The following is a 72,089-nucleotide window of genomic DNA, read 5'->3' on the forward strand; positions in this document are numbered from 1 at the left end:
TATTTTTTCTTTTTCTTCAAACACCAAAACCATTTCATATATATTCATATTTCAATATTCATTTAAACGTCCATCTGCATCTAATTACTCATCCAAGCAAATCACACAAGTTTCCTCAATACAACAAAACACCGTATCGGGACTATACAACTATACATCCCACTAAAAATCAAAATCAACAACAATCTACAAAACACAATAAATACATTATTATTACAATTTATCTTGTCACATCATTAAACTGTCTAACTCAAATCTATCAAAATGGGTGGGTGGGTGGAGGGTATGTATAACGAAACGGAAGGTATGCTACTCGGTAAAGGCAGAACGTCGAATAACTGGTTATAAAAATATCTTATATTTATAATGAGATTCTGCACGAGAATCACGATCCTACCCTCGAAAAAACGGGTAGGATACCTACATTGCGACATATAATAGCCAATCAAATCATACAATAACAAACCAGGTATGCAACCATGTGCTCATCAACACGTGTTGAACATAAACAAACACAGACATGTGCTTCCGATACTATTAATAAACATGTATATATATATATATATGTCCGTCTGGCAGAAATCAATTTATTGTAACATAATATTCATGGTTTTGGTTTTTTTATAAAAGTTTTTTTGTGATTACGTCTGTTTCTCAGTTATTATGCATGAGTAATAAGTGAACTATGTGTGTTGTATAGAATGATTTACTAGTGTATGTGTCCGTCAGGTAGGATTTACTTGTGTATGTGTCCGTCAGGTAAGATTTACTAGTGTATTTGTCCGTCAGGTAGGATTTACTTGTGTATGTGTCCGTCAGGTAAGATTTACTAGTGTATGTGTCCGTCATGTAGGATTTACTTGTGTATGTGTCCGTCAGGTAGGATTTACTTGTGTATGTGTCGATCCGTCAGGTAAGATTTACTTGTGTATGCATGTGTCCGTCAGGTAGGATTTACTAGTGTATGTGTCCGTCAGGTAAGATTTACTAGTGTATTTGTCCGTCAGGAAGGATTTACTTATGTATGTGTCCGTCAGGTAGGATTTACTAGTGTATGTGTCCGTCAGGTAAGATTTATTTGTGTATGTGTCCGTCAGGTAGGATTTACTAGTGTATGTGTCCGTCAGGGAGGATTTACTAGTGTATGTGTCCGTCAGGTAAGATTTACTTGTGTATGTGTCCGTCAGGTAGAATTTACTTATGTATGTGTCCGTCAGGTAAGATTTACTTGTGTGTGTGTCCGTCAGGTAGGGTTTACTTGTGTATGTGTCCGTCAGGTAGGATTTACTTGTGTCTGTGTCCGTCAGGTAGGATTTACTTGTGTATGTGTCCGTCAGGTAAGATTTGCTTGTGTATGTGTCCGTCAGGTAAGATTTACTTGCGGATGTGTCCGTCAGGTAGGATTTACTTGTGTATGTGTCCGTCAGGTAGGATTTACTTGTGTATGTGTCCGTCAAGTAGGGCTTACCTGACGTTGAATTGAAAACGTGAAAATAAAAAAAGATGTTGTATGATTGCAATGAGAAAATTATCAACCAGAGACGAATTGACTTATAGATGTCTGCAACTGTAGGACACTATATATACGGCCTTCAACAATGTATAAATAAAAATAACGTATACGAGTAAATGTCTGTCAGGACTCAACTGAACTTGACCTCATTTTCATGGTTCATAGATTATGTTATTATTTTTATGATTAGACTAAGTTGAAAGCAGACAAAAAATCTTGACGGTTTCTTGCACCAATCTTATTATATGAAGAAATGAAAAAGAAGATGTGGTATGATTGCCAATGAGACAACTCTCCACAAGAGACCAAAATGACACAGAAATTAACACGTATAGCTCACCTAACGGCCTTCAACAATGAGCAAAGCCCATACCGCATAGTCATCTATAAAAGGCCCCGAAATGGCAATGCAAAACAATTCAAATGAGAAAACTAACGGCCTTATTTGTATAAAAAAAATGAACGAAAAACGAATATGTAACACATAAACAAACGACAACCATGCACTGAACTACAGGCTACTGACTTGGGACAGGCAAGAACATTTTATTCACTTCATATAAAAATAATACCATTGTGTTTACATTGCGACTTAAAAAAAGAAAGAATATAAACTAGAATGGTATTTGATAGGCTATTTACCGTGGACGAGTGCCCATAGGCCCCATACAAGCTGTTTTGTAGTTCAACTATAGAAAGGTTTAATGTTTACCTGTCTGTCTGGCAGAGGTTAAACCTTGACCGCATTCCCATAGATCATTGGTAACATTTAACTGATGTGATAGTGACACCCCGATCTTAAAAACATTCCGTATACAATCACGATAGGAAAAGTAGGCAGAAACAGATTAATGGCGTAGCCCCGGTCCCCCTCCCTTTTGTGGAAAAAAGTTGATTGATTATTTTGAGAATCAATGAAGGATGATTGATGGAAAGTTTTGGATCCGCAAGACATTTCACGCATATCAATGTGTAAATTTGACCATAAAACATACCGGTACTAGTATATGTGTTTGTAAAAGGTATTATAATTTTTTAAGAAGGAACTTTTCAAATAAATATTTTTTTTCTATTCATCCACTTCAATCACATTTAATTAAATGAGGACATTTTCGATCTGTCTCTTGTTTCCTGTTTTCTGTTATCCGATATTTTGAAAAACGAGTGGGGTAATGTGTACATCACGACCACGAATTAGCGCGATAACCCGTGTATTCTTGATTAAAACATTTAAAAAAGAGACTAATGTGTTTTCTGAATGATGTGACCATTCTTCTAATTCTAATTTAATACAAGCCCAAGTATATCCGTTATTTGTATTTTTTTAGTTGTATTTTGATTTTAAATACAGAGACTATTTTTTAATATAGATATGCATAAACACCATGCAACCACTATAAAACAACACCAGGTTAAAACAAAACAAAATTTTAATAACAAAAATTATAATCAATAACTAAGTGAACAAACAAAAAAACAATTAACAAAGTGAACAAAAGAAAAAATAAACAAATAAATATGTGATAAAAAAATCCATAGCTCATTAAATCAAGAACAAACTGTATCCCTGTCTTCAGTATTCTGGCTACAGCAACAGCAGCAAAGTCGTTTGAACCATTTTCTTAAACGATGAAATCTACTTAAAGGGCGTGCATTAATAGAATCAATGTGTGTGCGAACTGGTTTGGTTGGTTCATTTAGCAGAAGTGTGTTAACTAATTCAGCGGCTCTATGACTGGTAGACTTTGATATTGTGGTCTCATGTGTTTCTTTCAATGGAGTAAAAAATGGCTTAAGTCTTGGTCTGGGTGGTTCCTCGATATCACTGAGTGTGAACCATTCACTGTTTGATGTTCTTGCTGTATCTGGTTGGTCTAAATCAAAGAAAAATTAGAAGAATTATTATAAGTTATAACATTAAGTTTTGTTGTATTTTTATTACCGGTAATACAAAGTTATAGTACCGATCCTTTATATACCACATGCAGGGCAAATGTTTCTGGATCAATAATACGCTAAAGACCAGAAGTTTGACAGGCGAAATGAAAATTTCAGATATCAAATTCAAAAAGATGAGCAACATAACAATCATTAGTTTTTTAATCTATATTGGTGCAACCATGATTTATTACGACGCATGCAATATTGATTTGATTTAATCGAGTCGTAAAACTAGTGATTATGTCCTTTTGGATGGAGGGTACCCTAATGTACTGACATTCCGTTTATAGCTGTGCTGCTTCATCAGATACGCTTGACGTATCTGTTGAAGCCGCTTGACATATCTGTTGAAGCATTTTTAGTATCATAATAGCCAATTACGGGTCTCCTTTCTGATCTTTCTATTTTGCTCAATAAACTGATTGAGAAAGGTTATAGTTAAACCACTATTGTTGTTATTAAAACTACATCTTTTAGTCTTGGAAGACAAATAATATAAAGTTGGATCCCCCTTTCTTTAAATATTCAATTTGCGCACCTCAAATTAATTGGTACTGTGTTTTCAAATTCCCATATCAGATTCAACAACAATAACAACAACAACAACAACAACAACAAACAAGAGGATGGGTGTTCTTGACAACTTGTATAACATAAACAAGAAGAACAACAACAACAACGAAAAAGACAAGTTATAAAGTGAAATAATTGTAGTTTGACTGAGGTTATTACCTTCATCTTCATCATGTTCATGGTCATCCTCTTTTTTATCGTTCAAAAATGTCAAATCTAGCTTCAATTCTTCTGGGTCTATCTGTTTAGCACTTAAATCAGCTGTCGTCGATTTGCTTCTCTGAAAATAAAAATAAATCAATTTAAATACTATTTTTCATCAAAATAAAATATCAATTGTGTTTTAAATGTAAAAAAAATGGTAAATTGTCAATGCCAAGGTAAGTAGACGCGTAATGCATATGAATAAACAGAGATGCGGGGTGTACGCAATAGTGAACAGAGATACGGGATATATACAGTAGTGGACAGAGACACGGGGTATATACAGTAGTGAACAGAGATACGTTGTATATACAGTATACGTAGTTAACAGAGATACGGGGTATATGCAATAGTGAACAGAGACACGGGGAATATACAGTAGTGAACAGGGATACGGGGTATATGCAATAGTGAACAGAGATACGGGGTATATGCAATAGTAAACAGAGATACGGGAAATATACAGTAGTGAACTGAGATACGGGATAATTAAAGCAGTGAAATGAGATACGGGATATGAACGACAATAAAATGAGATACGGGGTATACAACAATAAAAAAAGCTATAATCTAACTAGAAATATAATAATAAAATTGAGAATGAAAATATCTTTACCTTGAACATCCTGCTTACGAAGCGTCTAACGGAGCTTGTTCTCTTTACGTCATTGGTTCTGTCGGCCTCTAGTATTTCTGCATCACTTCTTGTTCTTATGCTGATGTGTCCTATCAAATATATTGTTATAGTTTTTAAAGTACTTCAGCCTTAGTATTTTAGTCACGTGTTCTGAAAGGATCTTAAAGCATAATATTAGTTATATGGTTGCGACTAGCCCTTTACCGTTTCAAAGAGAGAAATTAAAATCAAAAGAGGATCTGGTCGAATTCATATTTTCGGTCGAATCTCCTTTTGCTTTTACTTAGTACCCTTTGTTGATACGTATATAGGGAGTTGATGAAATTGTTTGTTCTAACAACTTTAAATTTGTATTAAGTTTCCTGGGGACTCATCTTGTCTGCTTATAGTTAGCTATAATACTATATAGTAGAGAGCATAATCAATCAATATCTTAAATTATTATAAACTTACTATTTTCTTTATTTTCTTCTGTATCTCTATGTTTTATGGCATGTGATAGTTCAAGTTTTCGCTGGAGATCTTTTTGTTCTTCGGTGAAAGCTTTCACTCTCTCGTGAAGTTTTGAGACTGAGGATTTCAGCATTATGTTGTATTCAGTATTGCTGCTACTTGGATACTATAAAATAAACAGCCCAATAATATAGCATTAATATTGTGTAATACACTAGTCATTTTCTTTTCTACAAAATCGAAACAAACTTTCGAGAAATCAAGTGAATATACCTAGTCATGAATAAACTTTTTAACAATTTACATACATTTTGTACATGTATTATAAAATCTAAAAACTTAACATTACCAACACCAACAATGACTGGATACGATCGCATAGAACAATTATATAATGATTCAAATTTAGGACTTCGTACCAATACATACTGATTTATTATTTTCATTATTTATTTATATTTTTTAAAAAGGATGCAACATTATAGTATATTTTTAAATACCAGATTGTAATGCTCTTTTGATGGACCTGGTACATATGAGGCCGATAATGGACTGACTGCAGGTTTATGAAAATCCTCAAACATCTTTCTGATCTGTTCCTGTCTTTTTTTCTCTCGTCTCTCCTCTCTTTCTTCTTTCCATATTTTCTCTCTTTCAAATGCTTCAACAAGTTTTTGTCGCTCTGCATCCCTAACCGATTGGAAGAACGCTACACGGTCCTTCTCACTAGCTGTTTCTTCTGTTAGTGCCTCTGTTTCGACCTGATTGTTCAAAATCTCCTCTGTAATAATTATCTTTGGTTTGGCTTGAACGTCCCGATTCTCTACTTTGTCGACTTGTGTGTTCAGTGTTGACATAAGTCTATCAAGCTCTTTAAGTCTGGCTTCTCCAAAGAAAGCAATTATTTCCTCATCACTAGCTGTTTCTGTGTTCTCTGCTTCAGCATTTTGTTCTTTCACTGTTGCAGTAAGTCTCTCAAACTCTTTGATTCTGGCATTTCCAAAGAAAGCAATTCTTTCCTCTTCACTCGCTGTTTCTGTGTTCTCTGCTTCAGCGTTTTGTTCTTTCATTGTTGCAGTAAGTCTCTCCAACTCTTTGGTTCTGGCACCTCCAAAGAAAGCAATTCTTTCCTCTTCACTCGCTGTTTCTGTGTTCTTTGCTTCAGCATTTTGTTCTGTCATTGTTGCAGTAAGTCTCTCAAACTCTTTGGTTCTGGCATTTCCAAAGAAAGCTTCTCTTTCCTCTTCACTTGCTGTGTCTGTGTCCATTGCTTGTTGAACTGACACTGCATCTGATTCTGTTTCGCTGCAAGCAGCATGCAATACAGATAAGATAAATCCGCTCAAGTTGCGTTCAAAGATCGCGTTATCTTCATTCATACCTGAAAATGGCACAACGATATATTAAAGGCCAGGCTGACGGCAAAAAAAAAACCACCATATTATAACACAACTGATTGTCCCATGTCAATTGACAAGGTTCGTTTATCCAAGTCGGCTTATCCAAACAAAATTTCAGTTTAATTTTATATTCCATATTTCCAGCTTTTCCGTAATAGTATATCAGAAAATTTTCCACTTCATTTATTCTTATAAGAATAAATGAAGTGGAATATATATATATATATATATACAGAAGTATCTATGAAAGCGTGTTTGATGGTGCCGAGTAGGAATTCTTAACCGCCAAACTTTAAATCACCGCTAAGTTCCGTTTTTTTTAATTTATATTTTTTCATTGTTAACGTCAAAAATGGAAATAATTTGAGCCTAATAACTTGTTTTGCCCTAAATCAAGAGTAAGGCCTTAATTATGTAAGACGCTTAAAACTTTCCTGAAATACCAACTAAGATCATATTCTTTTTAATGCCACTTATTTATAATACTAGTAATTGTAAAGGTTTTTCACATCTCCATAAAACATTAAATGCAAAACTAAATCGTCATATACAGTATCGTATTACTAAAAGTAAAAAGCCGCGTAGACGGCCGAGGTGAAAATGGGGAAAGGGTGTTCAACCATATGAATAAATATATAGTTTAACGCTGATATTTTCCTACCGTATGCGCAAAGCTGAAGCGCACACAAACAAACCATACATTTGAAACCAATCGTTATATAGAAGTACATATTTTGAAGCACGAACAATCGAAAGCTGTTGAATGCATCTTGTGACATTCGCAATCATTACAAGTTTCGATTGCATATATCAAAAAAGATATATTCCAAAAAGACGCAGTTGACATGCAATAATAAAATTTCTAAAATAAGAATAACTAATACTTACTAAAATCTTTAATTTCCTTATTCATCTTCTAGATAATACGTAATTCTTTCTTTTTTCCTCCTCGTTCTCTTTGCATAAAATAAATATAAACTGTTTCGCTCGACAACAACGTTGCTACTGAAGATATTATGACGTCCGACGTCAATCGAAGTCGTCACTAATTTCCTCCTTACTTCGCGACGGAAAGAAACGCTAAATGTAAATATAATCCGCGATGATGTATATATTCCATTAATTTTAATGCAGTTTTGAAAATTGTAAGCGAGGAAAGCGTAAAAAATATATAAATTATAAATTAAAAGCAGTCATGATATTACGATTAATTTTTTTGAAAAATCGGACGATCATTTCTGAGTTATCGCTCTTTGGATGTCAATAGTCAGCGAATTGCGCCATGTTTTGATCGGTTTCTTCAAAACTATTATGATCTTGAAAACAATTTGATTATCATTAAGACAACCTCACTCATATATCAAATTGACAGAAATTGTAAATATACCCGTTAAAGATGTTATTGACCATTGTGAATAATAATCTTGAATAGAGATCTATTTTCTCTTTTTGCGGTGTTTGTTAAAATTTTGAAAAAAAAACAATAGATAGATTCTCAAACCCCTAAAAACCATTCGCTAGATTTATAGGATATACAAATAACTTGATGTGGTCGGAATCTTCAGTAGCCTCAGTATATGAATTATTGCCTTTCATTGCTGATTTGACACATTTTTTGCATTTTTGCGATAACTTTTGTAGAAATTAACTACTCCAAATTCTCCACCTCGATCTCCATGAAAATCTACAATTGATAAAGTTATGGATTGTTTTTTTTGTTTTTTTTTGTTTTTTAATTTTGTAATATTTGCAAAGAATTACAAGAGTGCACACGCTGAAATGTCTCGCCTTCTTTACTTACCATTGATTTTATGTTGAAAGGCATAAATATAAAGCTTTATCCTGCAATTAGCCTACTATTGTACAAATAACAGGTATACAAATTCATTTTTGCTTTATTTGTACATGTACAGATGACACCTACAAGTTGGACGTTTAAACAAAATAAGCATTCAATACACCAAACATATTAGACTTATTGCTTAAAGTATCTGATATATGGACTTGACCACAAAAACTTAACCGTGGTCACTGATCCATGAAATGAGGTCAAGGTAAAATGAAAACTGTCAGACGGTCATGAAGACCTTGTTAGGTACGCACATACTAGTATATAAGAATTGTCATAATGTCATTTGTTATAATTAAATCACCAATGAATTTATTTCAGCAGAAAACAATAAGAACCTGAGGGAGCAACCATTTAGCTTTAAAGGGGGGGGGGGGGGACATGTTTTTAGTTTGAGTCAGATTTTTTCTCTCACGCCAAGCGCTTTGCCGCTATCAATCAAAGTTCAAAATTTAACACTAGAAGGTATGGTGAAAATCTGGATTCAGAATACTATCTTAAGTCCTCTGCTTGAATAGAATACTGAATATTTTTTCATCAATTTGGGAAACAGAATATTTGTTTACGAAAAAAAAAATTAGCACCCTCCGGCCTTTTGAAGTTCAATGGTCGTTCCCTAAACATATTCCACTTAAACCTGGGAATATATATATATATATATAAGTTCTCGATTTGAACTTAATATTTTTCATACTACCATGATCTACCATGTCTATATGTAATAATGAAATGCACTTTTCTTTTTTCATTGACAATACAAACTTTTTACATGTTTACTTTAAATTATAATTTTAAAAATTAAATTATGAAAATTTACATAGACTCGATTAATTATGAGTGGAATTGACCTTTTATATAGCTAACAATATATACGGCCAGAGATATATGTCTCTGTCTGAGACATATGTCTCTGTCTGAGACATATATGTCTCTGTCTGAGACATATGTCTCTGTCTCTGATACGGCTTTATAGGATGACCAACAAAACTGTTATTGAAATTTTCCAGTGGGATCCTTTATAGTGCGCTAGAAGCTGATTGCATTTAAAAATATATTTGTGTTTCTATTTTACAACGTTTTAACAGAAATCAGTATAATGAAGTGTATCTCATCTGATTTAAAAATTTAATAATATCGGGATCGTATACTAAGGTTTTATGATGTCCTATGACTAAGATCAACTTCCTGTTTATTTTGACAGAAGGTAAAAAAAAATATGTTTTGAAAACAACTTATTCAATCACAACTCTCACGCAATTTACTTGCAACATTTTAGGTAATTGTCGAAACTCTGAAATTTATTTTTCTTCAGAGATACTTGCACTTTAGAGTTGGCCACTATTCAAAATTGTCATTGCCATTTGCATTGGTTTTGGCACAGGGGCTTGTTTAGTGGGTCTGACGAGGTTTTACTGTCAATGGCGATCGCTATCCTATATAAAAAACCAAGTATATTAAAGTTAGATATACTGTTCCCAGGTTTGGGCTTGGGTTACCATACATTGATAGCCCAAAAGAAATCACTAGCCTGCATTTCTTAACAAATATCGTTTCATAGCTCTGTCAACTGCCAGACTACTTTTGTGTATTGAACTTTCATGACCTTGCCTTGGAATGTGTATTGCAGTAGCATTTCAACAAGTCTGCTGGAAGTTATTGAAATGCTTGACAATACACCTTATCGCTAATCCCGGCTGACCCGGCCGCTTGAACTGGTCCGAGTACACAGTTATCGTCCTTTGATTTTCGTTGTCCACGAATATAGTCCTTAATGTGGACAGTGTGTTACTTGCCAATTTATGTTATACCCCTTCCAAATTTAATTCTCCATGTTTTATGCCTCATATAGCAAGTTGGGGGGTGAAATGACACTGTAAAAAAATTTGGGTCATAAATATTTAGGTAAAGTAGTGATAAGGTCCAGCTGAAAAAGGTCAAAAATTAGCACTTCGGAAGCTGTCAAAAGATTTCAAGACCCCCTTAACACAAAATTGTCCATATTTTGACTTAGAGCTGATGAAGTTTTCTATAATTTTGATATAATTTGTCCCAAAAGTAGTACAACACACTGTAAAAATGTTATTGAGAAAGCGCAGGTGAGATTTTTTTTATTTACATTTATTGTCTAAAAGAAATGCACTACGAAATAACTGTGTACTCGGACCTAAGAGGTGAAATCAGGAAATATAGAATCTGTACTTTGGCAACTTCCCTGAATGATCTGATGGTGTCAATTTGTCAAATAGCATAAAACTAAAGGATTTAAACTTTTATTTGATAGAATTTCTGCAAAAATTACCAATTTTGGCATTATATGGTCAAAATAAGCATTTCATAGCTTTTTCAATTTTGATGCATAAGTGGCATTTTGACTTTCTATCTGACATGTTTTCATGTGTCAATTTTTGTGTTTCTATGCTTTAATCCAGTTGTATTACTCATTTGTGAACTCTGAATCTACAGAAAAGAAGATTATCTCAGACAATATGAGCAAAGTGTGTTGTATAAATGACCCTCATCTAACGCCCTGTTTGGATCAAGTTAAATGTGAGGAGCATGGTACATAAAAGTTGAAGTCCATAATAAAGACCTCACTAAAATTGTATAAAAAGCATTTAACAATGTCTTTTGTACCTGTTTCATTTCACATAATATCTTTCTTTACCTCTGTAGGATACCATGTGGTTCAAATATAAGCCTGTTGAGACTAAAATTGATGCAAGTATTTCACTAAAAAGTGAAAAATCTTTGTATCAGACCATACTGTCTGCTCAAAAAGTTGAATGTAATAGGCTTTTTGTGCTCAGATTTATTGTATCATGTCACCTGAGTATAGAAATGATAGAAAAGACACAATTTTTTATTTCCTATAGCTTCAATATGCATTTTTAAATGTAAATATGTGCTACGGCCTAAATTGACCCTAAATTATTTTTAGTCATACTTGGCCTAAGACCCTTTTAAACTAATATGATATGTTATTTGTAAGTTTTCTTTCCATTTAAAGTACATTAAGTACATATGTAAGGATAATTTATAATCAAAATGCTTCACAAATTTAAAATTGCTGGAAAATATTACATCTTCATGTAAGGCTCCCCTTCATTAGAAAACCTCCATTTTTAGGCACAGGCTCATATAAATTTGACTTTTGAAAAATTATGCTAAGTCTGATATATAAAATGAGTACTGAATTGCTTTAAATACATGATGTATTATATATTAAGGCATTTTAAAAGTATTTTTTTGCAATTTTTTAATTTTAAAAGCCCCAAATGTTGATAGTTGAAATTTCTCAATTTTAACGTCCAAATTTAACACGTAAAGTTGAATATAGAATTAATCATAGTGTCTATAATATATATCCTATTGCTATGAAACTTTGTAAGCAGTCTTATAATATATTAGGCTTTTGTCATACCAAGTTTTATAAAGATTGGGCAACTTTTTCTATCCTATTAGGTCCGAGTACACAGTTATCGTCCTTTGATTTTCGTTGTCCACGAATATAGTCCTTAATGTGGACAGTGTGTTACTTGCCAATTTATGTTATACCCCTTCCAAATTTAATTCTCCATGTTTTATGCCTCATATAGCAAGTTGGGGGGTGAAATGACACTGTAAAAAAATTTGGGTCATAAATATTTAGGTAAAGTAGTGATAAGGTCCAGCTGAAAAAGGTCAAAAATTAGCACTTCGGAAGCTGTCAAAAGATTTCAAGACCCCCTTAACACAAAATTGTCCATATTTTGACTTAGAGCTGATGAAGTTTTCTATAATTTTGATATAATTTGTCCCAAAAGTAGTACAACACACTGTAAAAATGTTATTGAGAAAGCGCAGGTGAGATTTTTTTTATTTACATTTATTGTCTAAAAGAAATGCACTACGAAATAACTGTGTACTCGGACCAACTTGTGACACATACAACAATCACTTTTTATTGTGGGGTCAGATATTTTGTTTTACAGACATCAAAATTTTACAGGAACCTGTGTGATATCCAGTAAATGCAGTAATGGTGGACAAATAGCGATAAGGTGTAATTACTAATATTTGTATATTCGAAGACATACTGGACATTTTATAGAGGGGATCAACCTACATTCCAACATATCCTTGTGTATTGTATTTTCCACCTACCAAAATATTTCTCTGCCATTGTCTGCTGAAATATTTGTTTTTGTTCTTCAACTTTAATTAATTTTAATTTGCATCAACCAAATGCTATGAAACTTATTCACAATGCTAAGGCCACGGTTTTTTAATTTGTTTGTTTACGGATTTTCTCCATGAAAAAGTCGGGTCGGTCGGTCGGGAAAAAATAAAAAAAATATCTTTCAAGACAGAAAACTGATATGCAAAATAAATATATATTTCACCTTTCTAATAATATGTTTGTTATCCTATTTTGTCATCATTTCTTAAATTTTAGTTTAATGAAATATTATTGCTCAGTTGTAATAAAAATTGCATGACATTGCCTAATAATTTTCCGAAAAAAAGGGGGTGCACGGACAAAGACGTAATTAAATTTCATAAAGGAAGACAAATTCACATAGCTCTTAATCAATTCCAGAAAACTTGGTGAATAATGATCTTCAAGAACGAAAACTTATAAAGAAATAAATGTAAAAGCGTGGTAAGAAAATAATTTTCAACACACGCGTCAAAAACGTAATAGACTCGTCCACTGGAAAAAACGAGAATATCGGGTTAATCTGTTGTCACGCATTCCCGTTTTTATCCAAATGGACGAAATTTTTTTATTATCTATGAAACAAGAAAATTTTAAATGATCTGTTAATATTCAGTACTTTAACTTGATGTCCTGAACTTCCACCTGTCCACATTTGGACAAGTCTATTTCTATGAGAAGATGCATCTTACGGACTGTTGACAAATAAGAGAAACGAACTTATTGTGTAATTGGTTTTAAACAAGGGTTTCGTTCCACAAAAATATTTCTCCAAACGACATGTCAAGGTCATTAATAATCGATTTTTCTATTTTTAGAAACGTAAACTGGAAGTTTCATTTTTTCACAACAGAAAGTGTTATCAATTCTGTTAGTGATTAATGCATTTCATTTATAAAAAAAGGATAATTTATTTATTTTTCAGGGATAATGCATTTGTTAGGGTCGGTGGGAATGAAAAAGCATGAAAAGTCAATTTTATTTTTATTCTGGAAATAGGCAAAATCAGGTCGGCGGATCCGTAAACCAACAAATTAAAAAATCCTGGCCTAATTAACAAAAAGCGCAGATCAAGTTTGAAATTTGTAGGCCTTATTTTGACTGTATGCCCTTTATAAATGAAAAAAATGCTGAATTTTTTGTTTCTGTTTCCTAACTTAAGTAATGTACATGTAAGTTGCATTGACTAAATGTTATAAAACTTATCATGCATATTACAACAAAACTCAGTCGGAATACAAATTTGGGTATTGCCACATTTACAGTTCTTGAGTTACAAAATTTATGTATGTCCCTTTATAACTTCACATGCAAGCGCGGGCATCATCTGTGACCCATGGACTTGGAAATTGTTAAAGCAACAAACATGACAAAGGCTGAAAGAGGTTATTGTTTGTAATTGATACATATACAAACTACAATGTATATATATAAGTTAAATTCATACAAGTTAATGGGATAACCAATTAAAAAATATTAATATTATAATTGAGAAAACATCAAACTGAAAGCCAACTGATTATTGTCAATGTGCATTCTTGATGTTAATAACATATAATGTACATTTTAAATAATGTATGAACATGATGAAATGACCCTCTACAATTGTAAATTTGCAAACAATTATTCTCAAATAAAAATGAAAGAAAAAAGGTGAAAATAGACATGATAGAATCATGAGAATTAGGGCCAATTTTACCAGAGGCCAAGTTTACTTTTTTACAGCTATGCTTTGATTTGTACCCCATAACACATACAATGTAGTCACTACTAGTCAGCTATAAATGGCCCCAAAATGACAATGTAAAACAATTCAAACGAGATAAGTAACGACCTTAATATTTATCTTCAAAAAATGAACAAACTAAAAACAAATATGTAACACATAAACAAACGACAACCACTGAATTACAGGCTCCTGACTTGAGACAGGCACATACATTGTACATATATATAATGTGGTGGGATCTTAACCCTCCCCCTAACCTGGGACAGTGGTATAACAGTACAACATTAGAATGAACTATAAAAATCAGTTGATAAAGGCTTAACTCATCAGATGGACCATTTGATTACTAGCACAAAGGTTCCTGGTTTGGATGTCTGTTCTGGTGAGAAAATTTCAGGAACTGAATTTTCAGCTCTCATGACACCAATCAATTCCAATTGCAAGTATGGCCTTGTGCAACAATAATCATCCATCAGAAGAGGATAAATGGATAACCCGTGTTAAAAGAAAGTCATACATGTATCTGTTGCACTTATTTTCTGGATTCCTGCATTTGTGTGAAAATGAATTTAATGATATATACAATGTATCAATTTTATTTGGCAATCGCCAATGGCAGTCAGCAGGGTTAAAGAACATCAGTTGTTCGACCTGTTTGTCAAATGCGTTTTGTTTAAATATACTTTTTCACTTTTTTTGGTCTTTTGAAAAATGTTGTTTGTGCTATACATAGACCCTTCTACAACGAAATTTGATTTACATGCACACGTATAAAAATTGCGGTTTTTATCTGACACAATCATAGGTTTGAACGTACAAATGTAGTTTTCAATTTAGACTTGTACATGTTGTATATATTTGCGAAAGCAAATTTACAGATCTAACATTGTTGGGTTGATGTTTAGACTAGTTGTTACGTATATATATATACTACATATACATACATGTAAAAGGGTCTAAATACAGCACAAACAAAATTTTCCAAAAGACCAAAAAAGTGAAAAAGTATATGTTTAAACAAAACGCATTTGACTAACCATGCTAACAGGTTGAACAACTGAAATAAAATTGATCATGAGATGTAACAAAATGGCCAATAGCAGTCAGCAGGGTTAAAGAACATCAGTTGTTCAACCTGTTAATCAAATACGTTTTGTTTAAATATACTTTTTCACTTTTTTGGTCTTTTGGAAAATGTTGTTTGTGCTGTATTTAGACCCTTCTCCAAAGAAATTTATTTTACATGCACACGTATAAAATTTGCGGTTTTTATCCAAACGCAATCATAGGTTTAAACGTAGTTTTCAATTTAGACTTGATTATATATATACATGAACATGTATATACAACTCATCTAAAACATCAACCTAACAATGTTAGATCTGTAAATTTGCTTTCGCAAAAGCCGAATTTTTTGTGAAAGCAAAAGTACAGATCTAACATTGTTAGGTTGATGTTTAGACGAGTTGTATATACATAATGTATACAGCCATGTATCACCATCACTGCTGGTGATCCGATGGATAAATCTGTTGTAGAGCAATGTAGAGTTAACGTTGTCACTGGCTCAGACATGTATAGCATGTATAGTGTGATTTCCTACATGAAATTTCCCTAACCTGTCCACTATCATGATTATCATGACCATATATATGATACTGAACCATAGAAATATAAAAAAAAAATATGATTATGATTAAAACATTGAACATATAGAATAAACAGTCTGTCATGTCTGTAAAGTACAAAAATATGTAGGCTAGAAATGCTAAAAACATCATTATAATCATTAATATTAACATTACTGGCATATTTGTAAGATCAATATATATTAATGCTGTAATTGAAATTAAAATATCAACATAGTTATTTTTTTTTTGTAGATGGCTCTTAATTTTGAGAAGTTACTGAATGATGCCAAGATTTTAGTAACTCGGTTGAAGACCCATGACAGCTCAGCAGATGTCATAATTGCCCAAACACAAACTCTTCACAATAGAATAGACTCAATGAAACAGGTATACACAATGTTCCTAGTACTATACATTATACATATAAGACTTTGAATGATTGTAATAAGATACATGTAGCTATACAAACACCAAAAAGACAAGTGGCAAATTAAAGTCTAACGTTACTGATCACCTTCATTTTGGAAGTAACACATTTTCTGATTGGCTGAAAGTTTTTTGTCTATATGTAACATTGAGTATTTACTGATATGTAATTACATTGATTATTGATTATTACCTTTTCTAAAAATAAATTCTACCACTCATTAGTTAAGGTCATACCTGTCAACTGACCTGGATTCTGCGGGTGTGACCCGAGATTTTAAGGTTACTGCGTAATTATCTGATTTCCATGCACCCGTCTTGGGTGACACTATGAGAGCAAGGACTTGAGTATGTGTTTTCCTATAGTGTTTTATATGCTTTATGTTTCTCAATGATAACTTCATAAGTTGTATACTTCATATTCTAAATCATAAAGAAAAACTTTATTTTAAAACTTTGTCTGTTTTTTTTCTCAGTATCAAGATGACATAAACGAACTGAACGAGATTGCTCGTCACAGACCCCGTTCTACATTAGTGTTAGGAATAGCACAAGAAAATCGTCAGATCAGAGAACTTCAACAAGAGAACAAAGAACTATGTCTGTCACTAGAAGAACATCAGTCAGCATTAGAACTTATCATGCAGAAATATCGAGAACAAATAATGAAACTGTTACAAAGCAACAGAGTAGAAAAATCAATTAAAACGAGACAGGACCAGAAAAATAGGGTAAGATGTTATTCATACATAGTGGTTAAGCTTAGGATATGATTTACCGCTGCTCAGTTCACACACAGTGGTTTACTTTAGGATATAATTTACTGCTGCTCAGTTCACACACAGTGGTTTACTTTAGGATATAATTTACCGCTGCTCAGTTCACACACAGTGGTTTACTTTAGGATATAATTTACCGCTGCTCAGTTCACACACAGTGGTTTACTTTAGGATATAATTTACCGCTGCTCAGTTCACACACAGTGGTTTACTTTAGGATATAATTTACCACTGCTCAGTTCACACACAGTGGTTTACTTTAGGATGTGATTTACTGCTACCCACTTCATCTTTGTCAGATGATTACAAGGATGTACAAATGTCCAAAATTTGTTATTTATCATAAATTTGTCATTTGAACTCTTGTGGATAGTGGTCTCATCATGCTCATTGGCAATCATACCATATTTCCTTATTTTTGATATTTTTCAACTTCTTGCCCAAATAGGTACAAATATTTCTATAAGGGCCAAGTCAAATAAAGATTTTTGTATCTATATAGATATATATAGGAAGATGTGGTATGAGTGCCAATGAGAAAGCTCACCATCCAAGTCACAATTATAAAAGTAAACCATTATAAGACTTAGGACAGGTCCAGGACAAATAGAGGCTGTAATGAACAAGAATTTTGAAAAAAATGGAAATGCTTAAAGTTAAAGTCTTGCGATCATAAAATAATACCTTTGTTAACTGTATTTTAATGTACTGTAAATTCAGGAATTTATTTTTGAAGCAGGGATGATTCCAGGTGTTTTCAAATGGGTCCCTTGAACATCAAATTGAGAATTTTTATTCTATTTGGGAATTTTTTAAGCATAACATCTAAGACGGTCGAAATAACATTATTTTCCTGTAAAAACGGAAAATGTATATTATTAAGTTTAACCTGTACACTGATGTTCATGTAAGTTGTAACATTTTGAATAATTCTGGATGGGCTACTGTTATTACATGAATGTCATTGAACATGATGCACTAGGGCCTAAATTAAAATATTGTTTGTTTCCCCAATCCTGACCCTGCCAAGCCAGGTGTGGGCAGGTAGGTAGGAAAATAATTTTATTTTTCCAAAAAGCTTGAATATTAATTTTCGGACAAGTGGCTAGCCTGATAATCCAAAATGAATAAAATAATATTTGACTTGGTTTTGACAATAAAATTTTAAGAGTAGCAACATTTTTGCAGGGTCGGTCGGGATTGGGGAGACAAACAATATTTTATTTTAGGCCTAGTCTTAGCTATAGTTACCTAGGCCTATTACAAAAACATATATTCCAGCTAACATAAACCACTGAAAAAAATCATTCATCTGGTATTTTTTCAACAGCAGGTCATCTCCACAAATTTACCTTGATTCAAATGGATTTTAAATTGAACTGGTCAATTTTCGAATTCAGATTACAAAAGTTTATGTACTTAATTGATAAGATATTTAAAGCATTGAACCAGTGTTCTTTAAAATCATTTGAATCATCTTCAAAACTTTTGAAATAGTTCCATAATGATGACATCGTATTTCATGAATGGTCTATCATCAGTATTATTTTCAAAAATCACTCAAACTTTTGTCTTTTGAGGAAATAATTTCTTTTACAAAACAAGTTTTCATCATATTATATAACCGGCTCTGCTGGGTGATCTGCTTTTACGCGATCGGCGCCCATTAACATTTATCCATCAATGTTATATCAAAATTTGAATTTGCATTCTGCCGAGGTCTGCTTTGAGACCCATTTTTATCAACCTGCTGGGAAATCAATTGAAATCGGCTGCTTAAATTGTTTGCCACATGTTGACATAATTAAATCGTTTTTAATTTAATGCGATCATAAACAGCATTCTTATCTGGATTTTAACGTTTTGAAAACAAACTATGGAAAACTATAGTTGCCTTAATCAGTGACAGAAATTTTTCCGGAAATATCGATTTTTATTTTATTTTCCTGAATTCCCAGTTTCATGTACATTTTTTTGGGGCCGCTGCCCAATTTAAGGGCCGCTAAGCGGCCCTAAACTATATAGTGGAATCATCCCTGTGAAGAATGAACAGAAATATGAGTTTAATAATTGATCATAATTACGATTTTAGGAAAAGCTTCATTCGGATACACAATAATACATGTTATATAAGATATCAAAAATCAAGTTCTAATTATCGTGTGTTAGTCATACTCAAGGAGTCGCATTACATGTATCTGCAGTAATAGAAATAATTTCTGAATTTACAGTATAAAAATGTTAGAAGATGATGTATGATTGCCAAAGAGACAACTTTCAACCTGAGACAAAAGAATGAGGAACTGAAAAATTATAGGGATACTGTGCAGCCATCAACAATGAGCAAAACCAATACTATTATTATAGTAAGCTGTAAAAGGCAGACAGGACATAATATTTTGCTCAAAACAACAAACGAAAAACAAATCAGCCAGCGACCAAAAAATACTAAATTAGAGGCTTCTTATTCATGTTATTTAACTTGTTTAAATTAAATTTTTTCAGGAAATAGAACAACTTATTGACAAAATTAGTGAAATGGCTGCAGTGATGCAAAAAGCTGCTTCAGTCGATGATCAGTTGTCTGCCCATGATCATGAAAAACTGACTCAACTTCAGCTAGAAAATAATGGATTACGGGAAATATTAGAAGTATGCACAACAGCAAAACAAAAAATTTTGGACAATGTTAAAGCAACTGATTCTGATGATAAGTCAGCCCAAACAGACCAAAGTTCTGATCAGAGCTTTGAAAGTTTGGACAGCCAAGGAGAAAATGAGCCAGTCAACAAAGCTTCAGAAAATGATTAAAGTTTTAAAACTTCTAAAAGAAGAGAGACAGAAAATTTTGTGTCATTACATGTGATGATTTTGTTTTAATAATATAAGCATACATTTATTAACAAAAGTTATTAGCTGTATTGTGTAACTTTATTAACAAATGATATCAGCTGTTTTAAACTGATATTGTATATACCGGTACTATAGATAAGTTAATGGAAAAGTTTGATGCTTATTCATGTATTTACATATAACTCAAAAAAGAAACTTTATCATCATACCGGGTACACTATAACCATTGATAACTTTCACTTGTGAAAAAATTGTGAGTTTGATGAAGAAAGATCTTTACCTTAGAAAAATAAAATGAAATCCACTACAATTTGTTTCAATTTGATTCTAAGCATGTCTGTGAAAGGTATTATACTGTTGAATGTTAACTTGTTCATATTGTTTAAAAGATTCTTCCACTACAATGAAAGAGAAACACATGTTTTGCTTGATTTTTGGAAAGATTGGAACTTGCTCTAAATCTTTCCTTAGACACTGGCCTCCCTAACAACACGATAGGTTAGCTACTATTACTGTATGTATTCACACTGAAATATAGTTCCCTATGTTTCTCATGTATGTGCACATAATACACATATAAACTGTGAAAAATTGGTATATTTTTGGAGCAGTTCATTCAAGAATATATATGTAATTAAGGTGTGTTGATGTGCAGGCTTTTTTAAGCATTTTGATTAGGTAATTTAGTATTGATACAATATATACTAGTATGATTGACAACTGTTATTATCACCAAATAATCAGGGACAAGGTGGACCTTAAATTCCATAAATTACAATGCCTCACCTCCTAAACTGTCAATCAAATTGACCACATTACTGATCAACATCAGTGTTACACAATTGTAAACATCCAATAAACATCTCAATACACAAATATTTGACCTCATAATTGAATACACATATTAGATGTCTGATATATAAGGATGATAGATTTATTTATTTGCCTATTACTTTTGATCTACATTACATAAAATGATTCTGTAAATTATGTCTGAAAGATAAATGATTAATTAAGAATTAACAAGATCTTTAAAAAAAAATGAGATATAAATATGAATATATAAAAGATATTCAAGTTAGGCTTATAATTTACTTGATACATTTCCAATAATCATCTGTAATAAATCAACAAATTAGGTTAGTTCACTTTTTTTTATTATCAGAAATTGGCTTGAAACAGTTTTAAAATTTTAAACTTTTTTTTTTTATAACAAACCATTTTGGATAAATTTATTCCCCATCAATCATTATGTCTATTTTATCCATTTGAATTTTTATAAGAAGTGAATATATATTTTTGCTATCAAGAAAAATCTGCATTTCAATAAACATAGTTTTTTATTTGTTTAATTTGAAAAAGTACATTTTCAATGCTCTGTGCTGAATAATTAATTTATAAATTGATCAAAAGGCATTCTACAACTTGTAATCTTCAATATCATATAACCTATCATATGTTTCAACAAACAAAATGCCTGAAAACAACATTTTTAGATTATATTTGTTGACACTTTAAAGTTCTTAGCTGTTGGTCTAGAACTTATATCTTACAAGGAATTGGTAACTTTTACTAGAATAATTTTTGATTTGCATTTTTTTTTAAATATGTTCAAAACAGGTAACATTATTTGGATAAGATATAAACTGTAGTTTAAATAGAATTGTGAAAATTAAGAGACTCATATTATATAATTTGAGCTCATTTTATCTTCATACTGGAAAAGCACTTTTATTCCTGCTAGAACCCTGCTGTTTATGCAATTTTCAGCAATACTGTTTTATTAATGTTCTTTTGTGCTCACCATACCTTTATATGAAATTATTCAAACTACTCTCCCAATCTTTCCACAGGTGCTATCCAGCACTTTGATTATGATTTTTGTCTCGCCTTGACAGAGTCAAAAAGTGAGACGTATGTATGTTGTTTCCAGAGGCAACAGCAGGGTGAACAATGTATGAGTTTGTGATTAGGTCTAGTTTAAGAAGAGCCACAAGTAATAGGTCAATGATATTTGGTATGCAGTTGTATTAGCATTGGCACATCTCTTTTCCATGGATATTTTTTGGCCCTGCCCTTTCAGTCATGGTCTATTGACTGTGAAAATTTTGCTTAGTATACATGTACATTTTTGTGCCTGTCCCAAGTCAGGGGCCTCTGGTCTTTGTTATTGGTCTGTATTATTTTAATTTTAGTTTCTTGTGTACAATTTGGTAATTAGTATGGCGTTCATTATCACTAAATTAGTATATATTTGTTTAGGGGCCAGCTGAAGGACGCCTCCGGGTGCGGGAATTTCTCGTTACATTGAAGACCTGTTGGTGACCTTTTGCTGTTGTTTTTTCTATGGTCGGGTTGTTGTCTCTTTGATACATTCCCCATTTCCATTCTCAATTTAATTAGTTTGTTATAAGATCAGTTTAAGATGAACTGCTTATGTAATGTAAATGATATTTAGTATGCATATTAATTGACATTTGCAAGTATCGTTTCCATGGAGATTATATAGCACCACCCCCTCATCATGGTTTGTGGACTTTGAAACTTTTACATAGTTTTGTGTTTAGTTTTTTTTTTTAAAGGGAACGACTTATGCTAGCTATATAGGTCAATGATATTTTGCATGCAGTTGAATTAGCATGGGCACATCTTATTTCCATGGAGATTGTTTAGCCATGCACTTTCAGTCATGGTGCATAGACTTTGAATATTTGGTAACTTACATGTTAAAGTATTGCAATTTTAGTTTCAACATTTGCATTATCAAAATAACATAAAGGCGAGACATATCTCTGTAATAACAGTTTATCTTGTTTGATTTTTTGGTTTGACAAGCATATTTAATATTGAAACTTATTTTATTTTGATATGAGTAGAGAAATACCATATCACATGAGAAACAGTGGAAGAGTCTGTTTCTCTAAAGGCTGTTCCAAAACTAAATGCATGGGGGGGGGGGGGGGGTGATGGAAAGCAATTCATGTAAACCCAAACTATCCATAAAATTAAATTTACATTTTACTTTAATACAATATTTTAATATCATGTTAACAAGATTCTCAGGAAAATACAACCACTCGCAATTTATTAATGCGTATACCTTCAATCCCTCCCACCATGATGAATTTTGGAACAGAACAAGAGAATTTATACAATATAAAATTTTTACATAAAATCTTAGAAAGACACCAATGAAAGGTTGACGTAGTTGACAGTATATTTGACAAAGAGGGTAACAAAAGGTTTTTGTATACAAAGTTAATGGTATATTGACAAAGCTGCTTATAAAACATTATTGTAGTTGATAGTACATAAACTATAGTATACACATTCTTGTTAAAGTACAAATTTAGTAATGTATAAATATAAGGGTTAACAAAATGGAAGCAACAATGTAAAAACCTCTTGTTCCAAATCACACCACTGGACCGGACCTGTCTGGCACAGAAATGTCCAAAGTAAAAAAAAACGATAACAGGATAACAGGATCCTGAGGATGTCATGATGGATACCCAGTTAGTCACAAGTCATACAACCAAATGAAACAAAAGCATGAAGACAAATTAAGGGAAAACTGTAAAATAAATAAGAATATGCATTTGTTTATCAGAAAAACCAAACGCAATGGGATAACTATATTGGTGTATGGTATGATTGTAAAAAACAGGGTTCGTCTGACAATATTGCACATTTTCTATATTTATTTTTTTATCAATGCTAATATTTCTTATAATATTATTGGAATGTAAAATACTTGCGTTGATATAATTGTTTTGTATGTATTTTTTCTTCTCAAATTTTTTACTTTTTTCAACTATCAATCAGTAATATCATTTAAAGATTAATTTGAGCTGAATTCACTGTAACTCCATTTACAGGAATTTCAAATTTCATAAAAAAAAACTTTTTCCAAAAATTCACATTTCTCCAATAAAAAAATATTTACCTAAATATAAGAACATCTAATGTTGGAGAAATGTGAGTAGCAAAAACAATAATGCCAAAATTTTTAACACATTTAGACATAGTTTGGAGGAAATTGAGTTAAACCTTTTCAACTGAATTTTATAAATTGTTCTTATGTTGTGCTGTTACACCACTGTCCCCGGTTAGAGGAGGGTTGAATGCTCACAAACATGTTTAACCCCGCTACGTTCATTGTGTGCTTGTCCAAAATCAAAAGCCTGTAGTTCAGTGGTTGTCCTTGGTTCACGTTTGTCATATTTGTTTTTTCGTAAATTGTTTTGTTATAAGTTAGGCCGTTATAGTTTTCTCAATTGAATTGTTTGATGTTTCTCATGTCGGGACCTTTTATAGCTGACTATACAGTATGGGATTTGCTCATTGTTGAAGGCCGTACTGTTGCCTATAATTGCTGACATCCAGTTTGATGTTTGAACTTTGGTGGATAATTGTTTCATTTGCAATCAGACCACATCTCCTTATTAGAGAACTAAAATAACAAAAATGATAAGCAAGATCTACAAATTTGTCCCACTACTCCTTATTGGAGTTATTGTTCCCTAATAACGGTTTTACATTTTTTGAGTTCTTAATTGCCTTTTATAAGAAATATATATGAAATAAGCAAAAAATGATCAACAAGACAAGATCTACAAATAAGTCAACATGACCGAATTCGTCCGATGTGATTTTTTCTTGGAGTTATTGCCCCTAAACGGAGATTATTACCAAAATCTTAGTGTTTTGCCTATCATCGTGAAAGCTTGATAGATAGATAAAGACTTTTAAAAAATTTAACAAAAAAGATAAGTAAGTCCGATGACTCCAATTGGAGTTATTGTCCGTTAATGAAGATTTTTTAGAAATTGTTTGCGTTTTTTGACTAATATCTTAAAGACTATTTTATATCGATTAAAACTTTAAATGGCAAAAAAACTCATAGAAGTTCAACGAAAACGTTTTTCATATATGTAAGAGAATGATAGTTTCATTGTCAGTGCAATGTTTGCAATTAATGCATACTTCCTTTATTAGCTATTTCATTTATGGATTAGTTTTAATGATGTAAGGACTTTCTAATAATTTTTGAAAATATAAACTAAAGATTGTGATTTAGACTTTAGATGACACAACAGTACAATGAAATGATAAGAAAAGTTTCCTGATTGTGAGTAAGAATGTAAATATTTTAGCGAGGAATTATTTTTTGTTTATGTGCAGTTCAAAATTTAAATTACAACTAAATTTTGTTTAATAACCGTTGTTAGTACATCCTTTACATACGATTTAAGGAAGCAAGACGCCGACCCCTCTTTTATGGGAAACTTTTAGTTGATAATTTAGGAATCATTTCACTAAGGTATAAATGGAGCAGGCCACCCTGTTTAGAAGTCAGTGCAGCCCCTTCCCCACCTTTTATCAAAATTTCTGAATCCGCAACTGCAGCTACTACTAGTTTTTGTCATATATCTTCTAATAAAATATCATAATTTAAATGTTCAACCCCCCCTTAAAATCATGTTGTCCGGTGTTGTTTTCTGAAAACTAAATCATTCAAAGAATATCTAAATTAAGTAAACACGCTTCCGTTTTTCACAAATATGATAGATCATATAGAAAACTTGTCTCTTACTGGTCTGATTTTATTATATCTAAAGCATGTGATATTTTTTTGCATTTTTAAGGGTCTTTTGAAGTTTGTCCCAAGGGGCAATTTCCCTCTTGTTACTAGTCTTTTTTCACCTGTGGAAAAGTTTGAAAGACCAAGATTTGAATTCTAGTAATGCAATCATTTCCTGAATGTATGACTCCATATGTATAGGTGAATAGCAGCCAGTTTGAAAAATCCGAACCCCCAAAGATCAGAATTTAGAGAAGAATAATTTTGTTGTTCTCTCCTGTTACAGGCTTTTTGTGTACTTTCTGAGAATATTTCATTGTCAGCACTGTAACAGTAAATGTGTTTTTATAGTATCTTATTTGATTGATATGTAGATGGAAGTAAACTTCTACATAATTCGAATAAGAGGACAAAAAGTACTGCTCAATTCCTTTCTGTAACATTCTGTCATGTTACCTGATAAAAGTAACAGCATAACCATAATCAGTAACAGGAAGGATGCTAAAGACAATTTCACTGACGAATTACAAAGTTAATCTACTATATGCCAACCATTTCATTTAATATAAGTTATGATCATCATATTAAATACATCTCAACATAATATACAGTATATTGAATGAAAAGACAGGTTTTTTTTACAGAGAACATTGTGCAATTTTAGTACACTAGATGGTAACAGAAAGGAATTTATTTTAGAATTTTTCATTACCTATGCAGATTTTTCAACTTGCAAATGCAGTTTCAAAAGATAAATGACACTGTTTGCTGTTATCCTCCAATTGTGACCAATTTGAAATGATGTATTTTTCTTAAACCATGAAAGAAAGCAAATTGTTTTGAAAACATGATTCCTTCCTGTCACCAACTCTGTCCTGTTACTTTTCTGAAGATGGAAGTAAACTTCTACATAATTCGAATAAGAGGACAAAAAGTACTGCGCAATTCCTTACTGTAACGTTCTGTTACCTGATAAAAGTAACAGCATAACCATAATCAGTAACAGGAAGGATGCTAAAGACAATTTCACTGATGAGTCACAAAGTTAATCTACTGTATGCATTAAATTCCTGTTACTCGAGATTCTTTGATGTTACAGACATATCGGACTATATTTTAGCATATTTCTTAACCTTTTGTATTGAAAATGCTAAAAAAAATAATTGGTATTTGATAAATAATGTAGGCTATACTAGTAAACCAGATATTGCGCCTGTCCCAAGTCAGGAGCCTCTGGCCTTTGTTAGTCTTGTATTATTCTAATTTTCGTTTCTTGTGTACAATTTGGAAATAAGTATGGCGTTCATTATCACTGAACTAGTATATATTTGTTTAGGGGCCAGCTGAAGGACGACTCCGGCTGCGGGAATTTCTCGCTACATTGAAGACCTGTTGGTGACCTTCTGCTGTTGTTTTTTTCTATGGTCGGGTTGTTGTCTCTTTGGCACATTTCCCATTTCCATTCTCAATTTTATAGTATCTTCTATGTTGTGTCATGTGTACTATTGTTTTTCTGTTTGTCTTTTTCATTTTTAGCCATGGCGTTGTCAGTTTGTTTTAGATTTATGAGTGTCCCTTTGGTATCTTTTGTCCCTCTTCTATATTCCCATTAGAAAGTGTTTTTAATTGATTCACTTTCAAATTGGTAACAGGAAAGAACTGGAATTTGTTTGTACCATTTTAAAAATTGCAATTATTACCACATTTAACAATTGTTTGAATGACAGGCAACAGTTCCTAGATCCTCAATGGTAGTTATTCCATTTGTGCTACTAAAATACCGGTTCTAACGACATGTTTTTTGGATTTTTCTATTGCCAAAAATTAGACATTTTCAGATATTATCTCATATTTTTATTGAAGAGTATATACAAAGTATTAATAAGAAGTAATAAGTATATAAAAAGTGCATAATAATTCATTTTGGTAATTTAAGGTTAAAGTAAACAAAAAACAATAATTGCATATTCTCTTCTTACAAAAGTTTCTGTAATTAAAAAGTCATACACACAATAAATGTTAACATGGTTGTTATCATAGCATCTGCATTATTGATAGTAATTTTTTTTAACTTATCAATTTTTTTTAAATTATATTACAGTATGTATAAAGGTATTCATTCTTTCAGGTGTAATATATTGTACAATGTAAATAACACATACAAATGATAACAGGAATTTTAAGGAGATATTTTAGCTTAGTTAGCATTGCATTTTTATGACGCCATCATACATACAGCATGTTATATCAATGCTAAAAAAGTAGACATAATGAAAATAATGTTAAAATCAAGTTAAAAAACGAAGCTTGGTATTCTTCAGAGCGTGTACAATTTAAGAAATACCTCTAAATATAATACAGGAACACCCTTTAAAACAAATCTGGACAGGCGTTCCACCCCTCCCCCCCCCCAAAAAAAAGAATAAAAATAAATTAACCTCAATTCATCAATTGTAGTCATACAATAGTTACTGAAGACCCTTTGTCATTATTTTCATTAGTTTTCAATTTGTGACCGTTTGAAATTGTTGGGTGTTTTTTCAATTTTCAATAGACTTCTTTAGTAAACCACACTGTTTTGACACCATAATGCACTTCCTCCGAGTTGCTGCAAAACTTAAAGTGCTAAGGATTATTTAGGAACACAGACCTACGATATTGCGAGCAATAGTGGATGGCACAATCGCCCCCTTTTTCCATGGTAAAGACAGCTATTTCGCATTTTATCAGCTTCTATGGCAACGGTAGCCATCTTAAAAATGTCATACCCCGTCAAAATATCTGCACAGCCAGTAAACATTATTGTTAAACATTATTGTTTAGTTCAATTGAATTAGTTCATACGAATCCGAGAAATTAAGTAGTCAATAATCTCATCATAGATACCAGGAATAAATTTAGTATACGCCAGACGCGCGTTTCGTCTACAAAAGACTCATCAGTGACGCTCGAATCCAAAAAAGTTAAAAAGGCCAAATAAAGTACGAAATTGAAGAGCATTAAAAAAAACGTGGAAGAAAAAAACATAAAAGAAGAAAAAAGGGACATTGGCAACCAAACCATATCTTCTTTTTATATAGATCTACAACAAGATGTCACCCCAACTCCGTTGAGGATGCAATAATAATAATAATAATAATAATAATAATAATAATAATAATAATAATAATAATAATAATAATAATAATAATAATAATAACAATGATATTTTTAATAATACGAACTGTTACATATTTTTACAATGATAATAATATAGGGTTATTGCATGAATATTGGGGAATATTGTCCCGAGTAGATTTTTATATTGCACGAGCTTGCGAGTGCAATATATGTTCTACGAGGGACAATATTCCCCAATATTCATGCAATTATCCTTTTATTGTATAGCAATATAATATTTGAAAGTAAAAATTGGTTTAAACTAAGATTTAAACGTTGATGACGTCATGGATTTTGAAGATTTATTGCACTAGTGCAATATTAGAATTTATTGCACGCTAACTTTTGGTTGCGTTCTGTGGGAAATATTATATTGCTATACAATAATAATGTTTATGCATTTTTAATTTTTCACATCCATGACAATGGCGGCCATATTGAAAAAAAATAAAGACATATGCCGTTTCAATTGAAGAATTTGAATCCAGTAAGGTCATGTGTCAAAATTTGGGATCATTGTTTATCATTTTACCACAGAGAAAGGAGAGTAAAGTTTCGTGGATTCAATATTTGTAGTTGTGCATGCACAAACCAAGGGTTATATATACCAAAAACCGGACAAAGGTTCTTGTCAGAATATACGTTTTGAAAAGTGTAAAGTACCCTGTTATTCTGAATGAGAGAGAAATGATGTTTTTGTCTGTTAAGAAGAACGATAAATGTCCCGTTAACAGTGGTCCCTTTTTGATTGTCGCTTAGCGCTTTTAAAGGTATACTTGAATCTGGACTTTCAGCCCATAAGAAAGTTTGATTGTGAGATTCCTGGTGACCGATCTGAAAAGACCATCCCCTAACATTTTTATTCGAAACGGTATAAGAGTTATCTACTTTATTGTGCTCAGCAAGACCAATTTCTAGTACAAACCAGTAGCTTTGCAATGTGTTTATGATAGAGTAAGAAAAATTCACTTCATAATAGACTATAACATTTCTTCAATACAAGTATCTGCAATTGCTCCCTCATAATTCTTTAAACCTGCACCATCTATGATTGTTGTACCACTTATGTAAACGTTGCTGAGCATTGTAAGGTCATCTGTTATGAAAACATCGGGATGTGACGCTGATCGGTTAAATCTCATATCAAATGTCAGTGCATCAGCTAAAAAATAAAAATAAATTTATTCGATGATTTGGGAAATAAGGCACATATTCAGTTTGAAATATGATGTGTATTTTCATTTAATAGTACTCTCTTGTTGCTTAAATCATTATACATAGGAGGACACTACTTTTAAATAAATTGTTCCAAGAAAGCAAAATTTATTGGAATGGTTGAATTCTTATGTTAATCCTACCAAATTTAACGATACCAATTTGAAGTTGTTTTTATTGTTTTGTCGACTTCAAGCAAAATATCAACTAAAGGGATTCAGTTACTGTTTTTCACTCTATATTAACGAGTATAGTGAAATGATGAAAACACAGTAACCACACGGCACAAAAAGCCGAGTGACACCAGATGTGAACATTCGGTCTTGAATAATAAACAACAGAATAACATATGACGACTAATGAACTTATCAACACATAAGTTGAATTAGTACCAATATTAGTGTTATCAAGTATTACTTATTTTAAAAAGCTTTCTGCCTTTCGCATCTATCAAATATAAGAAGTGCGTTTTAAGAACTTAAATATATATTTGTAAATGTCTAGGTTAAGAGCTTCATATAAGACGGAGCGTAGATTGCATCCTCAGCCGCCTAGTGTATTTCATGTGGCCTTGTCTATTGCTACGGAAATCCAGTAAAGAATATGGAATCATGGTAAATAAAATGTGTAAAACATATTTGTTTTCGTTCGGACTTCTAGTTATTAGAGACGAACCATATAGCCTACCCTTTGAAATGTATTAATGCATTATTTAATGATCAATGACTCCTTTTACCAAGATTCCGATATCGACTCTTCAAAATTAAGCAGAATACAGAAACAGGTACAGGAGAAAGTGTCAAAAATTTTCTAACACAAATATACAGACATGATTATTATATATATATATAAATATAAAATTAAAATTTGTTAAAACGTCGATATTTAATATTCTATTATCTTCATTCAATTTAGATAACACACTTAATCTATCTGATTTGTTAAACGTAATGTACAACATGTACAATAAGCTGCAAACATATGTTGAAAAGAAATGGATAAGCTGCAAAATTATCTTATCAGCCTCGGATTTTATCTGATGAAGCTAGTTTATCTAGCGATATATTGCGTCAATTTATGAAATATAAACAACTATTTTTAAAACAATTATCGACTTAAAGTCACATGCTTAGGCATCTATATAATTAGATTTAGTAACTGCATTTTGTCAAACTGATCCCCGCCAAGAAATATTGAATGTTGATTATTGCTATGTTTAACCCTATACATATTTAATTTTATTTAATGTTTTTGTTTTTGTTATTGTGTGTTTGTCTATATCATGCGTTGCATGTTTTGACATATTTATCAGATATCACTACTCAATAAAAACATTCATATATACCTGGACATGTTTCTTGTGAACAAATCTTAGTTTCGAAAGTTTCATTACAACGTTGTGAGTTTTTAAGTTGTTGTTTGACCCTGATTATCACACCTCTACCACATGTAATGCTACATTCTGTCCAGGGACTCCAACTTGTCCACTTGCACTCTGTTTCTGCAACTTTGTATTACAGATATTAAGTTAACATCAATATATATATAAAAGGAGATATGGGTTTTGAAAAAAAATAAAGACAACTTGTGTCTGATGTGTTTGTAAACTAAACAGTACATGCCGTACTTTTTAGTAAATAAAATCGATTTGAATACAATACTGCATTATTAATAAATTTGGAACTAGGTCCATTTAACTATGACGTCTTGTCAGGCTTTAAAAAAATGACTCCTTCCTACGACGCCACAACACTGGAGCCATTTTATTTCTTTTGGAGAATTTTTGGTGGAATTCAGAGACCAAATTTAGTCATGAAATCTCCATTGATGACTAGAACTTTCGCATATAATGCTGATTTTTATCTCTTGTGAGCTTGTTGGCGCAAAATATTTCAAGAAAGATCCATGATTAAATTAAGTAATGTTAAAATAAGTGTCGATTCAAATTTGAGATGTGCAAAGATCTACATACTAGTAGTTTTTATTTCAAAAGATACTTTAATACCGGAGATTATGAAATACCAGAACGATACATTTATATTATCTAGAAATTCGGGTCTACAAAACTTTACTTAGTTCGATATTTATGCTCTCCTGTAGTATATAATGGATCGCCTTGAATCAGGGATTTTTTTCTAAACGAAGTAGATAATCAGAATACATAGTACATTGTCCCATTGTCGGCAATGTTTCGTTTATGAATTATTTACTAAAAGGGCGTTTTTGATAAACTGTCTATCGAGAAAAATGCTGTTGACTAATATCATCCCGATATCAATTCGTGACTTGCATTAAAATTTTTCATTATGCACCCAAAAGGAAAGAGTTTGTATATAAGCAAAATATTCTAGCTGTTAATGAAGATTTCTTTACAAAATTGGATTTCATAAATTTTTAAATTGTTTTATTGAAAACATAGTTGTTACGTGTGAAGGACGTGTTTTCAAGAAACAATTTTCTCTTCAATGGGAACTAACTTTGCTGATTTGTTATTTCCAAATTGGTACCTTATTCAGATGAGGCTGACTTAGAAAGTTCGAGGATGGCCATTGGGAAGCATTATCCTTCAATTTTACTTTCCGCTATTGAGATGATTTCCACTCACTACATTCTTCAAAGTTTGGTGGCTTTGTTGAACGTATTTAACCCATGAACTTGAAATAAAGATCCAACAGACTCAGTAAAGTCTACCTTATATCTTGACTTGCATCTAGAAATTGACAATGGGGGTCGGTTGAGAACAAAACTTTACGACAAAAGAAATGATTTCAGCTTCTCAATTGTGTTTTGCAATTCTATCTCGCAACATTCCAGAAGCGCCAGCATATATTGCAAATGTCAACCGATCGCAAAACTCCGTTATATTTCGATTTACTGATTATCATCCCACTAAAACTTGTTATGCAATAAAGCTCAATTGATTTATCTACACAATGGTGTATAACACTCCTACCTTTTTTGTCGGAATCTTTCGTAGCAGGTCTTCTTTTTAGGAGAGTATGTAATATCAAACTCGGTAAAATTTAACAAACCCGAATTTCTAGATATTATAAATCGAACGTTCCGGAAATTCGGGTCAATCAAATTTTAAAGAGTTTGGTATTTTACACTGTCCAGAAGTGAATATGTACATTTAGGGGGGAAAAACTTGAAATTGACAGTCATATCTTTTAACCCCACTCCTTCTCTTGTTATCGAACAAATAAGGCTTTATGTTTGAGTGATGTATGTGCATATATATAAAAAAAAAGCTATAATGGTGATTTTTATCTCTTTTTGATTTAACCAAGGCAACAATCTGCATTTATTTGAAACCAAATATTGCAAAAAGGGGGTAAAATGTCACTAAAGTATCCAAAATTTGGCCAAAAGAGAATTTCAATCCATTTGAATGATACCTTCCCTGAAACCATAGACATTTATCTATCAAGAAGTCCAAAAACGTCATATGCGTTCAGCTAAGTGTGCCATAAACTTGAATTGACAAGTTCGAGGGACAAACTCTGGTTGAAAAAGCCTACAATAGTTTCTGGAATTTTTAGGCGGTACGGATGAGAAAATACCGCGACTGTCAAACTGAATATTCAAAAAAATGAATAATCCTGAATAGCTGTACTATTCGTCAACTATCTAAAAATCAAATTATTGTTACAGTACAAAACTTTCATATATTAAAAAAATCACCCAAAATGTGAAGCTATACTTTTAACTGTGTAATGCTGCCTCAAGGTGAATAACTGAATATTTCGATAATGTACCTGTTCGTTTTGTATTTAGGTTTCTGATGAAATTTATTCCAGGAGTACGTATCTTGTGCACTGGTAAAATACTTTTAACTGTAGCAGGACATACGATCATATAACAAAATTAATAAAAAAAAAAAAAGAAAAGATATATATATGTCGAAATCTAGATGTGGTGTACAAAATAATATTGACACCTTGTGTTTGTTGCATAACATCTTGGCTACAAGTTTATCGTTTTTCTGTTTAGTATAAAATTTATATCAAGATCCATTTTTTTTTTTTTTTTTTTTCTCAAGATCCATTTTGTTACATATCGTGATCAATTTTATTTGACAATCGCCAATGGCAGTCTGCAGGGTTCAAGAACATCAGTTGTTCGACCTGTTAGTCAAATGCTTTCTGTTTAAATACACTTTTTCACTTTTTTGGTCTTTTGGAAAATGTTGTTTGTGCTGTATTTAGACCTTTCTACAACGAAATTTGTTTTACATGCACACGTATAAAAATTGCGGTTTTTATCCAACGCAATCATAGGTTTGAACGTAGTTTTCAATTTAGACTCGTTTATATATTTATATACTTACACTGCTTTTCTGCAAATCTTTCTTTTGTTATGAAGAAGGTGACAACACCTGTGATAACTATTCCAATCAAAGAACAAATAATGATTAGAAATAACAACCACAATGGGATTTGACACTTGTGACGACCATGAATTTCTGCTTGTCTTGGTGGAAAAGAAGGTGGTGCAATGTGTTTATCATTGCAATGATCTTCATTTTGAACTGATGATATGTTTGTGTACGTTTCTTCAGTCGTAAACACTTCCAAATAATCTGGGTCAAGTATCTCTGCATTGAAACTCTTATTGGTGTAAACGTTTTTTTGCGTGTTTGACATCTTGGTTTCTCATCAAGTACAAACTACAAACTACAAAAATAGAAAAACAAATGAACAAACTAAAGACTTATTCATTATACATTACCTACTTCTCATGGTGTCTCTATTAATGAATCTCTTTCAATGATAAAGACAGTGTTGAGTATGCATCATATTGACATGCAACTTAATTCACTATCAGTTTTAAAATGAAATCATAAGTAAAACGTATGTTTCGAAACACTCGACATATTTTTTTCCTTTATTTAAAATAACAGTCATCATTACGGAAATAGCCCATTACAGACTTGTCAGACCAGTCTGCATCGGTTAAATTATGTTTTCTTTATCTTTCTTTTTTGAACAAAGGTCTTGATTCCAGAAATTGAGGTAACTTATTACAGATATATATGTACAAAATTAGAAAACCTTTTCTCATTTAGCGTCCACGCATAACATAACACTCATCAGTGACGCTCATATCAAAATAGTTATGAAGCCAAACAAGTACAAAGTTGAAGAGCATTGAAGACCCAAAATTCCAACACGTTGTGCCAAATACGGCTAATGTAATCTATGCCTGGGATGAGAAAATCCTTAGTATTTCGAAAACTTAAACAGTTCTACATAGTAACTTTGGTAAATTCCGCAAATTAAAAAATATTGTGTATTTATAACTATATGTGTGGAATAATATTATTACATATATATTCAATTCATGAACAGCTACCGTCCAAAATGTGAGATTATTTAAGGCAGATTTAGATTTTATTGTAAATAAACATTATACATGTTATACAAAATGAAAATGCTACTTAGGTCATGTGGTAATCATTTAGGAATAACTACATGGTGTGGGGTTTTCCTAATAATTAAATATTCAGGTTGTGACCTCTAGATAATATCGAAGTGCTGTTTCCTTTATATGTAATGTTGTACCCATCCACATCATGTTGCCGAGTGGAATACTGGAATATAAACGCTGTTCGTCTGACTAAGCATCCATCTGGATTGAAAACACTCTAGCATCTTTATTCACTATTGGATCTGGATAAATTTATGCAGTAGCTTTCTACAAACAACTTCTTGGTCATGAGCCTTTTTTCACACGTTTTTCGATGAGGATACTAGAAATCATTATGCAATAATATCTGAATTTCAAATAACATATGTTGACGATCTTGGTCAGAAAGCTTCAAATTTCCTTGCATAGGTAAATATCAGTATGTTAGATTTCAAAAATAAATCAAGAAAACCATTAAGAATTCAAAAATGAAGACTAGGTTTAAAAAGCTCTAAGAAAGTTGTAAGTTTTTTTTTCAAAAAACGAAAGAGTACATGAATGTGGTTTTGAGCAAGGTGAGAAAAAAAAACTTGAAAAAAACCTTTTTATGAAGACATTTGTGATTGTCGTTAGGAAGAAGTCCATGACCTACCGAATTAGACTATTTACCGGATTTGTAATCACATAACTTGCAACACGACGGGTGCCACATATGGAGCAGGATCTGCTTACCCTTCCGGAGCACCTGAGATCACCCCTAGTTTTTTGTGGGGTTCGTGTTGTTTATTCTTTAGTTTTCTATGTTGTGTCATGTGTACTATTGTTTTTCTGTTTGTCTTTTTCATTTTTAGCCATGGCGTTGTCAGTTTATTTTTCCGAAAGTTTAATTTAAAGAAATTAAAGCATCTGGTATCACCAACCCAGTAGTCAGCACTTTTGTGCTGACATGAATTATCATTGATATGGTCATATTTATAAATTAACTGTTTACAAAACTTTTAAATTTTTGAAACACTAAGGCTTTTCTACCCCAGGAAGATTATTTGAGCTGAAGTTGGCAAATTTTTTGGAATTTTGGTCATCAATGCTCTTCAACTTCGTACTTTATTTGGCATTTTTACCTTTTTTTGGATTCGAGTGTCACTGAATAGTTTTTTTATAAACGAAACGCGCGTCAGGCGTAAATACAAACTTTAATCCTTGTATCTAGGATGAGTTTATGAATAGCTAGATGGACAAACTTGTCACATGTTAAAGTAAAAAATTGTTAAAAATAAATGAATGAAACTGATTATGTAGTGCATGATTCAGGCTTAATTGAAGTACAGTCAAACATTGAATGCATTAAACGTTAAAATCAGTTGAAGATATTATAGCGTAATAATATTGCTGCTACTTATATCTGAAATGTTTTTAATATGATAGAAATATTTGTGAATGTATTATGAAATGCTGTTGTTGCATCACAGTTTCCTGGTAAGAAGAATTATTTTTGTGTTTGGTCTTTGGATCCAGCACAAACTATACATTTCCGTTTGGCAGCTAAAGTTGACAATTTGACCGTATAAAACTGAGAATGGAAATGGTGAATTTGTCATAGGGGCAACAACCCGACCAAAGACCAGACAACAGCAGAAAACCATCAATGCATCGTCAACACAGCGAGAAAATCCCGCACCCGGAGGCTCCTGACTTGGGAAAGGCACAAAAATGTGGCGGGGTTAAACATAATTAGTGAGATCTTAACCTTTCCCCCATACCTTTGTCTAGTTTCAGTGTAAACATCAACTTATTATCTAATGTTTAAAAACAGCATCTGAAATCATTTGCAAAGTACTTAGTAGAAACATGCTCATTTATATCATTTGCATTGTTTTGTTCGTTTGTTAAGTTCACCAGGATGTAATTATAGAGAGATATTTTATGCATAATTACGTCCGCCATATCATTATACCAACAAATTGCATACAAATCTTTAAAACCATGTTTCTGCAGTTGAAATTGAGAAAAATTGTCATACGTCGTGTTAGATATTGTCATTTTTCATCATCATTTACAAGACTACATCAAATATTGTTTACTGATTTGAACTTGTTTTCGATTGTTATACAGGGTAATCTAGGTTCCCGATTTTACCGTTTAAATACTTGGTACTTGACTAAAACCAAAATATCTTTTTTATTAACTAATTTCTTGTAATACATAATATATTCTGTATCCACTCACTGCTTAACATTTATTTCCTCCCATACCCTTACCGTAAAGACAAATACATCTTTTCTAAAACTTTAAATTATATTTCATCTGCTTTAAATAATAAACAAAAACTAATACACGGTTAAATCTTTATTTTCAATTTAATTTGGGTACATGTATTTATTTACACATGATATTTTGAAGAAGGTGTATATAAACTCATCATAGATACCAGGATTGAAAATTTGCATTTGCACCACAGGATCTACAGAAGGCTCATCAGTGATTCTCGAATACATTTTTTTATTGATGCTATTTTCGGTAGCTTTTATTGGAATTTTACTCCTTCATGAACTTCATATCTATTGTTAAGCAATGAAAGTTCAAAACATTAAGAAGACTAAGGGGTTTGACTTTTCTCAAATCGAAAAGTACTGTACCTGGAAATGAATAAATAGAAAACGCCCACGGTTTAAAAAGAAACATGATCAAATCGAGGCTCTTCGTGTAAACAGATTTTCACATTTGTCTTAAGGGCATACGATACAGTTTTGATCCCGTATTTACATTTTGATAAAAATTTCCCTATAGACTATTTTTTGTCTGATTAAATCAAATATGTAATAAAAAAAATACACCTTCATGTGCTACTTTTTGAGTAAAATGAGGTCGAAATTTTGTATATTTAGTCAATGTTCGGATTTGTGGCCGTATTTTCCCTTTCGAAAGATACCTTCACTTTTTTGTTTTAAAAGATAAACACAAATTATTTTTGTTGTTGAATAATTTGTAATTTCTGTATTTTTGGATCCTCAATACTCTTCAACTTTGTACTTGTTTGGCTTTATAAATATTTTGATATAAGCGTCACTGAAGAGGCTTATGTAGACCAAACGCGCGTCTGGCGTACTAAATTATAACCCTGGCACCTTTGATAATTATTATAAGTATCATAAAAACTTATACATTTTTTATTCAGAAATATTACATGTTTACCAAATGTTCATGAATGTAGAAAAACATCATTTTTTGCTTTATATTTATTAAAATTTTTAAAAAATGCACTATTTGCGTTTTCATGAACATTGGCACACATGTTCTGCTACCATAATCAGACCAAATGGCATTTTAAAACATAGGGGTCCATGAACTCGTTTTCAAGTTGAATAAGTTTGAATGATAAAAATCAGTCGAAAAATGCATCTTTTCCCGATATGTCATAGTTTAACTTCGCGAAAATAACATTTTACGTTAGCAACGTCATTACCTCCCCTGTAACTGTATCGTATGCCCTTAAGGTGGTACCCAACACCTTCACTAAAATGAATTTGGCTCGTTTAATTTTCATAAAATTTTGGCAAAGTATTTACCTTGACCCTTTGACCAAAATATTAAAATTTCAAAATATTTGAACCAACCAATTTATCAGAAAAATTACACTGGTTATATAGCAATTTGACAAACACTAATTTTGATCATTGAGAAGCTAAATATTCCCTTAACAACTCAACGTAATTAAAACGTTTAGCTGATTTTACAGAGTTATCTCCCTGTAGTGTTAGGTACAACCTTAATAAGAGCAAACAGTAATAGTAATTAGCAAAATCTTATTCCTTTTTTTTTTTAAACCACTACATATTTTATTAAGTTTTGTTATATAAATCGAATATTTGCACAAATTTTATATCATAACATTATTGGTATAGCATTTGATGCTCTTTACATGGGTCTTCCAAAAACTCGACCGAAATAGTTCAGAATAGTATTTATTTAACCCTAAATAAGCATAGGTTGGAATGTTTTATAGAAATAATTGACTTTTCAAAATGTGGACCCTACTAAGATCTAGTATTTCTTATAATCTAAATAACGCAAATACAAAGATATGATAAATGAATAATATGGTTTATATAACATTTTTTTCATCGCATATATCTTAAACAAGATTTGATTTTCTACATACCTTCAAAACTAAAGCCTGTATAGTCCAGCAAAACAACGAATTCCGTTCACAAGGTAACCTTATCATTAAGTTCTTACCTAGGTATGTTCGTGTCAACAGTGTTTGCTTCTTGTAATAATAATTATTCACTCTCCATACAATTAAACAGGAAATTTTATTGGTACGCATTTTTCATTTAAAAAAAAAAAGAACCGAAACTTAGTGGTAAAAATATCAATATGATATGACATTAATGTTAAATCATGTATTAACTGTTTACAAAACTTTGCAATTTCAAAATCAAAGGCTTATCTAACACAGGAAAAGAATACCAAGCTGTATTTTGGCAAAACTTTTAGGTTTTTTGCCCTTAATGCTCTTCAGCATGAGTCTTTTGTACAGGGAATAAGCGTATGGCGTACAACATATAAATTCTGGAATCTATCATGATAAATTTACAACCGATTGGTCGATGACACTGCTGGTGGAGATTTTCTTCCCGGTAGTAGCAGCAGACCAATAGTCTGCACTTCTGTGTTGACGTGAACTATCATTGATTATAATAAAAAAAAATGTACTGTTTACAATACTTAGATTACGAATTTTGTGTCCTTTATGCTCTTCGTCATTTTGATTTATTTTGATTCGACCGTCACTGATGAGTTTTTTCCAATCAAAACGCGTGTCTGGCATACACAATTGTAATTCGTGGTTTCTATGGTACATTTGCTATGGATATAATGTTGGGGGGGGGGGGGAATAAAGAACTTTAAGAAGGAACGAATTTGAATCTGTCAATTTTCGAGAAAAGTGAAAAAGTATTTTTCTTCGTTCACAATAAATTTGAACGTTGAAAGCTTCCTGTGTTGAGACACTCGAATTCGGTAAAATCGATATTAATTTAGCCGATGGTAGATCATACATAAATTATCTTTATGTTCCAAGTACAAACGGTGTATTTTCAATGCAAAATACATTCGAACGTTCCAGCAAACAAACTCTATCAGCTTTACAGTATTATTATTTTCAGTTTGCCAATTAAAATTAAAATGTTGATATGCCTTATTTCCTATGCTTTGTAAAGGACGCATGTCCCCCTAAACATCAGATACGAATTAGTCTGAAACTAATACATAAAAAAGAAATATTTCTTTGTCCTGAACTCTAAAGGAAGCATGTGACTTTCATAGGTTGATTGAGAACAATAGTTCAATTTATGAAATATTTTCTTTCTTTATTATGAAGATATTTGAAATGATTGTTTCCGCAATTAAATGTACTGAAGCATTTCAATAATTCTAAAAATCATTTAATGCTGTATGATTTTTAACTGGTTAGTTTCACTACTTACATAATAGTTGTTGAAAAACTGGTCATTATCGTGATATACAGGACAGTGGTATTGACTGCGATAGCGATAATGACTGGGCTTTCGCCTACGAAAGCCGGGTGGTCTCTGGAGCTCCGGAAGGATTAGCACATGTGGCACCCGTCGTGTTAGAATAATTGCCTGGTCTTTATTTTCTTCAAATCTTAGGTTTTGAGCGGTTTGTATTCTAATAGGTCAGATATTAAGGTTAAGTTTTCATTTGAGTGGTCCATATTATAGCAATGTTTCAACTATGTTTGATGTATGAAATATTATCGCTTTTTTGTGCATTTTTCTTTTGATCTTTTATTGTGATAATTTTCATATCATGCCTCTCGCTTGAGATGGAAAAATTATCGCTAGAAACTAAGGAGACCACGTGGCGTTGCTAACGAAATTGACAAGGTCGTCATAGGTAAAATAGCGATAAACAGATTATCATTGGTCATCTCAACTCGATTGCTTTTCTCACTTTCGCTGTACCAGCTCAAGCGAGAAAATCAATCTCGTTGAGATGATCAACGATAATCTATAAATAGTACGGTGTACATTCCAATCTAGTTGGGTTTATATGACCTTATCCTCATTTCCATGATCCGTAACTCAATGATATCTTCTCGTGGCGAAGTCTCTTCTCGTGTATCATAAGTAAACTTATAATTATATTTTGTGCATTGAATCTTTGTAATGTGTCCATGTTAGTCTGGCAACTTTAATCAGAACTTGACCTGATTTATATGTTTCATTTGTCAGTGTTAAATCTTGTATGTCCTTTTCTCATATGCTGTAAACAAAAGGAAAACTATATTTGGTATAAGAGATGATTGTCAAATGTAACTACATGCACCTTCCTATATCTATTTATTGAAATGATAGGGGTCAACTGAACTTGTCATGACCTCAATATCACTATAATTATACTGTGTAAATATACAAATCATGTGCTGATTTTTCAAGTTTAAAGCAATTAAAAGCATGAGAGGTAGCATAGTAGTGATACGATAAAGTAGTCCATGAATCAATAAAAAGGTTAAAATCGTATTTCTTTACAAAATTTGTAGTTTTAGGAATTTAATTTAAATAGAAAATTTGCATTAAGTCCAGAAATGATGTTTGGATTTCTATTCAAAAACTCGTGTTGTAAAGATTTTCAAGCTGTGCCTCAAGAAGAGCTTAGTTTTGCAAATCAACAACAACAACAAATAAACAAAACAGATTAGACATGAATCTTAACACTGAGGTTTTGCCAATGAAGTATTATTTTACAAGAAACAATCCACAGCTTAGACGGCAAAATTACAGATCATTTATGTGAACAATAATCAATATGTCTTACAGTAGTGAAAATGGTTTGAAATCAAAACAGATATATGTATAAAAGAGGGGATAATGATACCAGAGGGACATTGATTCACATTGATCGAAAACAAACTGACAACCCCATGGCTAAAAGACAAACAGACAAATAATAGTACATAATGTAGCGATTTTAGTTTGACTGTATAAATTATTATTATGTAAGATGTCTTTCTTTTAAATACGTTTGGGTTAAATTGCATGTTTACAGGGCAATGCCCGGTATTTTTATTTATTTGAACGGTATCTATATTACTTAAATTCACCGCCCGGTATCTTAAGAACCGCCCGGTACCCCATCCTTGGAACCGTCGGGGTACCGTCCGGTAGCCAATCTTTAGAACCGTTGAGGTACCGCCCGGTATTTATAGAACCGCCCGGTACCCCATCTTTGGAACCGTCGGGGTACCGCCTGTAAATATGTATATAAGGGGATGCGAGAGAGATCAGAGTGAAATAGAAAGAGAAGAGATAGAATTGAGATTGTTAGTTAGAAGTGTTGAGAGTTATATTGTGTTAGTGAATTAGGGCTATTGTTCAACTGTTTTATTATGTCAAACTGATATACATTTAACAGATTACATAGTGATTTGAATTGAAACTTTGTGTTGTGGTTTGTTTTCTTTGTGCCATTTGAATATGGATTTCACGTAATTTACGCTACCAAAATAACACATCGACAAACACGAATCCATACAAAAACGACAACGCTACAAATGGCGGCAGCGGTGGGATAGCCATACACAGAGTTTTATAGATTCGTAATGAAGATAAATGTTGGAATATCAGTGAGACTTAAACTATTTCGATACATTTTAGAATTTTCAGTACAAGTTGTGTTTTATTATTAATGGAGATGGATCGAAATAGAACTGACTATAATACTTATCCAATGGATTTTACGAACATTGGGGAAGAGCAGACTGTTTCTGGAGAACACAACTTTAGGAACAGAAGTCAGTATTCCCCAGGATTATTTTCACCATCTCAAGAATTCCAAGGGTACCCGATTCCATTCCAAGGACACCGGGAGATGCCAGAACTGCACACCGGACGGTCCCTGGAACCCCATTGCCGACGGTGCCGACAACTAACATATGGGATAGTTTCGACGGTAGCAGTAATTGGAAGGATGAATCTTTTATTTCGAGCACACCGATGTCTGATATGAATCAGAGACAACAAAATTATAATTCCACCGGATCTGATCATCAATGGGAGACATTCGTTCTAAGATGGATATGGTTTATCTACCGTTTGATACTGTTGATCGGATGGTCTTCTTTAATTTTGAAGTTATCCATAGACGAAGACTCAAGACGTTTGGAACACTTTGAAAACCAAAATGAAGACAGAAGAAGACCAACCGATACTGTAAGTCAGATATTGAACTTCGACCAGAACATTCCACATATTAGAGACAATGCAAAGACTGTACTGATGAACTCGTCATCTCCTTCGCAAGTTAACCGATCCGAAGTTCGGAAACAGATAACATTTAGTGGCAGTAACGATGATATGCTAGAAGACTGTTTACGTTACTTTGAAAACTTTGTGACACTAAATTCGTGGAATGAAGAAAGAAAAAGGTTAGTGTTCTTTCCTACCTTACGAGGACAGTCAGACGAGTTCCGCATGTTTATATGGCGAACTAAGCCTAAGACACTCCAAGAGGCTGTTTCATGTGCTATGCAAGAAGAATGTATTCGAATGAATGAAGTAAATGTGAACAAGGTTAACAGGAGAAATAATGTATATGCAGTGGTAAAAGGGGGTGATGTTCATGAACTGAATTCAAAGAAGAACAATTATTCAGACAGTCCTATGAACAACCGAAGATATCAAAACAAGATATATAGACAGTGTACAAATTGTGGAAAAGGAGGACACACTAGAGAGTACTGTTGGAGTAAGACACCTTCAAACAATCAGACCATTTCAAATCAGACGGTACACGAGGAAGACACCGCCCAGATTAGCGGTGGTATCGTCCAGCAGTTAAACAACAACCGGTCGGAGCAATAGGCCCTGCTCCGACCGACGGTACCTGGTGGCCTAGCAGAAGTGTAAAGGAGTGTACCTTGGGTAAACATAGGACGTCACGTTCCACTCAAACTGAAAGGGGGTGATATGGAGCTTGACTTGGATCACTTATTAGACCAAGATTTAGCTCCAGAGTATCACATAACACCTAAGCGGTTGAGTGATGTTGCGTTTGTTATCTGCGAGAGGAACACATAGACAATGAATTATTGTCAGATAATATTGGACAAAATGACATACGTAGCTGTGTTAACGAAAATATAAGGAAAGGTCGGTGTGATGGTAGATAGTAAATAAAAGGACCAGCAATTACTTGCAAGATCGATACAGTTGCAAGATATACTTTTATAACAAAAGGCAGCTACCGAAATATTTTGCCTGATAGTATACCTATGCTAGGACCATTAGATACCAAGTTTGTCACAACAACTGGTGATGATTTAAAAGTGTTAAGAACTGTTGTTATGACATTATCATGTGATGAATTTTGTGTTCAATTTCCAATTATTGTTTCAGGAGTAATACATCATTTACTTGGTGAAAGTATTATCCAATCCATTCTATGTGAAAGGGACTGGGATTCCTTATTTTAAGAAATATGAGGCAGAAATATTAAATTTAAAAGGGTATTGCTGCAAAATTGTTGTGTGTTTGCTGACCCTGATGAGAAACTGGACATATATTGTTGGGAATGCATGAAATCATACCGGAGAAACAGATACCAATCAAGGAACTGTAGGACCATTCTTTATATAAATCATTGCTGAACATTTTTTTATGAATGAAAAACTGAAACCACCTGACAATTCTGAGAAAAAAATATTGGAACCACCAGACAATTCTTCAAAATAAAACATTGGAACCTCTTGGAAATAATTTTAATAAAACATTGAATACAAGGTTCGTCACAGCTAATGTTGGTGATGTGAATGTGAAGTTAGGAACTGCTATCATAACTTTATTATGCATGTTGAAGTGAACATATAACATTGACTTGCATTGAGTTGAACTACATTGATTGTGTTTTTAGATATATATGTAACTGTACAGTGAGAAGCCTAGTTTTGTTTAATACGACATTGAAATAGGAATTTCAATTGCTAGTTGGGGGGATTGTAGCAATTTTAGTTTGACTATATAAATTATTATTATGTAAGATGTCTTTCTTTTAAATACGTTTGGGTTAAATTACAAGTTTACAGGGCAATGCCCGGCATTTTTATTTATTTGAACGGTATCTATATTACTTAAATTCACCGCCCGGTATCTTAAGAACCGCCCGTTACCCCATCTTTGGAACCGTCGGGGTACCGTCCGGTAGCCAATCTTTGGAACCGTTGAGGTACCGCCCGGTATTTATAGAACCGCCCGGTACCCCATCTTTGGAACCGTCGGGGTACCGCCTGTAAATATGTATATAAGGGGATGCGAGAGAGATCAGAGTGAAATAGAAAGAGAAGAGATAGAATTGAGATTGTTAGTTAGAAGTGTTGAGAGTTATATTGTGTTAGTGAATTAGGATTATTGTTCAACTGTTTTATTATGTCAAACTGATATACATTTAACAGATTACATAGTGATTTGAATTGAAACTTTGTGTTGTGGTTTGTTTGCTTTGTGCCATTTGAATATGAATTTCACGTAATTTACGCTACCAAAATAACACATCGACAAACACGAATCCATACAAAAACGACAACGCTACAATAAGACACAACATAGAAAACTAGAGACTAAGCAAAACGAACACCACCAAAAACTGGGGTGATCTCAGGTGCTCCGGAAGGGTAAGCAGATCCTGCTTCATATGTGGCACCATTCATGTTGCTTGTATTATTATAAAGCCAGTAAATAGTCTAATTCGGTAGGTCGTAAAAACTGTTTTACTTTAATTTCAATATTATCCACAGAGGATAAATAGCGTAAAACACAGAATAACTGAGGCAACCCTCTCCCAGTAAGACTAGACAAAAGTATGTAGCTACACGGCTTACAATTCAGTTCACTAGCTGCGGGCTTTTGCATAAGACTCACTATGGGCGCTCTAATAAAAAAAAAACAGTTGGAAGGACATATCAAGTTCAAGGTGGTAACCAAACGTTTCAAGAATTGTACACCTTCTGGTCAAGGACAATAATGGCGTGTTTATTTTATTCTTTTGTGTCAATCTAAAAATTATCAAAGAGATAAAGATCAGCTGGATCAGCGATAAACAAGAAATATATATAGCACCCGTAAAGCTGGCGCAAGTTGACGATTATCAACAACAAAAAAGGGGCTCATAGCAAAGAGAGAATTACAACAAATAAAATAACAACTGTTAAGCGCAGCGAAAAACATAGAATAACTTTAATATGAAGGAGTGTAATTTTCTAATGATGATGGATAACATTGATGAAGTTGTCAATGAGATTAGATAATTACACCTAGAGGGACAATGATGAAGAAGTGAAAGTTTATCGAAACAAAGGCACACTCAGTGGTTCGTATATAAATTGGAAAATTAAATGCATTGCGCTGATGAATGTCGCGTATTGGAATTAACTATTTTTGGATTCTTATAAATTCTATATATAACTTTTGGACTAGTTTAAATCTCGGTCTATTTCTTAAATTTATTCTTACATACTTTTGATTTTTTTACCCTGTATGCTAACATTCCCATGAAAATTTTAAAATTGTTTGTACGCATATTGAACGACAAATTTATGTGACGTATAAAATTTTCTGACGTCAGACACTCAAATCAATAAATGTGTTCGTATATAGTAATGTTTTTGTGTTCTGTTAAATTGTTCCTTTTAAAATTGTTAAACGATGATGACTGATGTACCAATATTTTGACTATTTTATTTATTGTGTCTGTTTATTTAACGCATCAATGTAAAAATATCGGAAATTGATGAGACTGTCATTAAAGTGAGAGGGTTAGCGCTATAGAACCAGGTTTAATCCACCATTTTCTACATTTGAAAATGCCTGTACCAAGTCAGGAATATGACAGTTCTTGTCCATTCGTTTTTGATGCGTTTTGTTTGATTTTGCCATGTGATTATGGACTTTCCCAATTGATCTTCCTCTAAGTTCAGTATTTTTGTGATTTTACTTTTTGATACGTTCCAAGAGAGAATCAAACAGAGGAAAAAGATTTGATGGAGCATTTAGAGCTGAATGGCATGAAGGCAAACACTCTATTATGAAGATAGATCTCAAAACAAACATCCAACTATACTTCTCCGGGTAAGTGCCTTAGTATGAAACAACATAATAACTTTATTAAAGCACAAACTACACCCATATATCTCGAATTTGACAAACAAGACTATTTTAATTTTGAAATTATAAATTCCAAATACCTTAGTAGCAACATACCAATTTCACCTGTATATGGGATATACATTTCCAACCTTACCAATCGGTATTCAAGAGCTTGCAGCTACTACTCAGATTTAATAAAACGACACCAGTGTCTGAACAGAAAGTTAATTAGTTAATACCTGTGTTTATATCCTAAATATAGGAACATAGCTATTTTGCATAATGTCAATTTCATCACGGAACACTTTCTCCACAATCAGGGGTCCATTAAGGGATGAAAATAAGTTTGACATTTGTGTTACGATTTAAAAAGCTATCATTGTATTAATTTAAGTTTCATAATAAAAACAATATTGATCAATGTCATAAAAATATAAACTTTGTTGTACTAGTTCGGCGCAAAACTGGGAAAGGGCTCGGTAGAACCTCGCCCTTTCCTAGTTTCTCAGCCTCATACACAAAAAGGTTTACCTCATCTTCAAATAAACAAGTTGTCGACAATTAACAAGTTGAATTCATCATGTCGACTTCTTATTACTATGTCATTACATTTATATTAGCAAATCGACATTGTAATGCAATTATGTCTTCATCATTCCGACAAGTTGATTCCACATGATGATTACATTCCAGCTTATAACATACAACATAACTAGTAATTCCGACTTATTAGCAACAAAATAACTTTACAAGGGGTGTACCATATGCGCTTCCATGATAAGGTATCGTATAACCATATTGGAATATGCACATTCATAACAAGTAGGCTAGGATTAATTGTTTAACATACAGAATCTAGGACAGTATCAACAGATCTGTCTCAACTATAATGGATTAGATGCTGTACATTTTTATATGTCACCCGGTATAGCATGATATGTTGCCTTGTCAATTACAGGTGCCAAGTCGGAACTATTCAAACACGAAGATATGGATGTGTTAATGTTGAAAGGTTTAAAAGAGGAACCACTGATCATGACTATCGTCTTGCTAAAACTAGCAATAAACATGTTCCAGAGTGCGATGAAAATCAACCCAAACCAACTATAGCCATGACGGGTACATGGTGTACCTAGACACAAATAATTTAGACGATTGGGACATGTTTCAGGCTCTTCCAGTTTAAGTTTTCAGATGGTAAATTAACAATCGTGAAATGTAGAACCTGCATATATAAGTGACATTGCAGATGTAATTTGTCTTAGAAAATCCAAAGAAACTGCACGACGATCACAATGAATATCCACTCCCTCCCAAAAAATTGAAGTTCACTGCAGTAAAAAAACTATTGTGCGATTTAAACATGTTAAACTTAAAAAGAACATCGACAAAAAAATGATACCAAATATACATTTAATCCAAAGGTAAAATACTTGGTGAATTACAGAAATTTAAAACCCTACTTATGATTCATAGGGTGTGGCATTTGAACAACGACTCTGGTTAAACTGAGATATGAGGATTTTTTAAAATCATTATAATGCAGTCTTTGGAAAGACAATGCAAGATGCAAGGATCGAATAAAACAAATATTAAACTTTTAAATGACCAACCAATGATCAACAGCTTATCCCTACAAAATATTCAATGACGAATTATACACTACACACATGCTCAGTGAAGCAACGATGCTACATAAACAGACCAATTTCCGTGGTAGTCATGCTAGTCACGTTTTTCTATTTGTCAAAGACACTTGCGTCGGTTTTCACATGATCATTATAACTATATGAAGTGTAAATATTGGCCTAGAACAACACTAGCTCTTGTTGACGGACACAGACTCACTATACTTGTACAACTAGCATGACTGATCAACATTAAATTAAATGATATACATGTATATCAATATATATCATATATATATATGGATGACCGTTGACTGGCGTCAGCCTGAGAATATAACTCTGCCGGACTGCGGCATCGGCTTCATAACACGTGAAATAAAACGGTATGAGGAGTGATTGCTTGTCGTTTGCTTAACGTCCAGTACGTGACGGCTTTGTCATGCATATTTCAACTTGATGATGACGGAAGGCATTTTAGTAATGATACGCTTCAAGCATAATGCATGTTGCATGCATTGTCTTCGTAAAAAGACAGTAAAGTCTCGAGAGGATAGGATATACAAAATAAAGTCTAATAAAAGCAGACATGCAACACCATGAATAAAAAAACTTACAAAAATTTACATAAAATTTCACAGAACTCAAATTCATACAAATTGATCACGCCAACAGAAAAATGGACCGAAACTCACGTGCATTTAAAGCTCCTACGCCAATATGACGTTTTTGTGCTGTATTTTGATAAACGAGTGATATCTGATTAATCTTTCATTGGTGATCTTTTTGTATTGGATTTCGTAAAATGTGCGATATCTAATTCATCTTTCAGTGGTGGTCGGCTAGGTTTTTGTTCTGGATGTTATAATTACCCAGATCAAGGATTTGTATACTCTAGTTCTATTTATATTAGAGTTACGTTTAGAAAAAAAATAATTCATTGATATTAGTACTTTTCATGGATTTTTTCATATCTCTATGTTTTCAATCAGCGATTTCCGTAATTTGAACGTTTCCGCTAACGTCTTTCTTCCGTTGTTTAACATTGTGTCGACTCTTTGCAGGTCAAGGTCGCAACAGAATATATCAGGTGTGAGATTCCCACGAATAATTTTGCCAAAAACACAAAAATAACAAATCTTTCTGCATACAAGTAACCAAAATTAAAAAATACATTTACTTTAAACACAAAGCTAATATTTTTTAATGATCAAATGCACGAAATGGTTCAATTATTGGGAATCCGATCGACTGCCTTTTCAGTGTTGGATTCAAGATGGCACGCATACTTAATTTACTTATATATTGTTCTTCGTGTAATTAAAATGAAAAGTCTAATGAAAGCTTTTGTCAAATTATTGATACAAATAACTTGCACACACAAATTGATAACACCTGAAGAAAAAAAAATTATATATACATGTAATGGGTGGCTGCTCTGAAGGGGTCTCATTGGGGGATCTGATCCCGAATCCCGCTTACTATTTTGTCAGATTCCTGTATCTCACTTACACTCTGTATGTAAGTAATTTTCATTTTTTGTAATTTCCTGTGTCCCAATAGACTTCATATCCCGTTTTCACAGCACAATAATTTGGCTTTCATGTGTCACGTTTACAAAAAATAGGCCATCCCGCAACACGCTTACAAAAAATCCGCCATCCTGCAACACGCTTACAAAATATCCTGCATCCTGCAACACGCTTACAAAAAATCTGCCATTCCCCAACACGCTTAGACCCCAATAAGACCCACTTTGAACAGTGCTTGCTGGCACCCTTTGTGTGGTATCTCTTGCATTTAGAACTACATTTTAAGTGCACCCTTAACATAGATTTAAAGGCTCTGTATGTTATTGATAGGAATTCAATTAAATATCCTTGGTTGCGTAAAAACTTATCAAACATAATTACAACATTCTATGTTCCACTACAGTCTCGTCTGGTAAGCATCTGATAATCCCACCATTTACTTCCTTGTGCGCATCCTCTGAAAATATTTCGTCTGCTATATTACTTTAACCTTTTGAAGAGAACTAAAGTAAAAAATCAAAGGGAGAAAATGCAATTTTAAAAACTGAAAAGCCAAAATATTAAAAAAATCTTAAAGATCCTGCTGTATCATCATGATCATTGATAAATATATATGGAAAAGTTTGACACAAGATTCCTGTTTTTATATGTTTTTTTTTAAACTAAAAGTCACATTTATTGACTGAAACAAAATTTTGGTTTATTAAATAACTATATATTGCACAGACTTTAAACCCATTGACATGGAAGATGTTGTCAACTGCATTTCAGAATACTGAATGATGGCAAGAAAATACTTTTAACTGTGACAATGACATTTTTATCTTCTTCTATAATCTTATTTTTTTACTTTTCTTTATTTTGCTGTCCTTAAAGTAATATATTTTTTTTACATTATTGGTTTACATTTCTATTTCATCAATTGCTTTATCAAATTGACTTGATTTTTTTTATTTCAATAGTTCAATTTTCCAAGTTGTGAAGCAGATAATTCATGACAATTTACATATAATCATTAATTGCCCCCGATCATGCTGATATTAATTTTATTAGTGTCCATGTGTCAGTCATCATAAAATGTTGGTTCCAGAAATATCACATGCATCCTTATTGTGATGCCTGATGAAATAGTCAAGAAGCTCTCAAGAGCCTGAGTCCCTCACCTGTATTGAAAAGCAAAAATAATCATTGATGAAAGATTTAAGCAAAAATTAACAGGTGAGCGACTAAGGCTGGGAAAGTAAAACTATTGAAAAACAGAATTTATTTGGTCTTACAAACATGTTAACATGGTTAAAGACAATATTATTATGATGCCTGTTATCATAATTTCAACTTCAGAAATATGTTATTTATTTCTTGTATGCAAGTTCCTTGATTTAATTAAACAGTTGTCTACCTTTTTCACAATTACATCAAAAGTGTCTTACGCGTGCTTTTCATTGCTAGTTAAAAATTTGGTGATAACAGTATGGTCAACTGCTATGGTATTCTAGTTTTGAAAAGTAATGAAAGAAATTGGCAACAGGAGAATGGTGAATATATATATACCCTAAACGAAACAAGTGACATATTTTTATTGCTTTATTTGTTGTAGTTACCATGGCGGCAAGAGCAACAAAGGACTGGCGTCTGGACTGTAAAGTATATATTGGTGACTTAGGTTATGGTGCTGCCAAACAAGAAATAGAAGATGTGTTCCAGAGATATGGACCTCTAAGAAATGTATGGGTGGCTAGAAACCCTCCAGGATTTGCTTTTGTTGAATTTCAAGATCCCCGGGATGCTGAAGATGCTACAAAGGCTCTTGATGGCACGTAAGTATTGGACCACTTGAAATCAAGATGGCACGAAAAAAAACAGTTTGCACTTTAGTATTGGACCACTAATGACTAATTAATGTGCATTTAAGAACATGTATTGGACCACTTTATTGGCACATTAATATTGGACCACTTTAGAATGTGTTGGCAGATATTGGATGATTTGTTTTTTGCTCAACCATTTGAGCAGAAGTGGTTCTTACAGTTTTGATTGGCATTGATTGAATCTTCTGGTAGAAATTGTTTGATTGATAATTATTGGTGATTGGATTGTTAAAGTTGATTTAAATTAGATACGTTAATTTGTATGTTAAAATGAATGCAGGAAATACTGTATGTACAGTAGTTTTCTTTGAAATGTTCACTAATATAAATTAATAAATGTTTTTATAGATTATAATTATAAAAAAGAACGCTCATATTGACAAAAAAATTTGAAAAAGATGACATTATGAGTGCCTTAATTATTAGATGGGTAGTGTTATTGAAAAGAAGTTGTGGTATAAATGTATGATTGTCAATGAGACAACTCACAACAAGCCAAGGGACCAAATGACACAGGAATTAACAACTATAGGTCACTGTATGGCTGTCAACAATGAGCAAAGCCCATACCGCATAGTCAGCTTTAAAAGACTCCTAAATGTCAAATGTAAAACAAAGAAAAAACTTACGGCCTTATTTATGTACATAGGAATGAATGAAAAACAAATATGTGACACTTAGTCAGGCTTATTGACTTTATTTTACAGGAGAGTAAATGGTAGAAGAGTGCAAGTAGAAATGTCATCAGGAAAGTCACGATGGGGTAAAGATGGTCCTCCTAAACGTGGTGGAGGATACAGAGATGACTGGAGACAAGGTGGTAGTAGAGGTGGAGGTAGAGGAGGTGGTTATAGTGGTGGAAGAGGTCGTTCAAGGTAGATTACTCCAGACAAATGTCATTGTATTCCTTAATTGATACAATAACAGAAAATTCTGACACAAATGTACATGTAGGCTAGACTTTATTTTAAGGATATTTTTTTATGAAATCAACTAAAAAACAATACTATTTGACACACCTCATCACAATGTTTAGATATCCTGCTGGGCTAAATGAATGCATGCCGCTAAAATGTTGATGTAAAAGTGTTACAAGTATCCAAACCAAACATTAAAATATATTTGTTAAAAAAATTATGTTAATCTAATTAAGACCTCTTATATGTGCGAGGGAAAAATTATGTTAATCTTAAGGTGGTACCCAACACTTTAACTAAAATTAATTTGGCTCGTTTAATTTTCTTAAAATTTTGACAAAGTATTTACTTTGTTTGACCCTTTGACAAAAATATAAAAATTTTAAAAATTTTGAAACCAACCATTTTATCAGAAAAATTACACTGGTTATATAGCAGTTTGATAAACACCAATTTTGATCATTGAGAAGCTTAATATTCCTTTTACAACACAACGTAATTAAAACATTTAGCTGACTGTACAGAGTTATCTCCCTGTAGTGTTAGGTACCACCTTAAGACCTGTTATATGTGCAGGGGAAAAATATGATGAAAGAAAAGGTTTAAAATAACGGAAGTAAGATAGTATGATAGTGTCTATTAAAGTTGGAAAGAAAATGTTATAGCAGGAAATCATTTTAAATTAACTGATGTGATGGTCTTAGTATACAACATTGGAATTATGAATATTAAATTATAAATTTACTTATAGAAATATTACATCAAGTATGCTTTTTCACTAAAATTTTGAAGGATTTAGGAAATTTATTGAAAAATGTTTGGTTTTTATACTATATATGTAAATGGTCAGGGTCTCCAATCGACATTCCTTATGTATTCAGTACTTAGAATTAACAAACATAGATAAAACAATAGTCTGTTTTAATGAATCATATATATATAGGATTGAAAATATTTGTATTTTAATTTGATTATCTTGTTAATTCTGAGTATGTGAAGCCTAAACCTTTTCAGATCAAAATAACATTTCAAAATTTTGTTCAACTTTTAAATACTCATATATGTTAGAACTGTTTCATATATTTTATGTTTCTTGTATCACAGTAATTCTATTACATGACTTCAAAGTGAATTATTTTTATGTTAGTTTTTATACGACCGCAAATTTTGAAAAAATTTTCGTCGTATATTGCTATCACGTTGGCGTCTGTGTCGTCGTTGTCGTCCGGCGTCCGAATACTTTTAGTTTTCGCACTCTAACTTTAGTAAAAGTGAATGGAAATCTATGAAATTTTAACACAAGGTTTATGACCACAAAAGGAAGGTTGGTATTGATTTTGGGAGTTTTGGTCCCAACATTTTAGGAATTAGGGGCCAAAAAGGGCCCAAATAAGCATTTTCTTGGTTTTCGCACTATAACTTTAGTTTAAGTTAATAGAAATCTATGAAATTTTGACACAAGGTTTATGACCACAAAAGAACGGTTGGGATTGATTTTGGGAGTTTTGGTCTCAACAGTTTAGGAATTAGGGGCCAAAAAAGGGCCCAAATAAGCATTATTCTTGGTTTTCGCACAATAACATTAGTTTAAGTAAATAGAAATCAATGAAATTTAAACACAATGTTAATGACTACAAAAGGAAGGTTGGTATTGATTTTGGGAGTTTAGGTCCCAACAGTTTAGGAATTAGGGGCCAAAAAGGGACCCAAATAAGCATTTTTCTTGGTTTTCGCACCATAACGTTAGTATAAGTAAATAGAAATCTATGAAATTTAAACACAAGGTTTATGACCATAAAAGAAAGGTTGGGTTTGATTTTGGGAGTTTTGGTCCCAACATAATAAGGGGCCCAAAGGGTCCAAAATTAAACTTTTGTTTGATTTCATCAAAATTGAATAATTGGGGTTCTTTGATATGCTGAATCTAACTGTCATGACTGTGTATGTAGATTCTTAACTTTTGGTCCCGTTTTCAAATTGGTCTACATTAAGGTTCAAAGGGTCCAAAATTAAACTTAGTTTGATTTTGACAAAAAATGAATCAGTTAGGTTCTTTGATATGCTGAATCAAAAAATGTACTTAGATTCTTGATTATTGGCCCAATTTTCAAGTTGGTCCAAATCGGGGTCCAAAATTAAACTTTGTTTGATTTCATCAAAAATTGAATAAATGGGGTTCTTTGATATACCAAATCTAACTGTGTATGTAGATTCTTCATTTTTGGTCCTGTTTTCAAATTGGTCTACACTAAAGTCCAAAGGGTCCAAAATTAAACTTAGTCTGATTTTAACAAAAATTGAAATCTTGAAGTTCTTTGATATGCTGAATCCAAAAATGTACTTAGATTTTTTATTATGGGCCCAGTTTTCAAGTTGGTCCAAATCAGGATCTAAAATTATTATATTAAGTTTTGTGCAATAGCAAGTCTTTTCAATTGCACAGTATTGCGCAATGGCAAGAAATATCTAATTGCACAATATTGTGAAATATCAATTTTTTTTTTAATTAGAGTTATCTTTCTTTGTCCAGAATAGTAAGCAAGAAATATCTAATTGCAAAATATTGTGCAATAGCAAGATTTTTTTTTAATTGGAGTTATCTTTCTTTGTCCAGAATCAACTTAAATCTTTGTTATATACAATATACAATGTATATTCACTTTTTACTACCAACTGATAAATTAAAATAATCTTTACCATTCAGTGATAACAAGCAGTTTTTTTACATCTTAATATTTTATGATGTATTTAAATGAGTAGTTATTGTTGCAAACTCCATTAGAAATTTTAATTGAGATTAGTTTTGGAATAAGGGAAAGGGGGATGTGATTAAAAAAATTGGGTTCAATTTTTCTCATTTGAAATTTCATAAATAAAAAAGAAAATTTCTTCAAACATTTTTTTGAGAGGATTAATATTCAACAGCATAGTGAATTGCTCTAAGAGAAACAAAAATTTTAAGTTCATTAGAACACATTCATTCTGTGTCAGAAACCTATGCTGTGTCAACTATTTAATCACAATCCAAATTTAGAGCTGAATCCAGCTTGAATGTTGTGTCCATACTTGCCCTAACCGTTCAGGGTTCAACCTCTTTGGTCGTATAAAGCTACGCCCTGCGGAGCATCTGGTTACAATTTTGTTTAATCTTTTAAAAGGCTTTAACAAATTTCACAATTAAATTGGATTTAATTTCTACAGAAGTTGATTCTTCAATTGCATTTCTTGAACAGGGGCAGTAACTCAACTTTTAGCCGCCAAACTGGTTTACTGTTAGTAAAACTCTTAAAACAAATATTTCTTATTAAGGCATAAACAGAAACTATTTTATATTTTGCAGCAACTGAAATTATCGTTATCTCCATTTTTTGATAAAAGTGGTCATTTGTCGGTTATCTATTCTTAATTTGAGCATCTTTCTCTACAATTTTTTTTCGAGTACACATAAAAAACGGTTCATTTCATACCCTTTTCAAGCAAATGCAGTAAAAACAGACTAACTGCTGCAATATTCAATTTATAAAATGATGTGTAGGTGTACATTTTATTTAAAGTTGAAGTATTTTCTTTATCGTACAAGTAGGACAAAGGCAGATAATTCAATGCAAATTTACGATTCTTGTTATCCCTGTTATGTTTTCTGATCTAAGTTAGCATTAGTTTAATTAATGAGTTATTAATCCAGTTTATTGAGTTACTTCCCCTGTTTAAAAAATAGGAATACTGAACCATCTAATTGAGCTTGTATGAATATTTTCCTATTTATGTAAAAAATCTGTATATGTAATATCTCTTCTTTCAGCACATTGATAAATTATAATATATTATTATGTTTAATGTTTTCTGACACCACTGTGCATGACTTCAATTGTGTAGAAATTTATATGTATTTTGTATTTATTAATATGATGACTGCACCCTTTACAGGGCCTCCCTCTTTGTCTTCAAACAAGTCATCAGGCATCACATCAAAAAACAACCTCCTCAGGTCTCAACGTTGACATCTAATCAACCGTAGCTCTGAGTCAACGCTATCAACAAGACCATGTAACAACTGACTCCTCAGCCAACGCTTTTTCAACAAGCACCTCTAATATCAACTCTCAGCTTCATCTCTTAAGCATGGGGTTAAACATCGACAAATTGTCACCTCATCTGACATAATCATCATGGAATAGGGTACCAGTTCATTTAAATTGTAATTTTTTCAGCAGAAGAAAGTTTTAGTGTGTTATGAAATCTAACAAAGTTAGACCTGTTTTGGTTGCCTTACTAACACTCATTTGCCATCTTAAATTAACTTGATGCAGAATCATTTGTTGACCCCGTGAACAAAATGGACAATATTTCAGCATGTTTGGTGAAAGATCATTGCAATATATCATTAAAATTTTAATAAATGTACATTTTAATTGAAAATTGTCAGTTTGTTAAAATAAAATAGGTCCATGTGCTAACATTAGAGATAAAATTTTTATAATTATATTTTTTGGGCAGGACAAAGATGTCTCTCAAAATTATATGTGGTATATAGGTCTGGGAGTCAGCATCCCAACATAGACAGTAGAATTAGATATAAAAATAAATTTACATATTTATGTTGAAGGTCATCTGTGAGCTTTCAGTTCTTAAATCCTTGTCCTTTATTCTCTGGTGTCTTATTGGCAATCATACCACATTTTTTTTTTAATTCACCAGTTGACACATTTTGTGAATGATTCAAAGATCTACCCAATTCTCAAAAACAAAAAGCTTTAAATTTATTACATTTGTAAGTACTTATATTAAAAATAGACTATATATACATGTAGCTAGTTTAATAAGATCTATATGCCAAATTAAAAAAAAAACCAACAAATGTCAAATGACACCTTATTTTGTAGCCTATTATATTTTGTCTATAACAATGTATCTGCATCGAGTTAATTTATGGCAGTCTCATTCTTATGTTTTTTTTAAAGTATTTTTCCAGTTCTTTTTGTTTGTTCTTAATTAATTGGTAGCTTGGGAAATGATTTTGTTTCACAGTTAGGCATATTCACGATACTGTCGATACATGAATGTGTCTAAAAATACAGGCAGTTGTACTGAAGTACATTTGCTGTAGGTGTTTCGGAGGAAAATTAGCAAGGTATCTGTTATCAAGATGATACTGATAATTATAGATAAATTCTGATATTCTATCTTTTATACATGCACATGAATTACATCTAATTTACTGTCTAATTAATACCCTTTTTGATTATTTTTTTAAGTTTAGTGATTCCTTAAAAATCCTTACATTGTATTACTGTTCAGTATAAGAATATTTTCTTTTTGATCATTTAAAAAGAATTAAGGATGTGCAGTAATATCAGGCAGAGTTAACCTGTAGGTAGAGGGTCAATAGATTTGCTTTTTCACAACTGTTGGTTAAGGGAAGTCCAACACGTCCACATAATAAGAGACAGAAGACATCAAAGGTGCCATTTTTCAATTGGAAAGTAACAGTATACATAGAAAGCTGTATACAAAATAATCTCCATTACCAATAATGTATACAAATGAAAATTAAATGTTCATGTCTAAAGGGAAAACAGAATTCAAACATCAAAATAAACTTGTGATTATACCATATATTTATATATATTTGTTATAAAATTAATTAAAGAATTTGTATATGGTAAACAGTAAAATGAAAACTCATTGACACATGGAAAAAATGACTTTCAAACTATACAATGCTATATTTGCAAAGTTGAATAATTATATGTTAAAAAAATACCTTTTAAAAAATATACCCTTTTAGTGGTAAGTGTTTTTTAGGGATAATAAAATGCTTTTTCATAAGGAAGCTTCCCCTACTAAATCTTGATGAATATAATGTATTGATGCCGTGTTTGATATTTTTTCAGGTCTCCTCCTCCAAGACGCAGGGACTCACCATCACCAAGGAGACGAGGACGAAGTGATAGTCGTAGCAGGTGGGTTTGATAATTATTCATGGGAATATTGTGAAATTTTACTAATCAGGAAATTCTCAGTTGCAAGTTGGTATCATGCTCCCCTCCAGTGCTTACATTCAAGCTTAAAACATCTGAAGAACAAGCAAAGCATCTTAAAAAGTATGTTGCTCTTTTCAGGCAAGGTTACAACAGTAAGATCAGAGGCTTAATGGGCTCTGAGTCTGAATAATGTATGCTGATATTGTTACATGTCTTCCTGTAAATTGTTACCTTGTGGACTAGCAAGTTAAGATTGCATGTCGTTTTTGTACAAAGAAGGCTTTATACTCCTATCACATCATTATGTTCACTTCTATGGATATACACTCAAATCTATCAGCAACCTGAACACAGGATAGTTGGTATATTACAAATCAGGAACTGAAAATTAAACCAGTAATCTTTCTCCAATAAAAACATGTCAGACAGCTACTGCTGATTTTATTTTTGTGGGATGCCAATTTTTGGATTTCACTGGAAAGATGAACCACAATATTAAATGTGAAACAATGAACTCATTTTCTATGCAGACCTTTGGCAAAACAACAAAATCAAATATTCACAAAAATCAATGAATCCATGTACAGTAAATGTAAACACACACTTAAATTATGTAACCTCTTCTGTGTTGTTGACATAGTTAAAGTATTTGTCTGTCTGGCAAAAAGCTTTCAAATTTGGTAGGATTATTCACATTATATTTCATCAAAAATAGTATAATAAATTTTGATTTGACATAATCTATTGAAACACAATTAGCTTGTAAGACAAAAGTACAAAAGCAGACTTCATATTGTTCTCTTTTTTTGTAGGTCAAATTCACCTTACAGAAGGAGGTCAAGGTCACCAGTGGACAGAAAGTAAGTGATATTTTGTAGGCTTCATGGAATAATGAAAATACGGAAAAGATTTAGTTCACATTACACATACACATGAAATATTAGAATAAGAAGATGTGCTATAATTTTCAATGAAACAACTTTGAACAACTTTGCACAAGAGGCCAAATGACACTGAAATTAACAACTATAGGTCACTGTACTGCCTTCAACAATGTGCAAAATTCATACATGTTTTTTTTTATTTGACCCTGTACATCTGTATGTACTTCTGTAAGTCCATCAATCCAATGAAATTTTCATCACTTTTTTTCACCAACAACTCTAGAATGACAAATTGGAAAAGGAGTAGGTCCAGTAAGACCCCTTTTTGGCCCCAAAATATAGCAGTTTTACAAAATTGTTAAAATGTAAACTTTAAGCTATATATTGAAAAGTAGAATGCTTCTGCTACATAAATACAGTACGCCCAGAGAGTTTGTAATCGCGAACTTTTATCACTGATTTCCGAGTGTAGCGGTGTGACACCGCGAATCACGGATTCTACTCCCAATTTCCTCCAAAGATTCTCTCCCAACACCGCGTGGCTGTTAATTGGTTTATTGCCCATCGGATGAACTGAAAATTAATGACGTGTGACAACATAATCGGATTAGCCAGATTTATTACCTTTGTACATTTAATCGATCTTGATTGCACCTGTGTGCTTTAAAATACGTTATTTAAATGTCCATTCATTGTCAGATAAAAGTGTGACATTTTTATTTAAAATAAGATAATTATTCTTGTATGTATATGCCCATGTCATTGTCATATTAAATAAAACGTAAAAACGTATAAAAATACGAATAAAACACTTATTTAGTATTTTCATTATAGTCCGTCCGATCAGGTCATAATTTTTGTTTTTTCAACAAAGTTTCAACAAAGATGATTTTACCACAATTAGAACCTTTTATGACCTACTCAGTGAATATCCGGTTCATTAATAGTTCAATATTATATAATTAATATCAACTGGCTTAAAACAAAATGTTGTTTTTACGGTAATTTGTCCAATCTAAATCAAACCCTAGAGTTAATTTATCGGACCAACAAGTGAACTCTGTTACTTTCAATTTATTTTGAAATGTAAAATATTATGTTTCACTACCTCGATAGATTACCGACTTGAAATATTTGAATTTAAAAAAGAAATTGTAAAGTGACAAATAGTTTTGTATGCAATGTGGCAGCCCTATGTTCATAAATACTGAGATAATTCCCCGCCCAGACACAACACAATAATCACAACCTTATTTAATTATATGAAGAAATAAAATCATGTGTTTTTTTATCTGTTATTGATCTTTTATTATTTAAAATAAAATTGGATTGGCGCAATCCGTATTTTACTGCTGTTAAAAGTCCTCAGCGAAATATAAAAAGAAGTATTTCAACAATTTATACTATAGAATATTAAAATGAAATTATATCGTACAAGAAAGAAATATGTAAAAAAAAATGTGGATCGGATTTTTACGATCGACACATTTTCACAGAGGATCTCTACCAACGCCCATCAGGAACTGAACGACATGCATCCTGTTTTCATCTACCATTAATGTATAGTGTTGACTATGGAAGTATAAATAATGTCCAGGTTTATGTCCTCTGTTGACTGAGAAACCTATAAATAAAAGGCTGATGTTCGTTTATTCAGAAAAGGAATAAAATTTAGAATCCGGTTAATCAATTGTAAAAGGACCTTCTAGAGCCTCAATCTTAACGCATACAAATGTCAATCATTACATGAATTTTCCCACGGTTATCCAGAAAGGTCACCTGAGTTTACTGTTACATGATACTATTTCCCGCCAAATAAAAATCTCGTGGACAAAATTGATTTCACTATTTTTAGCATTCAATATTGTGAGCGAAGTCAAGTTCAAGTTCAACCACGTACTGTTGATCACTGAGATGCGTGTCGTCTTCCCACGGCAATTAATTGTTTTAAAAATATTTAAAGATAACTGTTCTAAATACAACACAAAGGTTTACATTCATTGTGCGTAAATGAATATTATGCAACGACGAGTTGATGCAGCTATAGAAGTATTCCTGTTGTAGCCGAAATGTATTATATCCTAAAGTAATGCTAATCGTGAAGAGAAAATGCCGTAGACTTATTAAGCATAACGAATGGTGAATAGTATTTTCTTTTTTACTTGCATATACAAGTTTTAAGACACGTAATTTTCTTTAAACTCACTGCTCACATTTTATACCTTCAGCGTTAGTTTCCGTTTATTTTCACGCAAGTATGTCTCTTTTCGTAAGTTATATCAATTACCGATAAATAAAAAACGAGGTCATAATCAAGTATAATTTTTTTTTATAAAACTTTAATGCAATTGAAAGCATTAACAACAACGTTTTGGATTTTAAAACTTTTATTTTGTAATCGTAAAATGGAAATGGCGTAGAATTATTAGCATAACAGATAAGGAATAATATTTTCTTTTTTACTTGTAGTATAAAAAACTTTGAGACGTGTAATTTTTCTTTAAACTGCCCTCATTTATTCAGCGTTAGTCTCCGTTTATTGTTGCACAATTATATCTCTTTTAGTAAATAAAATATTTATTTACTGATAAAAAAAACGGAAGTCAAAATCAAATATAGTTGTTTAAAAACTTGATTAAAATGTACAGAGTAATTGAAAGAATTAACAACAACGTTTTGCTTTTTATTTTAATCTTTCATTTGTGTCAAGCAATCAGATATAACCTGATAATCAATAGACAGGAAATACAATTGTTTAATTACATTAGAAATCTCTCATACCTTGACTGTCGCGTGCCAGCATAGATCAGACGGATTAGGGCAATTAATTACCTGGTGTCACACCGCGTCACACCAGACTGGGAGAGATGTCGCTAATACAATAAACAAAAGGTAGCGGATTTACGCGGAAGTCGGAGGGAATACTCCCAAATTTCTCCGAGAATTTTGGGAGGGATGTCGGAGTTTCCTGGTGGTACACCAGGAAAAAAATATCGGAGTATGGAGTTTGGGATTACAAACTCCTTGGGCGTACTGTATTAGCTTATTTTGACAATACAATGCACATTTATTGGGTACTAGCATCTTTAAGTCATGCTAAATGATTGAAATCTTAACAATTTTAGCATTTTAGTTAAATTTTAGACGGTTTCTGTTGCATATGAAAGTGGCCGCATTTGTGTTCATTCTTAATATTGAAATGTAAGTTGTATTTGATGTTAATACATAACATAAATAAAGGTTGTCAGATGAACACGGATGCGGCCACTTTCATTTTTGGCAAAAACCATCTGAAAGGTGACATTTTTTGGCATATTTGATAGATTTTTCATTTTAAAGCTTGGATCAGAGCGTTTGTAATGACTGAATCAGTTAAAATCTTTCACATAAACTAATTGTATCAACTGAAATAGACACTTAAGTGTTTATAAAGTTTCCAAAATCTTTCGCCAGATGAACCTGAAATTCGAGGCCAAAATCGGCCCTTACTTACTCCTTTCAAAAGGTATCTTTCTTTCACAAATTCCAACAAAAATATGAATTAATTCAAGCATCAGAAAGTTATGGTACTACATGTGAAAATCTAACAGTTAAAGTTATGTAACTCTTGGAAAATAAAGTACATTTTTAGCTCACCTGGCCCGAAGGGCCAAGTGAGCTTTTCTCATCACTTGGCGTCCGTCGTCCGTCGTCGTCCGTCGTCGTCCGTCGTCGTTAACTTTTACAAAAATCTTCTCCTCTGAAACTACTGGGCCAAATCAAACCAAACTTGGCCACAATCATCATTGGGGTATCTAGTTTAAAAAATGTGTGGCGTGACCCGGTCAACCAACCAAGATGGCCGCCACGGCTAAAAATAGAACATAGGGGTAAAATGCAGTTTTTGGCTTATAACTCAAAAACCAAAGCATTTAGAGCAAATCTGACATGGGGTAAAACTGTTTATCAGGTCAAGATCTATCTGCCCTGAAATTTTCAGATGAATCGGTCAATCGGTTGTTGGGTTGCTGCCCCTGAATTGGTAATTTTGAAGAAATTTTGCTGTTTTTGGTTATTATCTTGAATATTATTATAGTTAGAGATAAACTGTAAACAGCAATAATGTGCAGCAAAGTAAGATCTACAAATAAGTCAACATGACCAAAATGGTCAGTTGACCCGTTTAGGAGTTATTGCCCTTTATAGTCAATTTTTAACCATTTTTCGTTAATTAAAGTAATCTTTTACAAAAATCTTCTCCTCTGAAACTACTTGGCCAAATTAATCCAAACTTGGCCACAATCATCTTTGGGGTATCTAGTTTAAAAAATGTGTGGCGTGACCTGGTCAACCAACCAAGATGGCCGCCACGGCTAAAAATAAAACAAAGGGGTAAAATGCAGTTTTTGGCTTATAACTCAAAAACCAAAGCATTTTGAGGAAATCTGACATGGGATAAAAATGTTTATCAGGTCAAGATCTATCTGCCCTAAAATTTTCAGATGAATCGGTCAATCGGTTGTTGGGTTGCTGCCCCTGAATTGGTAATTTTGAGGAAATTTTGCTGTTTTTGGTTATTATCTTGAATATTATTATAGATAGAGATAAACTGTAAACAGCAATAATGTTCAGCAAAGTAAGATCTACAAATAAGTCAACATGACCAAAATGGTCAGTTGACCCGTTTAGGAGTTATTGCCCTTTATAGTCAATTTTTAACCATTTTTCGTAAATTAAAGTAATCTTTTACAAAAATCTTCTCCTCTGAAACTACTTGGCCAAATTAATCCAAACTTGGCCACAATCATCTTTGGGGTATCTAGTTTAAAAAATGTGTGGCGTGACCTGGTCAACCAACCAAGATGGCCGCCACCGCTAAAAATAGAACATAGGGGTAAAATGCAGTTTTTGGCTTATAACTCAAAAACCAAAGCATTTTGAGGAAATCTGAAAGGGGATAAAAATGTTTATCAGGTCAAGAACTATCTGCCCTGAAATTTTCAGATGAATCGGTCAATCGGTTGTTGGGTTGCTGCCCCTGAATTGGTAATTTTGAAGAAATTTTGCTGTTTTTGGTTATTATCTTGAATATTATTATAGTTAGAGATAAACTGTAAACAGCAATAATGTTCAGCAAAGTAAGATCTACAAATAAGTCAACATGACCTAAATGGTCAATTGACCCCTTAAGGAGTTATTGCCCTTTATAGTCAATTTTTAACAATTTTCATTAATTTGGTAAATTTATGTAAATTTTTACCAAATATAGTTCTCTGTTACTAATGGGCAAAGTTCATGATAGATATAATTGTAAGAAGCAAAATCGTTCAGTAAAGTAAGAACTTCAAACACATCACCATCACCAAAATACAATTTTGTCATGAATCCATTTGTGTCCTTTGTTTAATATGCACATAGACCAAGGTGAGCGACACAGGCTCTTTAGAGCCTCTAGTTGTCATGTCTTGCAGTAGCTTTAGTATCAAATTACTAAAAAGTTCATATTGCTGTTGGAATAAGTGTATAGCACTGCTCAAAACATTATGGTACAAAATAAACATGGAATTTATAAAAAATTTGGATACATTTGATTCTGAAACAATACCCAGAATGCATTTGATTTTGAAACAATACCCAGGATACATTTGATTCTGAAACAATACCCAGAATGCATTTGATTCTGAAACAATACCCAGGATACATTTGATTCTGAAACATTACCCAGAATGCATTTGATTCTGAAACAAAAATAACTTGTTCAACATCAGATTGTTATGATATTACAATGACAACAAAAATTCCAAGCAAACCATACAATGTTGATGAAATATTTAACAACGTTTTTACAAATACAGGTCAAAACACAAAACATCGCAACAAAAAAATGCATATTATTATGTCTGGTACTCAGGAACAAACTACAGTTAATGACACAATGTAATTAAAACCTTTAGCTGATTTTACAGAGTTATCTCCCTGTAGTGTTAGGTACCACCTTAATGAGGGAATGATTTCTTTTATTTTATTTCAGGAAGGACTGGTGAATAACAAGATGACATGAACAGAAATATTGTTAGACGGTCAGCAGATACAAACAGATTGTTGTTATCATTTTAGTCAGGATGTCTGATATTTTAATGTTAGCATTTTAAATGGAATACGTAACATCAGATTTATTTTAATAAATGTATTTTTTTATGATTTGAATCTGTAAAGAGATAAATTTTTCTTATTTTTTATTAAAAAAAAAACAGTAAAAGAAATGAATTCATGCGAATTTGAGGAAGGAGTGCAATTCTTTTGTAAGCATGAACAGATTAGTGATTTTTTCTTTATACTTTCACAATACACAATATTTTTGTATTGAATGAAACTTTGTTCAATTCAGCCTTATAATGGGAGATAACTCATATAATTAATTTTACAAATTAAAATGTAGAATATATTCCTAGTTGTTGTATTATAGCAAATAAACAGAAAATATTGTGTCCCAATTTTTACTTTTAACTTTTTAAAATTATTTTATACAAACTAAAGTATCTTCTCATATTTAACTTCATAATCCAGAAAGCAAACATCTAATCATAAGAGTTTAGCCCTGGTATAACACCCTTGATTTGGGCTTTCTATTCATTGAGTTAATATACCAATACAAATTTAAATGTATTACAAACGACCATATTAGTTGTAACTCACTGGTCCATTTTTTAATTCAGAAATTTTAAGTATTATAGGCATTAAGTCAAATCAAAGTGATGTTTTTGAAATGAAAATAATGGGTTTGAAAAAATTCATAAATTGATATGGAATTTAGGTGGATCTCCATATTGTCAGATTGTATGTATGTTTTCTAAAAAACTAAAATTTTGTTAGGATATATATGTATCAGTCCAGACAAAATAGTTCTAATCACTTTTACTGGTCCACAATTATCACATTTCACAGGGTTTGACACACTTGATTTGTTTGTGCTTGTCTTTAAATTTATCAGAACTGTCATGTATTTCATTATTCAAAAACATTTATGTCTTACATATGAAATATAACTGATTCATATTATTTGTAAATATATATATTTATATGCAGCTAAATTATGTTTCGTTTCAATTTAAATCATGTAATCATTGTCATGATGAAGGTAAAATGTCTTGATTCAGTGAGGCTAAGGTAGAATTTTTCTTTTTGTTTTTTTGGGGGGTTGGAAAAAAATGTGTTGTAATACTTTTATAATTATGTACATAAGAGAACTTACATATTTGTCATGTGTTAAATACTGTTATAATAAAACAGATACTTGTGTAATATATGTTGTTTTCTTTCATGATGAATGAATAGCCATATATTGTTAAAAATGTACCCGAACTTCATGTTTATATTTTGGTGTACACACTGAAATTCATACTAACTTAATAACCGCCATACAATGCAGTCCTACTTATTGTTTTATGGTCATGTGAGCTTTTCTAATCACTTGGCGTCCATAATCTTTTGCACATTGTTGTCTGTTAACTTTAATAAAACTTCTCTTAAATTTACCTGGCCAATTTGGTTCAAAATAGACCCCAATCATCATTGGTGTGTCTGGTCCCTCTGGTATCTTTCGTCCCTCTCTTGTTTAACAATTGTGTCCATTAATCCTGCCTTCCAACCAACATGGCTGATATTGTTTAAGATAGTAGGTAGGGGAAAAATGCAAGTTTTATCTATTTTGAAAACTGCTGTAGATGGAAATCTAGATAAAGTGATGCCCTTGCAATCGACTCTTAGTAACTGTATTTTAACAACAAAAGTCAATGTAGGACTTTCTTGGAGATATTATTGTGTCTCCAAAAAGAGTAAATATTAAAAATCAAACCTCTGACCACATGCACACCTTCAATATATGTACAGACAGCAAAGTGAAAACTTCCTAGGATTCAAGCTGTAGGAGGAGTTATGCGGAATAACCCATATTGGTATGGATGGACAGACAGGGGTAAATCAATATGCCCCCGAACATAAAGTTGTGGTAGCATAAAAATTGGACAGGGCAAATCTATTTCATTTCCCATATTCCGAGAAAATTCACCTTTGCTCCAATTCCTTATTCAATGTTAGGTCACAATGAGACTTTTGACTGAAAAAAATACCGAGCTCATTATATATAACAAGTATTGGGAACTTAATTGATCTTATCATATACACCTGTATATATTTCTGATTTTTCAACCTGAGAAAATTCCAGCAGCAGGTTGTATATAAGAAGTGGTCCTCACGAGCATTTTTTTTACTGCATCTGGTGTGCATTTAAACAGATAATGTATTCATTGATGCTAAAGACCAAAATATTTTGATAACTCAAACAGGTTATGTTCTTCTCATATATTTTGTGATAGAATGATACTAAACACCTAACGGGAGGGATTGAGCCTGATATTCATATGATGAAGACATAATCTTTCAATCAGTTTGAGGTCTGGACCTGGCATGTCAGTTAACTGCTAGTAGTCTGTTGTTATTTATGTATTATTGTCATTTTATTTATTTTCTTTTGTTACATCTTTTGACATCGGACTCGGACTTCTCTTGAACTGAATTTTAATGTGCGTATTGTTTTGCGTTTACGTTCTACATTGGCTAGTGGTATACTGGGAGGGTTGAGATCTCATAAACATGTTTAACCCCGCCGCAATTTTGCGCCTGTCCCAAGTCTGGAGCCTCTGGACTTTGTTAGTCTTGTATGATTTTTAATTATAGTTTCTTGTGTATAATTCGGAGTTTAGTATGACGTCCATTATCACTGTACTAGTATACATATTTTTAAGGGGCCAGCTGAAGACCGCCTCCGTTTGCGGGAGTTTCTCGCTACATTGAAGACTGATTGGTGGCCTTCGGCTGTTGTCTGCTCTATGGTCGGGTTGTTGTCGCTTTGACACATTCCCCATTTCCTTTCTCAATTTTATTATAGGGCCTAAACCTTTTTGGAGCTGAAAAAAGCATGATTCAGTCTCGTATATAGGTTGCTCTTTGTAAACACTGCTGTTAACAAGCCACTCCTATTTTGGGGAGATATATAATATTCATAGATATGTTAATTTGTAAACATACTGTTCCCAGATATGATCTCTGTGTTTCAACTCATAGACACATAGCTTGGGAATGGGAATGCTACCAGCTAGAAATAACACGGTAGCGCCTAAAATTTAATTCTTAAGATGGAGGTACAAGAGCGAATCAAACAAGTTGAGATAAATAAACACTGCAAGATGGTGACAAGGAAACATCATCATCTAAAAATTGATAATAATTATTAACAATAGGAAATGAAGAATCATCTCGTTTATCTTAAATTTCGGTTCCCTTTAAAGATAAAATTCTGAACTTTTAAATGCCCATTAAATTAGGTGTGTGAAATATGTCTACTATTAAAGTGCATCCGGATTAGGAAGGAGTTTTGACCACTTTGAATTTTTGTGTAATGCACATATGGACTTACCTATAATTGACTTTTTACAATTAAAGAGAATAATGATAAAAAAAAAAATAAAAGTATCCATTAAATAACATATATATACATTATGTACAGTAGCTTTGGTGGTTTCATTCTCCATTCGTTTGATGTGTTTGAACTTTTGAATTTGCCATTTGATTTGGGACTTTCCTTTTTGAATTTTCCTCGGAGTTCAGTATTTTTGTGTTTTTACTTTTTTCATCAGTTGGTGTGGATCCTTCAAATGTAAGAGAATGAGATGCCACTTTTGAGGGGTTTCAGATATACCTACCGATTGAGGTAGACTAAGTGAATTCAAGTTGGAGAAGGTGTTGGGGTATAAAAGAATACTTATAGAAATCTTTATTAGTTGAAATTGTCGAAATTAATGTTGACCCCCTAGTGCGTTTATTAGATTTTGTTAAATAGTCCTTTGGAACTTCTACTCACCACCTATAATTTGACATAGCATTCTGTATGTATGTGTCTGTCCCAAGTCAGGAGCCTGTAGTTCAGTGGTTGTCGTTTATGTGTTACATATTTGTTTTTCCTTCACTTTTTAACATACATTAGACCGTTTTCTCGTTTTAATTGTTTTTCATTGTCATTTCGGAGCCTTTTATAGCTGACTTTGCGGTATGGGCAGGGTCATTGTTGAAGGTCGTACAGTGACCTATAGTTGTTCATTTCTGTATCATTCGGTCTCTTGTGGAGAGTTGTCTCATTGGCAATCATACCACATCTTTTATTTTTTATAATTAATCTAGATATTTTCTTCTATCTTGTAAAGTGTCACTTTGTAAGGAATTGCATCTTGATCGACAATCAATGAAAGTAAGCAGTGTTCTAAGTGTAGTTAAGCAGTTGACACCAATACAAATGTACTTTGGGACCACTCTATTACATATTGGTTTCACCAACGATATTTTTTTGTTCATTAAATAATATTCCTTATTTTATTAAACAGATGATAGTAATTGATTTTTTTGTGATCCAGAACCTATGCTTGTAACGTGATATCAATATGTTGATACACCAATAAGAGTCTTATATACAGTACTGGAAATCGGTGGAATGTCACTGATCTGAAATGTTTTTATACTTTTGGCTTCTATTGATTTTTCTGTTTATATATGCGTAGGATATATTTCAAATGTGTCAAATGCATGTGTACGACAACTATAATTATCTATTTGTTCACAAACTTGAAATGTCTTTAATTTTGCTCCTTGTGTATTTCAATTTTGCCCGTTCATTTGTTTTAATTTTTCTGTTTGCTCATGCTTTTCAATAATGTGTTTCAAGTTTTCGGTTTACTCGTGTATTATTAAATGTTCTTGCTGCTTTATACTATTTCTAATGCTCAATAAAAAAGAAGATGTGGTATGATTGGCAATGATACAACTCTCCACAATGACACAGACATTAACAACTATAGGTCACTGTACGGCCTTCAACAATGAGCAAAGCCCATACCACATTGTAAGCTTACTTCACATTGATGCTTTAATGATCTTGTGTGACATGCTCTTCAATGGTGTGTTTTAATTGTTGGCTTTAGTCCTGCCAAATATTGCTGGCCTGCTGTATAATATGTTTCTAATGCTTAATAAGTTTAACCCTGAAGCTTTTATGACCTTGTATGTTTGTTCTAAGTCAACACTCATAGTGCTAACTAAGTGCGTAGATTGTTTTGGATGAATAAGTTCTTTGCATGTGTGTTTGAACGGTTGGTGTATGTTTGATATTTGTTTTAATAAAAGCTCAATCGAGTTTGTGTTTTATTAATTGATACATGCATTAAAAATGTCCAAATTTTCCTCATATGAAATAGTCTCAATTTAAATAAACAAAAAAAGTAACAATCAAGAAGTATTTGTTTATAATTTTTAAATATTTCATAGAGAATACTGGATCATAGTTCAACATTAGTTTGGTAATTGCAAATCTCAAGATCCATTCCTTATTGTTATCAAACTGCAACTATTGCGCGTTACATAATAGAAACAAAAAAACAACATCAATATGTAAAATCTAAACAAATATACCAAAGGGACATTCAAACTCTCAGATCGAAAATACACTGACACTCGACTAAAAGAAAAAAAAAGACC

The 72,089-nt window shown here is 32.3% G+C and overlaps 4 protein-coding genes across 6 annotated transcripts; 2 read left to right on the plus strand and 2 right to left on the minus strand.

The window, feature by feature from the left end:
* Positions 1–2,925: 2,925 nt before the first annotated feature.
* LOC139482309 (caldesmon-like) lies at positions 2,926–7,715 on the minus strand. The gene is made up of 6 exons (XM_071266112.1): positions 7,610–7,715; positions 5,822–6,702; positions 5,322–5,487; positions 4,848–4,957; positions 4,187–4,307; positions 2,926–3,387 (listed from the first exon to the last, which is right to left on the minus strand). Exons 1-6 carry the CDS (start codon positions 7,632–7,634, stop codon positions 3,062–3,064), a joined length of 1,629 nt encoding a protein of 542 aa, XP_071122213.1. The 5' UTR covers positions 7,635–7,715; the 3' UTR covers positions 2,926–3,061.
* Positions 7,716–9,705: 1,990 nt separating this feature from the next.
* On the plus strand, positions 9,706–20,490 carry LOC139482310 (FGFR1 oncogene partner 2 homolog). Of its 2 annotated transcripts, none has more exons than XM_071266114.1 (4): positions 9,706–9,774; positions 16,381–16,515; positions 17,031–17,285; positions 19,839–20,490. In XM_071266114.1, exons 2-4 carry the CDS (start codon positions 16,381–16,383, stop codon positions 20,142–20,144), a joined length of 696 nt encoding a protein of 231 aa, XP_071122215.1. In that variant the 5' UTR covers positions 9,706–9,774; the 3' UTR covers positions 20,145–20,490. The 2 variants fall into 2 exon arrangements, with proteins under 2 accessions (XP_071122215.1, XP_071122214.1); XM_071266113.1 differs by having other exon boundaries at positions 9,755–9,846.
* Positions 20,491–29,440: 8,950 nt separating this feature from the next.
* Positions 29,441–34,813, minus strand: LOC139482353 (uncharacterized). Its single transcript, XM_071266207.1, has 3 exons — positions 34,475–34,813; positions 31,490–31,651; positions 29,441–30,091 (listed from the first exon to the last, which is right to left on the minus strand). Exons 1-3 carry the CDS (start codon positions 34,788–34,790, stop codon positions 29,910–29,912), a joined length of 660 nt encoding a protein of 219 aa, XP_071122308.1. The 5' UTR covers positions 34,791–34,813; the 3' UTR covers positions 29,441–29,909.
* Positions 34,814–50,350: 15,537 nt separating this feature from the next.
* On the plus strand, positions 50,351–67,808 carry LOC139482311 (RNA-binding protein 1-like). Of its 2 annotated transcripts, XR_011654826.1 has the most exons (7): positions 50,351–50,432; positions 52,472–52,691; positions 53,450–53,617; positions 57,587–57,857; positions 59,554–59,622; positions 60,456–60,503; positions 66,538–67,808. XR_011654826.1 is itself a non-coding variant. In XM_071266115.1 (6 exons), the coding sequence occupies exons 2-6, from the start codon at positions 52,477–52,479 to the stop codon at positions 66,548–66,550; spliced, it is 513 nt and encodes a 170-aa protein (XP_071122216.1). In that variant the 5' UTR covers positions 50,351–50,432; positions 52,472–52,476; the 3' UTR covers positions 66,551–67,808. The 2 variants fall into 2 exon arrangements, 1 of the variants encoding a protein (XP_071122216.1); XM_071266115.1 differs by lacking the exon at positions 57,587–57,857.
* The last annotated feature ends 4,281 nt before the right edge of the window (positions 67,809–72,089 follow it).

This window comes from Mytilus edulis, chromosome 7 (assembly GCF_963676685.1).
Source record: "Mytilus edulis chromosome 7, xbMytEdul2.2, whole genome shotgun sequence".
Lineage (NCBI taxonomy): Eukaryota > Metazoa > Mollusca > Bivalvia > Mytilida > Mytilidae > Mytilus > Mytilus edulis.

Coding starts and splice junctions, on each gene's coding strand:
- LOC139482309 (XM_071266112.1), bottom strand. CDS start 7,634: ATGAATAAGGAAATTAAAGATTTTA. Junction 5,488..5,821: donor CAAAAGAGCATTACAATCTG/GTATTTAAAAAT, acceptor TTTATTTTATAG/TATCCAAGTAGCAGCAATAC. Junction 4,308..4,847: donor TCGTAAGCAGGATGTTCAAG/GTAAAGATATTT, acceptor TTTTATTTTCAG/AGAAGCAAATCGACGACAGC.
- LOC139482310 (XM_071266114.1), top strand. CDS start 16,381: ATGGCTCTTAATTTTGAGAAGTTACTGAATGATGCCAAGATTTTAGTA. Junction 16,516..17,030: donor GAATAGACTCAATGAAACAG/GTATACACAATG, acceptor TTTTTTTCTCAG/TATCAAGATGACATAAACGA. Junction 17,286..19,838: donor GACAGGACCAGAAAAATAGG/GTAAGATGTTAT, acceptor AAATTTTTTCAG/GAAATAGAACAACTTATTGA.
- LOC139482353 (XM_071266207.1), bottom strand. CDS start 34,790: ATGTCAAACACGCAAAAAAACGTTTACACCAATAAGAGTTTCAATGCA. Junction 31,652..34,474: donor AAGATTTGCAGAAAAGCAGT/GTAAGTATATAA, acceptor TGTAATACAAAG/TTGCAGAAACAGAGTGCAAG. Junction 30,092..31,489: donor TTCACAAGAAACATGTCCAG/GTATATATGAAT, acceptor TTTATTTTTTAG/CTGATGCACTGACATTTGAT.
- LOC139482311 (XM_071266115.1), top strand. CDS start 52,477: ATGGCGGCAAGAGCAACAAAGGACTGGCGTCTGGACTGTAAAGTATAT. Junction 52,692..53,449: donor ACAAAGGCTCTTGATGGCAC/GTAAGTATTGGA, acceptor TTTATTTTACAG/GAGAGTAAATGGTAGAAGAG. Junction 53,618..59,553: donor GGTGGAAGAGGTCGTTCAAG/GTAGATTACTCC, acceptor ATATTTTTTCAG/GTCTCCTCCTCCAAGACGCA.